We start from the raw sequence: 72,089 nt of genomic DNA on the forward strand, positions 1-72,089 counted from the left end.
CATTGTTAAACATCAGCAGAATTCCGAGAACAATGGAAGAGTTCCAAAGCATTTTTAAACATCAGCAGAATTTTGAGAACAATGGAAAAATTCCAAAGCATTTTTAAACTTCAGCAGAATTCCCAGAATGATTGACGAGTTCCAAAGCATTGTTAAATATCAGCTGAATTCCGAGCACAATGGATGAGTTCCAAAGCATTTTTAAACTTCATTGGAATTCCAAGAATAATGGAAGAGTTCCAAGGCATTGTTAAACATCAGCGGAATTCTGAGAACAATGGAAGAGTTCCAAAGCATTGTTAAAGATCAGCGGAATTCCGAGAACAATGGAAGAGTTCCAAAGCATTTTTAAACTCCAGCAGAATTCCGATAACAATAGAAGAGTTCCAAAGCATTATTAAACATTAGCGTAATTCTGAGAACAATGGAAGAGTTCCAAAGCATTTTTAAACTTCAGCAGAATTCTGAGAACACGGGAAAAGTTCCAAAGCATTTTTAAACTTCAGCAGAATTCCGAGAACAATGGAAGACTTCCAAAGGATTGTTAAACATCAGTGGAATTATAAGAACAATGGAAGAGTTCCAAAGCATTTTTAAACTTCAGCAGAATTCTGAGAACAATTAATGAGTTCCAAAGCATTGTTAAACTTCAGCGAAACTCTGAGAACAATGGAAGAGTTCCAAAGCATTTTTAAACTTCAGCAGAATTCCGAGAACAATGGAAGAGTTCCAAAGCATTTTTAAACTTCAGCAGAATTCCGATAACAATGGAAGCGTTCCAAAGCATTGTTAAACATCAGCAGAATTCCGAGAATAATGGAAGAGTTCCAAAGCATTTTTAAACTTCAGCAGAATTCTGAGAACACGGGAAAAGTTCCAAAGCATTTTTAAACTTCAGCAGAATTCCGAGAACAATGGAAGACTTCCAAAGGATTGTTAAACATCAGTGGAATTATAAGAACAATGGAAGAGTTCCAAACCATTTTTAAACTTCAGCAGAATTATGTGAACAACGGAAGAGTTTCAAAGCATTATTAAACTTCAGCAGAATTCTCAGAACAATGGAATAGTTCCAAAGCATTTTTAAACTTCATCAGAATTCCGAGAACAATGGAAGAGTTCTAAAGCATTGTTAAACATCAGCGGAATTCGGAGAACAATGGAAGAGTTCCAAAGCATTTTTAAACTTCAATAGAATTCCAAGAACAATGAAAGAGTTCCAAAGCATTGTTAAACATCAGCAGAATTCCGAGAACAATGGAAGTGTTCCAAAGCATTTTTAAAATTCACCAGAATTCTGAGAACAATGGAAGAGTTCTAAAGCATTTTTAAACTTCAGCAGAATTCCCATTACGATGGACAAGTTCCAAAGCATTGCTAAATATCAGCTGAAGTCCAAGAACAATGGAAGAGTTCCAAAGCATTGTTAAACATCAGCAGAATTCCGAGAACAATGGAAGAGTTCCAAAGCATTGTTAAACATCAGCAGAATTCCGAGAATAATTTAAGAGTTCCAAAGCATTTTTAAACTTCAGCAGAATTCTGAGAACAAGGGAAAAGTTCCAAAGCATTTTTAAACTTCAGCAGAATTCCGAGAACAATGGAAGAGTTCCAAACCATTGTTAAACATCAGTGGAATTATAAGAACAATGGAAGAGTTCCAATGCATTATTAAACATCAGCGGAATTATCAGAACAATGAAGAGTTCCAAAGCATTTTTAAACTTCAGCAGAATTCCGAGAACAATGGAAGAGTTCTAAAGCATTGTTAAACATCAGTGGAATTCGGAGAACAATGGAAAAGTTCCAAAGCATTTTTAAACTTCAGCAGAATTCCCAGAACGATGGACAAGTTCCAAAGCATTGGTAAATATCAGCTGAATTCCGAGCACAATGGAAGAGTTCCAAAGCATTTTTAAACTTCATTGGAATTCCGAGAACAATGGAAGAGTTCCAAAGCATTGTTAAACATCAGCGGAATTCCGAGAACAATGGAAGAGTTCCAAAGCATTTTTAAACTTCAGCAGTATTCCGAGAACAATGGAAGAGTTCCAAAGCATTGTTAAACATCAGCAGAATTCCGAGAACAATGGAAGAGTTCCAAAGCATTTTTAAACATCAGCAGAATTATGAGAACAATGGAAAAGTTCCAAAGCATTTTTAAACTTCAGCAGAATTCCCAGAATGATTGACGAGTTCCAAAGCATTGTTAAATATCAGCTGAATTCCGAGCACAATGGAAGAGTTCCAAAGCATTTTTAAACTTCATTGGAATTCCGAGAATAATGGAAGAGTTCCAAGGCATTGTTAAACATCAGCGGAATTCGGAGAACAATGGAAGAGTTCCAAAGCATTGTTAAAGATCAGCGGAATTCCGAGAACAATGGAAGAGTTCCAAAGCATTTTTAAACTCCAGCAGAATTCCGATAACAATAGAAGAGTTCCAAAGCATTATTAAACATTAGCGTAATTCTGAGAACAATGGAAGAGTTCCAAAGCATTTTTAAACTTCAGCAGAATTCTGAGAACACGGGAAAAGTTCCAAAGCATTTTTAAACTTCAGCAGAATTCCGAGAACAATGGAAGACTTCCAAAGGATTGTTAAACATCAGTGGAATTATAAGAACAATGGAAGAGTTCCAAAGCATTTTTAAACTTCAGCAGAATTCTGAGAACAATTAAAGAGTTCCAAAGCATTGTTAAACTTCAGCGAAACTCTGAGAACAATGGAAGAGTTCCAAAGCATTTTTAAACTTCAGCAGAATTCCGAGAACAATGGAAGAGTTCCAAAGCATTTTTAAACTTCAGCAGAATTCCGATAACAATGGAAGAGTTCCAAAGCATTGTTAAACATCAGCAGAATTCCGAGAATAATGGAAGAGTTCCAAAGCATTTTTAAACTTCAGCAGAATTCTGAGAACACGGGAAAAGTTCCAAAGCATTTTTAAACTTCAGCAGAATTCCGAGAACAATGGAAGACTTCCAAAGGATTGTTAAACATCAGTGGAACTATAAGAACAATGGAAGAGTTCCAAACCATTTTTAAACTTCAGCAGAATTATGTGAACAACGGAAGAGTTTCAAAGCATTATTAAACTTCAGCGGAATTCTCAGAACAATGGAAGAGTTCCAAACCATTTTTAAACTTCATCAGAATTCCGAGAACAATGGAAGAGTTCTAAAGCATTGTTAAACATCAGCGGAATTCGGAGAACAATGGAAGAGTTCCAAAGCATTTTTAAACTTCAAAAGAATTCCGAGAACAATGAAAGAGTTCCAAAGCATTGTTAAACATCAGCAGAATTCCGAGAACAATGGAAGTGTTCCAAAGCATTTTTAAAATTCACCAGAATTCTGAGAACAATGGAAGAGTTCTAAAGCATTTTTAAACTTCAGCAGAATTCCCATTACGATGGACAAGTTCCAAAGCATTGCTAAATATCAGCTGAAGTCCAAGAACAATGGAAGAGTTCCAAAGCATTGTTAAACATCAGCAGAATTCCGAGAACAATGGAAGAGTTCCAAAGCATTGTTAAACATCAGCAGAATTCCGAGAATAATTTAAGAGTTCCAAAGCATTTTTAAACTTCAGCAGAATTCTTTGAACAAGGGAAAAGTTCCAAAGCATTTTTAAACTTCAGCAGAATTCCGAGAACAATGGAAGAGTTCCAAACCATTGTTAAACATCAGTGGAATTATAAGAACAATGGAAGAGTTCCAAAGCATTTTTAAACTTCAGCAGAATTCCCAGAACAATGGAAGAGTTCCAAAGTGTTTTTAAGCTTCAACAGAATTCCCAGAACAATGGAAGAGTTCCAAAGCATTGTTAAATTTCATCAGAATTCCAAGAACAATGGAAGAGTTCCAAAGCATTTTTAAACTTCAGCGGTATTCTGAGAACAATGGAAGAGTTCCAAAGAATTTTTATACTTCAGCGGAATTCTGAAAACTATGGAAGAGTTTCAAAGCATTGTTAAACTTCAGCGGAGTGCTGAGAACAGTGGAAGAGTTCCAAAGCATTTTTAAACTTCACCAGAATTCTGAGAACAATGGAAGTGTTCTAAAGCATTGTTAAACATCAGCGGAATTCCGAGAACAATGGAAGAGTTCCAAAGCATTTTTAAACTCCAGCAGAATTCCGAGAACAATAGAAGAGTTCCAAAGCATTATTAAACATTAGCGGAATTCTGAGAACAATGGAAGAGTTCCAAAGCATTGTTAAACATCAGCGGAATTCCGAGAACAATGGAAGAGTTTCAAAGCATTTTTAAACTCCAGCAGAATTCCGAGAACAATAGAAGAGTTCCAAAGCATTATTAAACATTAGCGGAATTCTGAGAACAATGGAAGAGTTCCAAAGCATTTTTAAACTTCAGCAGAATTCTGAGAACAATGGGAGAGTTCCAAAGCATTGTTAAACTTCAGCGAAACTCTGAGAACTATGGAAGAGTTCCAAAGCATTTTTAAACTTCAGCAGAATTATGTGAACAACGGAAGAGTTCCAAAGCATTATTAAACATCAGCGGAATTCTCAGAACAATGGAAGAGTTCCAAAGCATTTTTAAACTTCAGCAGAAGTCCGAGAACAATGGAAGAGTTCTAAAGCATTGTTAAACATCAGCAGAATTCGGAGAACAATGAAAGAGTTCCAAAGCATTTTTAAACATCAAAGAATTCCGAGAACAATGGAAGAGTTCCAAAGCATTGTTAAACATCAGCAGAATTCCGAGAACAATGGAAGTGTTCCAAAGCATTTTTAAACTTCACCAGAATTCTGAGAACAATAGAAGAGTTCTAAAGCATTTTTAAACTTCAGCAGAATTCCCAGAACGATGGACGAGTTCAAAAGCATTGTTAAATATCAGCTGAAGTCCGAGAACAATGGAAGAGTTCCAAAGCATTGTTAAACATCAGCAGAATTCCGAGAACAATGGAAGAGTTCCAAAGCATTGTTAAACATCAGCAGAATTCCGAGAACAATGGAAGAGTTCCAAAGCATTGTTAAACATCAGCAGAATTCCGAGAACAATGGAAGAGTTCCAAAGCATTGTTAAACATCAGTGGAATTATAAGAACAATGGAAGAGTTCCAAAGCATTTTTAAACTTCAGCAGAATTCCCAGAACAATGGAAGAGTTCCAAAGCATTGTTAAACATCAGCAGAATTCCGAGAACAATGGAAATGTTCCAAAGCATTTTTAAACTTCAGCAGAATTCTGAGAATAATGGAAGAGTTCCAAAGCATTTTTAAACTTCAGCAGAACTCCCAGAACGAAGGACGAGTTCCAAACCATTGTTAAATATCAGCTGAATTCCGAGAACAATGGAAGAGTTCCAAAGCATTGTTCAACATCAGCGGAATTCCGAGAACAATGGAAGAGTTCCAAAGCATTTTTAAACTTCAGCAGAATTCCGTGAACAAAGGAAGAGTTCCAAAGCATTGTTAAACATGAGTGGAATTACAAGAACAATGGAAGACTTCCAAAGCATTGTTAAACATCAGTGGAATTATAAGAACAATGGAAGAATTCCAAAGCATTTTTAAACTTCAGTAGAATTCCCAGAACAATGGAAGAGTTCCAAAGTGTTTTTAAACTTCAGCAGAATTCCCAGAACATTGGAAGAGTTCCAAAGCATTGTTAAATTTCATCGGAAATCCGAGAACAATGGAAGAGTTCCAAAGCATTTTTAAACTTCAGCGGTATTCTGAGAACAATGGAAGAGTTCCAAAGCATTTTTATAGTTCAGCGGAATTCTGAGAACGATGGAAGAGTTTCAAAGCATTGTTAAACTTCAGCGGAATGCTGAGAACAGTGGAAGAGTTCCAAAGCATTTTTAAACTTCAGCAGAATTCTGAGAACAATGGAAGTGTTCTAAAGCATTGTTAAACATCAGCGGAATTCGGAGAACAATGGAAGAGTTCTAAAGCATTTTTAAACTTCAAAAGAATTCCGAGAACAATGGAAGAGTTCCAAAGCATTGTTAACATCAGCAGAATTCCGAGAACAATGGAAGAGTTCCAAAGCATTGTTAACATCAGCAGAATTCCGAGAACAATGGAAATGTTCCAAAGCATTTTTAAACTTCAGCAGAATTCTGAGAATAATGGAAGAGTTCCAAAGCATTTTTAAACTTCAGCAGAACTCCCAGAACGAAGGACGAGTTCCAAAGCATTGTTAAATATCAGCTGAATTCCGAGAACAATGGAAGAGTTCCAAAGCATTGTTCAACATCAGCGGAATTCCGAGAACAATGGAAGAGTTCCAAAGCATTTTTAAACTTCAGCAGAATTCCGTGAACAAAGGAAGAGTTCCAAAGCATTGTTAAACATGAGTGGAATTACAAGAACAATGGAAGACTTCCAAAGCATTGTTAAACATCAGTGGAATTATAAGAACAATGGAAGAATTCCAAAGCATTTTTAAACTTCAGTAGAATTCCCAGAACAATGGAAAAGTTCCAAAGTGTTTTTAAACTTCAGCAGAATTCCCAGAACATTGGAAGAGTTCCAAAGCATTGTTAAATTTCATCGGAAATCCGAGAACAATGGAAGAGTTCCAAAGCATTTTTAAACTTTAGCGGTATTCTGAGAACAATGGAAGAGTTCCAAAGCATTTTTATACTTCAGCGGAATTCTGAAAACGATGGAAGAGTTTCAAAGCATTGTTAAACTTCAGCGGAATGCTGAGAACAGTGGAAGAGTTCAAAAGCATTTTTAAACTTCAGCAGAATTCTGAGAACAATGGAAGTGTTCTAAAGCATTGTTAAACATCAGCAGAATTCGGAGAACAATGGAAGATTTCCAAAGCATTTTTAAACTTCAAAAGAATTCCGAGAACAATGGAAGAGTTCCAAAGCATTTTTAAACTTCAGCAGAATTCTGAGAACAATGGAAGAGTTCCAAAGCATTTTTAAACTTCAGCAGAACTCCCAGAACGAAGGACGAGTTCCAAAGCATTGTTAAATATCAGCTGAATTCCGAGAACAATGGAAGAGTTCCAAAGCATTGTTCAACATCAGCGGAATTCCGAGAACAATGGAAGAGTTCCAAAGCATTGTTAAACATTAGCGGAATTCCGAGAACAATGGAAGAGTTCCAAAGCATTTTTAATCTTCAGCAGAATTCCGTGAACAAAGGAAGGGTTCCAAAGCATTGTTAAACATTAGTGGAATTACAAGAACAATGGAAGAGTTCCAAAGCATTTTTAAACTTCAGCAGAATTCCAAGAAAAATGGAAGAGTTCCAAAGTGTTTTTAAACTTCAGCAGAATTCCCAGAACAATGGAAGATTTCCAAAGCATTGTTTAATTTCAGCAGAATTCTGAGAACAAATGACGAGTTCCAAAGCATTTTTAAACTTCAGCGGAATTCTGAGAACAATGGAAGAGTTCCAAAGCATTTTTAAACTTCATCTGAATTCCGAGAACAATGGAAGAGTTCCAAAGCATTTTTAAATTTCAGCAGAATTATGTGAACAATAGAAGAGTTCCAAAGCATTATTAAATATCAGCGGAATTACCAGAACAATGGAAGAGTTCCAAAGCATTTTTAAACATCAGCACAATTCATAGAACGATGGACGAGTTCCAAAGCATTGTTAAATATCAGCTGAATTCCGAGCACAATGGAAGAGTTCCAAAGCATTTTTAAACTTCATTGGAATTTCTGAGAACAATGGAAGAGTTCCAAAGCAATGTTAAACATCAGCGGAATTCTGAGAACAATGGAAGAGTTCCAAAGCATTGTTAAAGATCAGCAGGATTCTGAGAACAATGGAAGAGTTCCAAAGCATTTTCAAACTTCAGCAGAATTCCGAGAACAATAGAAGAGTTCCAAAGCATTTTTAAACTTCAGCAGAATTCCGAGAACAATGGAAGAGTTCCAAAGCATTGTTAAACTTTAGCGAAAGTCTGAGAACAATGTAAGAGTTCCAAAGCATTTTTAAACTTCAGCAGAATTATGTGAACAACGGAAGAGTTCCAAAGCATTATTAAACATCAGCGGAATTCCCACAACAATGGAAGAGTTCCAAAGCATTTTTAAACTTCAGCAGAATTCCGAGAACAATGGAAATGTTCCAAAGCATTTTTAAACTTCAGCAGAATTCTGAGAACAATGGAAGAGTTCCACAGCATTTTTAATCTTCAGCAGAACTCCCAGAACGAAGGACGAGTTCCAAAGCATTGTTAAATATCAGCTGAATTCCGAGAACAATGGAAGAGTTCCAAAGCATTGTTCAACATCAGCGGAATTCCGAGAACAATGGAAGAGTTCCAAAGCATTGTTAAACATTAGCGGAATTCCGAGAACAATGGAAGAGTTCCAAAGCATTTTTAAACTTCAGCAGAATTCCGTGAACAAAGGAAGAGTTCCAAAGCATTGTTAAACATTAGTGGAATTACAAGAACAATGGAAGAGTTCCAAAGCATTTTTAAACTTCAGCAGAATTCCGAGAAAAATGGAAGAGTTCCAAAGTGTTTTTAAACTTCAGCAGAATTCCCAGAACAATGGAAGATTTCCAAAGCATTGTTTAATTTCAGCAGAATTCCGAGAACAAATGACGAGTTCCAAAGCATTTTTAAACTTCAGCGGAATTTTGAGAACAATGGAAGAGTTCCAAAGCATTTTTAAACTTCAGCTGAATTCCGAGAACAATGGAAGAGTTCCAAAGCATTTTTAAATTTCAGCAGAATTCCCAGAACAATGGAAGATTTCCAAAGCATTGTTTAATTTCAGCAGAATTCCGAGAACAAATGACGAGTTCCAAAGCATTTTTAAACTTCAGCGGAATTCTGAGAACAATGGAAGAGTTCCAAAGCATTTTTAAACTTCAGCTGAATTCCGAGAACAATGGAAGAGTTCCAAAGCATTTTTAAATTTCAGCAGAATTATGTGAACAATAGAAGAGTTCCAAAGCATAATTAAATATCAGCGGAATTACCAGAACAATGGAAGAGTTCCAAAGCATTTTTAAACATCAACACAATTCCCAGAACGATGGACGAGTTCCAAAGCATTGTTAAATATCAGCTGAATTCCGAGCACAATGGAAGAGTTCCAAAGCATTTTTAAACTTCATTGGAATTTCTGAGAACAATGGAAGAGTTCCAAAGCAATGTTAAACATCAGCGGAATTCTGAGAACAATGGAAGAGTTCCAAAGCATTGTTAAAGATCAGCGGAATTCTGAGAACAATGGAAGAGTTCCAAAGCATTTTCAAACTTCAGCAGAATTCCGAGAACAATAGAAGAGTTCCAAAGCATTTTTAAACTTCAGCAGAATTCCGAGAACAATGGAAGAGTTCCAAAGCATTGTTAAACTTTAGCGAAAGTCTGAGAACAATGGAAGAGTTCCAAAGCATTTTTAAACTTCAGCAGAATTATGTGAACAACGGAAGAGTTCCAAAGCATTATTAAACATCAGCGGAATTCCCACAACAATGGAAGAGTTCCAAAGCATTTTTAAACTTCACCAGAATTCCGAGAACATTGGAAGAGTTCTAAAGCATTTTTAAACATCAGCGGAATTCGGAGAACAATGGAAGAGTTCTAAAGCATTTTTAAACTTCAATAGAATTCCGAGAACAATGGAAGAGTTCCAAAGCATTGCTTAACATCAGCAGAATTCCGAGAACAATGGAAGTGTTCCAAAGCATTTTTATACTTCACCAGAATTCTGAGAGCAATGGAAGAGTTCTAAAGCATTTTTAAACTTCAGCAGAATTCCGAGAACAATGGAAGAGTTCCAAAGCATTGTTAAACTTTAGCGAAAGTCTGAGAACAATGGAAGAGTTCCAAAGCATTTTTAAACTTCAGCAGAATTATGTGAACAACGGAAGAGTTCCAAAGCATTATTAAACATCAGCGGAATTCCCACAACAATGGAAGAGTTCCAAAGCATTTTTAAACTTCACCAGAATTCCGGGAACAATGGAAGAGTTCTAAAGCATTTTTAAACATCAGCGGAATTCGGAGAACAATGGAAGAGTTCTAAAGCATTTTTAAACTTCAATAGAATACCGAGAACAATGGAAGAGTTCCAAAGCATTGCTTTACATCAGCAGAATTCCGAGAACAATGGAAGTGTTCCAAAGCATTTTTATACTTCACCAGAATTCTGAGAGCAATGGAAGAGTTCTAAAGCATTTTTAAACTTCAGCAGAATTCCCAGAACGATGGACGAGTTCCAAAGCATTGTTAAATGTCAGCTGAATTCCGAGAACAATGGAAGAGTTCCAAAGCATTTTTAAACTTCAGTGGAATTCCGAGAACAATGGAAGAGTTCCAAATCATTGTTAAACATCGTCGGAATTATGAGAACAATGGAAGAGTGTCAATGCATTGTTAAACATCAGCGGAATTCGGAGAACAATGGAAGAGTTCCAATGCATTTTTTAACTTCAGCAGAATTCCGAGAACAATGGAAGAGTTCCAAAGTATTGTTAAACTGCAGCGGAATTCTGAGATCAATGGAATAGTTCCAAAGCATTGTTAAATATCAGCGGATTTCAGAGAACAATGGAAGAGTTCCAAAGCATTGTTAAACTCCAGTGGAATTATAAGAACAATGGAAGAGTTTCAAACCATTTATAAACATTCAGCGGAAGCCCGTGAACAATGGAAGAGTTCCAAAGCATTTTTAAACAAGAGCAGGATTCCGAGAACAATGGAAGAGTTCCAAACCATTGTTAAACATCAGCGGAATTCCGATAATAATGGAAGAGTTCCAAAGCATTTTTAAACTTCAGCAGAATTCTGAGAACAATGGAAGAGTTCTAAAGCATTGTTAAACATCAGCGGAATTCGGAGAACAATGGAAGAGTTCCAAAGCATTTATAAACTTCAAAAGAATTCCGAGAACAATGGAAGAGTTAAAAAGCATTGTTAAACATCAGCAGAATTCCGAGAACAATGGAAGTGTTCCAAAGCTTTTTAAACATTCACCAGAATTCTGAGAACAATGTAAGAGTTCCATAGCAATGTTAAACATCAGCGGAATTCTGAGAACAATGGAAGAGTTCCAAAGCATTGTTAAACATCAGTAGAATTCCGAGAACAATGGAAGAGTTCCACAGCATTTTTAAACATCAGCAGAATTTTGAGAACAATGGAAAAGTTCCAAAGCATTTTTAAACTTCAGCAGAATTCCCAGAACGATGGACGCGTTCCAAAGCATTGTTAAATATCAGCTGAATTCCGAGCACAATGGAAGAGTTCCAAAGCATTTTTAAACTTCATTGGAATTTCTGAGAACAATGGAAGAGTTCCAAAGCAATGTTAAACATCAGCGGAATTCTGAGAACAATGGAAGAGTTCCAAAGCATTGTTAAAGATCTGTGGAATTACGAGAACAATGGAAGAGTTCCAAAGCATTTTTAAACCAGCAGAATTCCGAGAACAATAGAAGAGTTCCTAAGCATTTTTAAACTTCAGCAGAATTCCGAGAACAATGGAAGAGTTCCAAAGCATTTTTAAACTTCAGCAGAATTCCGAGAACAATGGAAGAGTTCCAAAGCATTGTTAAACTTTAGCGAAAGTCTGAGAACAATGTAAGAGTTCCAAAGCATTTTTAAACTTCAGCAGAATTATGTGAACAACGGAAGAGTTCCAAAGCATTATTAAACATCAGCGGAATTCCCACAACAATGGAAGAGTTCCAAAGCATTTTTAAACTTCAGCAGAATTCCGAGAACAATGGAAATGTTCCAAAGCATTTTTAAACTTCAGCAGAATTCTGAGAACAATGGAAGAGTTCCACAGCATTTTTAATCTTCAGCAGAACTCCCAGAACGAAGGACGAGTTCCAAAGCATTGTTAAATATCAGCTGAATTCCGAGAACAATGGAAGAGTTCCAAAGCATTGTTCAACATCAGCGGAATTCCGAGAACAATGGAAGAGTTCCAAAGCATTGTTAAACATTAGCGGAATTCCGAGAACAATGGAAGAGTTCCAAAGCATTTTTAAACTTCAGCAGAATTCCGTGAACAAAGGAAGAGTTCCAAAGCATTGTTAAACATTAGTGGAATTACAAGAACAATGGAAGAGTTCCAAAGCATTTTTAAACTTCAGCAGAATTCCGAGAAAAATGGAAGAGTTCCAAAGTGTTTTTAAACTTCAGCAGAATTCCCAGAACAATGGAAGATTTCCAAAGCATTGTTTAATTTCAGCAGAATTCCGAGAACAAATGACGAGTTCCAAAGCATTTTTAAACTTCAGCGGAATTTTGAGAACAATGGAAGAGTTCCAAAGCATTTTTAAACTTCAGCTGAATTCCGAGAACAATGGAACAGTTCCAAAGCATTTTTAAATTTCAGCAGAATTCCCAGAACAATGGAAGATTTCCAAAGCATTGTTTAATTTCAGCAGAATTCCGAGAACAAATGACGAGTTCCAAAGCATTTTTAAACTTCAGCGGAATTCTGAGAACAATGGAAGAGTTCCAAAGCATTTTTAAACTTCAGCTGAATTCCGAGAACAATGGAAGAGTTCCAAAGCATTTTTAAATTTCAGCAGAATTATGTGAACAATAGAAGAGTTCCAAAGCATAATTAAATATCAGCGGAATTACCAGAACAATGGAAGAGTTCCAAAGCATTTTTAAACATCAACACAATTCCCAGAACGATGGACGAGTTCCAAAGCATTGTTAAATATCAGCTGAATTCCGAGCACAATGGAAGAGTTCCAAAGCATTTTTAAACTTCATTGGAATTTCTGAGAACAATGGAAGAGTTCCAAAGCAATGTTAAACATCAGCGGAATTCTGAGAACAATGGAAGAGTTCCAAAGCATTGTTAAAGATCAGCGGAATTCTGAGAACAATGGAAGAGTTCCAAAGCATTTTCAAACTTCAGCAGAATTCCGAGAACAATAGAAGAGTTCCAAAGCATTTTTAAACTTCAGCAGAATTCCGAGAACAATGGAAGAGTTCCAAAGCATTGTTAAACTTTAGCGAAAGTCTGAGAACAATGGAAGAGTTCCAAAGCATTTTTAAACTTCAGCAGAATTATGTGAACAACGGAAGAGTTCCAAAGCATTATTAAACATCAGCGGAATTCCCACAACAATGGAAGAGTTCCAAAGCATTTTTAAACTTCACCAGAATTCCGAGAACATTGGAAGAGTTCTAAAGCATTTTTAAACATCAGCGGAATTCGGAGAACAATGGAAGAGTTCTAAAGCATTTTTAAACTTCAATAGAATTCCGAGAACAATGGAAGAGTTCCAAAGCATTGCTTAACATCAGCAGAATTCCGAGAACAATGGAAGTGTTCCAAAGCATTTTTATACTTCACCAGAATTCTGAGAGCAATGGAAGAGTTCTAAAGCATTTTTAAACTTCAGCAGAATTCCGAGAACAATGGAAGAGTTCCAAAGCATTGTTAAACTTTAGCGAAAGTCTGAGAACAATGGAAGAGTTCCAAAGCATTTTTAAACTTCAGCAGAATTATGTGAACAACGGAAGAGTTCCAAAGCATTATTAAACATCAGCGGAATTCCCACAACAATGGAAGAGTTCCAAAGCATTTTTAAACTTCACCAGAATTCCGGGAACAATGGAAGAGTTCTAAAGCATTTTTAAACATCAGCGGAATTCGGAGAACAATGGAAGAGTTCTAAAGCATTTTTAAACTTCAATAGAATACCGAGAACAATGGAAGAGTTCCAAAGCATTGCTTTACATCAGCAGAATTCCGAGAACAATGGAAGTGTTCCAAAGCATTTTTATACTTCACCAGAATTCTGAGAGCAATGGAAGAGTTCTAAAGCATTTTTAAACTTCAGCAGAATTCCCAGAACGATGGACGAGTTCCAAAGCATTGTTAAATGTCAGCTGAATTCCGAGAACAATGGAAGAGTTCCAAAGCATTTTTAAACTTCAGTGGAATTCCGAGAACAATGGAAGAGTTCCAAATCATTGTTAAACATCGTCGGAATTATGAGAACAATGGAAGAGTGTCAATGCATTGTTAAACATCAGCGGAATTCGGAGAACAATGGAAGAGTTCCAATGCATTTTTTAACTTCAGCAGAATTCCGAGAACAATGGAAGAGTTCCAAAGTATTGTTAAACTGCAGCGGAATTCTGAGATCAATGGAATAGTTCCAAAGCATTGTTAAATATCAGCGGATTTCAGAGAACAATGGAAGAGTTCCAAAGCATTGTTAAACTCCAGTGGAATTATAAGAACAATGGAAGAGTTTCAAACCATTTATAAACATTCAGCAGAAGCCCGTGAACAATGGAAGAGTTCCAAAGCATTTTTAAACAAGAGCAGGATTCCGAGAACAATGGAAGAGTTCCAAACCATTGTTAAACATCAGCGGAATTCCGATAATAATGGAAGAGTTCCAAAGCATTTTTAAACTTCAGCAGAATTCTGAGAACAATGGAAGAGTTCTAAAGCATTGTTAAACATCAGCGGAATTCGGAGAACAATGGAAGAGTTCCAAAGCATTTATAAACTTCAAAAGAATTCCGAGAACAATGGAAGAGTTAAAAAGCATTGTTAAACATCAGCAGAATTCCGAGAACAATGGAAGTGTTCCAAAGCTTTTTAAACATTCACCAGAATTCTGAGAACAATGTAAGAGTTCCATAGCAATGTTAAACATCAGCGGAATTCTGAGAACAATGGAAGAGTTCCAAAGCATTGTTAAACATCAGTAGAATTCCGAGAACAATGGAAGAGTTCCACAGCATTTTTAAACATCAGCAGAATTTTGAGAACAATGGAAAAGTTCCAAAGCATTTTTAAACTTCAGCAGAATTCCCAGAACGATGGACGCGTTCCAAAGCATTGTTAAATATCAGCTGAATTCCGAGCACAATGGAAGAGTTCCAAAGCATTTTTAAACTTCATTGGAATTTCTGAGAACAATGGAAGAGTTCCAAAGCAATGTTAAACATCAGCGGAATTCTGAGAACAATGGAAGAGTTCCAAAGCATTGTTAAAGATCTGTGGAATTACGAGAACAATGGAAGAGTTCCAAAGCATTTTTAAACCAGCAGAATTCCGAGAACAATAGAAGAGTTCCTAAGCATTTTTAAACTTCAGCAGAATTCCGAGAACAATGGAAGAGTTCCAAAGCATTTTTAAACTTCAGCAGAATTCCGAGAACAATGGAAGAGTTCCAAAGCATTGTTAAACATCAGCGGAATTCCGATAATAATGGAAGAGTTCCAAAGCATTTTTAAACTTCAGCAGAATTCTGAGAACAATGGAAGAGTTCTAAAGCATTGTTAAACATCAGCGGAATTCGGAGAACAATGGAAGAGTTCCAAAGCATTTATAAACTTCAAAAGAATTCCGAGAACAATGGAAGAGTTAAAAAGCATTGCTAAACATTAGCAGAATTCCGAGAACAATGGAAGTGTTCCAAAGCTTTTTTAACATTCACCAGAATTCTGAGAACAATGGAAGAGTTCCAAAGCAATGTTAAACATCAGCGGAATTCTGAGAACAATGGAAGAGTTCCAAAGCATTGTTAAACATCAGCGGAATTCCGAGAACAATGGAAGAGTTCCAAAGCATTTTTAAACTTCAGCAGAATTCCGAGAACAATAGAAGAGTTCCAAAGCATTTTTAAACTTCAGCAGAATTCCGAGAACAATGGAAGAGTTCCAAAGCATTGTTAAACTTTAGCGAAAGTCTGGAAACAATGGAAGAGTTCTAAAGCATTGTTAAACATCAGTGGAATTCGCAGAACAATGGAAGAGTTCCAAAGCATTTTTAAACTTCAGCAGAATTCCGAGAACAATGGAAGAGTTCCAAAGCATTGTTAAACATCAGTAGAATTATGTGAACAACGGAAGAGTTCCAAAGCATTATTAAACATCAGCGGAATTCCCACAACAATGGAAGAGTTCCAAAGCATTTTTAAACTTCAGCAGAATTCCGAGAACAATGGAAATGTTCCAAAGCATTTTTAAACTTCAGCAGAATTCTGAGAACAATGGAAGAGTTCCACAGCATTTTTAATCTTCAGCAGAACTCCCAGAACGAAGGACGAGTTCCAAAGCATTGTTAAATATCAGCTGAATTCCGAGAACAATGGAAGAGTTCCAAAGCATTGTTCAACATCAGCGGAATTCCGAGAACAATGGAAGAGTTCCAAAGCATTGTTAAACATTAGCGGAATTCCGAGAACAATGGAAGAGTTCCAAAGCATTTTTAAACTTCAGCAGAATTCCGTGAACAAAGGAAGAGTTCCAAAGCATTGTTAAACATTAGTGGAATTACAAGAACAATGGAAGAGTTCCAATGCATTTTTTAACTTCAGCAGAATTCCGAGAACAATGGAAGAGTTCCAAAGTATTGTTAAACTGCAGCGGAATTCTGAGATCAATGGAATAGTTCCAAAGCATTGTTAAATATCAGCGGATTTCAGAGAACAATGGAAGAGTTCCAAAGCATTGTTAAACTCCAGTGGAATTATAAGAACAATGGAAGAGTTTCAAACCATTTATAAACATTCAGCGGAAGCCCGTGAACAATGGAAGAGTTCCAAAGCATTTTTAAACAAGAGCAGGATTCCGAGAACAATGGAAGAGTTCCAAACCATTGTTAAACATCAGCGGAATTCCGATAATAATGGAAGAGTTCCAAAGCATTTTTAAACTTCAGCAGAATTCTGAGAACAATGGAAGAGTTCTAAAGCATTGTTAAACATCAGCGGAATTCGGAGAACAATGGAAGAGTTCCAAAGCATTTATAAACTTCAAAAGAATTCCGAGAACAATGGAAGAGTTAAAAAGCATTGTTAAACATCAGCAGAATTCCGAGAACAATGGAAGTGTTCCAAAGCTTTTTAAACATTCACCAGAATTCTGAGAACAATGTAAGAGTTCCATAGCAATGTTAAACATCAGCGGAATTCTGAGAACAATGGAAGAGTTCCAAAGCATTGTTAAACATCAGTAGAATTCCGAGAACAATGGAAGAGTTCCACAGCATTTTTAAACATCAGCAGAATTTTGAGAACAATGGAAAAGTTCCAAAGCATTTTTAAACTTCAGCAGAATTCCCAGAACGATGGACGCGTTCCAAAGCATTGTTAAATATCAGCTGAATTCCGAGCACAATGGAAGAGTTCCAAAGCATTTTTAAACTTCATTGGAATTTCTGAGAACAATGGAAGAGTTCCAAAGCAATGTTAAACATCAGCGGAATTCTGAGAACAATGGAAGAGTTCCAAAGCATTGTTAAAGATCTGTGGAATTACGAGAACAATGGAAGAGTTCCAAAGCATTTTTAAACCAGCAGAATTCCGAGAACAATAGAAGAGTTCCTAAGCATTTTTAAACTTCAGCAGAATTCCGAGAACAATGGAAGAGTTCCAAAGCATTTTTTAAACTTCAGCAGAATTCCGAGAACAATGGAAGAGTTCCAAAGCATTGTTAAACATCAGCGGAATTCCGATAATAATGGAAGAGTTCCAAAGCATTTTTAAACTTCAGCAGAATTCTGAGAACAATGGAAGAGTTCTAAAGCATTGTTAAACATCAGCGGAATTCGGAGAACAATGGAAGAGTTCCAAAGCATTTATAAACTTCAAAAGAATTCCGAGAACAATGGAAGAGTTAAAAAGCATTGCTAAACATTAGCAGAATTCCGAGAACAATGGAAGTGTTCCAAAGCTTTTTTAACATTCACCAGAATTCTGAGAACAATGGAAGAGTTCCAAAGCAATGTTAAACATCAGCGGAATTCTGAGAACAATGGAAGAGTTCCAAAGCATTGTTAAACATCAGCGGAATTCCGAGAACAATGGAAGAGTTCCAAAGCATTTTTAAACTTCAGCAGAATTCCGAGAACAATAGAAGAGTTCCAAAGCATTTTTAAACTTCAGCAGAATTCCGAGAACAATGGAAGAGTTCCAAAGCATTGTTAAACTTTAGCGAAAGTCTGGAAACAATGGAAGAGTTCTAAAGCATTGTTAAACATCAGTGGAATTCGCAGAACAATGGAAGAGTTCCAAAGCATTTTTAAACTTCAGCAGAATTCCGAGAACAATGGAAGAGTTCCAAAGCATTGTTAAACATCAGTAGAATTATGTGAACAACGGAAGAGTTCCAAAGCATTATTAAACATCAGCGGAATTCCCACAACAATGGAAGAGTTCCAAAGCATTTTTAAACTTCAGCAGAATTCCGAGAACAATGGAAATGTTCCAAAGCATTTTTAAACTTCAGCAGAATTCTGAGAACAATGGAAGAGTTCCACAGCATTTTTAATCTTCAGCAGAACTCCCAGAACGAAGGACGAGTTCCAAAGCATTGTTAAATATCAGCTGAATTCCGAGAACAATGGAAGAGTTCCAAAGCATTGTTCAACATCAGCGGAATTCCGAGAACAATGGAAGAGTTCCAAAGCATTGTTAAACATTAGCGGAATTCCGAGAACAATGGAAGAGTTCCAAAGCATTTTTAAACTTCAGCAGAATTCCGTGAACAAAGGAAGAGTTCCAAAGCATTGTTAAACATTAGTGGAATTACAAGAACAATGGAAGAGTTCCAAAGCATTTTTAAACTTCAGCAGAATTCCGAGAAAAATGGAAGAGTTCCAAAGTGTTTTTAAACTTCAGCAGAATTCCCAGAACAATGGAAGATTTCCAAAGCATTGTTTAATTTCAGCAGAATTCCGAGAACAAATGACGAGTTCCAAAGCATTTTTAAACTTCAGCGGAATTTTGAGAACAATGGAAGAGTTCCAAAGCATTTTTAAACTTCAGCTGAATTCCGAGAACAATGGAAGAGTTCCAAAGCATTTTTAAATTTCAGCAGAATTCCCAGAACAATGGAAGATTTCCAAAGCATTGTTTAATTTCAGCAGAATTCCGAGAACAAATGACGAGTTCCAAAGCATTTTTAAACTTCAGCGGAATTCTGAGAACAATGGAAGAGTTCCAAAGCATTTTTAAACTTCAGCTGAATTCCGAGAACAATGGAAGAGTTCCAAAGCATTTTTAAATTTCAGCAGAATTATGTGAACAATAGAAGAGTTCCAAAGCATAATTAAATATCAGCGGAATTACCAGAACAATGGAAGAGTTCCAAAGCATTTTTAAACATCAACACAATTCCCAGAACGATGGACGAGTTCCAAAGCATTGTTAAATATCAGCTGAATTCCGAGCACAATGGAAGAGTTCCAAAGCATTTTTAAACTTCATTGGAATTTCTGAGAACAATGGAAGAGTTCCAAAGCAATGTTAAACATCAGCGGAATTCTGAGAACAATGGAAGAGTTCCAAAGCATTGTTAAAGATCAGCGGAATTCTGAGAACAATGGAAGAGTTCCAAAGCATTTTCAAACTTCAGCAGAATTCCGAGAACAATAGAAGAGTTCCAAAGCATTTTTAAACTTCAGCAGAATTCCGAGAACAATGGAAGAGTTCCAAAGCATTGTTAAACTTTAGCGAAAGTCTGAGAACAATGGAAGAGTTCCAAAGCATTTTTAAACTTCAGCAGAATTATGTGAACAACGGAAGAGTTCCAAAGCATTATTAAACATCAGCGGAATTCCCACAACAATGGAAGAGTTCCAAAGCATTTTTAAACTTCACCAGAATTCCGAGAACATTGGAAGAGTTCTAAAGCATTTTTAAACATCAGCGGAATTCGGAGAACAATGGAAGAGTTCTAAAGCATTTTTAAACTTCAATAGAATTCCGAGAACAATGGAAGAGTTCCAAAGCATTGCTTAACATCAGCAGAATTCCGAGAACAATGGAAGTGTTCCAAAGCATTTTTATACTTCACCAGAATTCTGAGAGCAATGGAAGAGTTCTAAAGCATTTTTAAACTTCAGCAGAATTCCGAGAACAATGGAAGAGTTCCAAAGCATTGTTAAACTTTAGCGAAAGTCTGAGAACAATGGAAGAGTTCCAAAGCATTTTTAAACTTCAGCAGAATTATGTGAACAACGGAAGAGTTCCAAAGCATTATTAAACATCAGCGGAATTCCCACAACAATGGAAGAGTTCCAAAGCATTTTTAAACTTCACCAGAATTCCGGGAACAATGGAAGAGTTCTAAAGCATTTTTAAACATCAGCGGAATTCGGAGAACAATGGAAGAGTTCTAAAGCATTTTTAAACTTCAATAGAATACCGAGAACAATGGAAGAGTTCCAAAGCATTGCTTTACATCAGCAGAATTCCGAGAACAATGGAAGTGTTCCAAAGCATTTTTATACTTCACCAGAATTCTGAGAGCAATGGAAGAGTTCTAAAGCATTTTTAAACTTCAGCAGAATTCCCAGAACGATGGACGAGTTCCAAAGCATTGTTAAATGTCAGCTGAATTCCGAGAACAATGGAAGAGTTCCAAAGCATTTTTAAACTTCAGTGGAATTCCGAGAACAATGGAAGAGTTCCAAATCATTGTTAAACATCGTCGGAATTATGAGAACAATGGAAGAGTGTCAATGCATTGTTAAACATCAGCGGAATTCGGAGAACAATGGAAGAGTTCCAATGCATTTTTTAACTTCAGCAGAATTCCGAGAACAATGGAAGAGTTCCAAAGTATTGTTAAACTGCAGCGGAATTCTGAGATCAATGGAATAGTTCCAAAGCATTGTTAAATATCAGCGGATTTCAGAGAACAATGGAAGAGTTCCAAAGCATTGTTAAACTCCAGTGGAATTATAAGAACAATGGAAGAGTTTCAAACCATTTATAAACATTCAGCGGAAGCCCGTGAACAATGGAAGAGTTCCAAAGCATTTTTAAACAAGAGCAGGATTCCGAGAACAATGGAAGAGTTCCAAACCATTGTTAAACATCAGCGGAATTCCGATAATAATGGAAGAGTTCCAAAGCATTTTTAAACTTCAGCAGAATTCTGAGAACAATGGAAGAGTTCTAAAGCATTGTTAAACATCAGCGGAATTCGGAGAACAATGGAAGAGTTCCAAAGCATTTATAAACTTCAAAAGAATTCCGAGAACAATGGAAGAGTTAAAAAGCATTGTTAAACATCAGCAGAATTCCGAGAACAATGGAAGTGTTCCAAAGCTTTTTAAACATTCACCAGAATTCTGAGAACAATGTAAGAGTTCCATAGCAATGTTAAACATCAGCGGAATTCTGAGAACAATGGAAGAGTTCCAAAGCATTGTTAAACATTAGCGGAATTCCGAGAACAATGGAAGAGTTCCAAAGCATTTTTAAACTTCAGCAGAATTCCGTGAACAAAGGAAGAGTTCCAAAGCATTGTTAAACATTAGTGGAATTACAAGAACAATGGAAGAGTTCCAAAGCATTTTTAAACTTCAGCAGAATTCCGAGAAAAATGGAAGAGTTCCAAAGTGTTTTTAAACTTCAGCAGAATTCCCAGAACAATGGAAGATTTCCAAAGCATTGTTTAATTTCAGCAGAATTCCGAGAACAAATGACGAGTTCCAAAGCATTTTTAAACTTCAGCGGAATTTTGAGAACAATGGAAGAGTTCCAAAGCATTTTTAAACTTCAGCTGAATTCCGAGAACAATGGAAGAGTTCCAAAGCATTTTTAAATTTCAGCAGAATTCCCAGAACAATGGAAGATTTCCAAAGCATTGTTTAATTTCAGCAGAATTCCGAGAACAAATGACGAGTTCCAAAGCATTTTTAAACTTCAGCGGAATTCTGAGAACAATGGAAGAGTTCCAAAGCATTTTTAAACTTCAGCTGAATTCCGAGAACAATGGAAGAGTTCCAAAGCATTTTTAAATTTCAGCAGAATTATGTGAACAATAGAAGAGTTCCAAAGCATAATTAAATATCAGCGGAATTACCAGAACAATGGAAGAGTTCCAAAGCATTTTTAAACATCAACACAATTCCCAGAACGATGGACGAGTTCCAAAGCATTGTTAAATATCAGCTGAATTCCGAGCACAATGGAAGAGTTCCAAAGCATTTTTAAACTTCATTGGAATTTCTGAGAACAATGGAAGAGTTCCAAAGCAATGTTAAACATCAGCGGAATTCTGAGAACAATGGAAGAGTTCCAAAGCATTGTTAAAGATCAGCGGAATTCTGAGAACAATGGAAGAGTTCCAAAGCATTTTCAAACTTCAGCAGAATTCCGAGAACAATAGAAGAGTTCCAAAGCATTTTTAAACTTCAGCAGAATTCCGAGAACAATGGAAGAGTTCCAAAGCATTGTTAAACTTTAGCGAAAGTCTGAGAACAATGGAAGAGTTCCAAAGCATTTTTAAACTTCAGCAGAATTATGTGAACAACGGAAGAGTTCCAAAGCATTATTAAACATCAGCGGAATTCCCACAACAATGGAAGAGTTCCAAAGCATTTTTAAACTTCACCAGAATTCCGAGAACATTGGAAGAGTTCTAAAGCATTTTTAAACATCAGCGGAATTCGGAGAACAATGGAAGAGTTCTAAAGCATTTTTAAACTTCAATAGAATTCCGAGAACAATGGAAGAGTTCCAAAGCATTGCTTAACATCAGCAGAATTCCGAGAACAATGGAAGTGTTCCAAAGCATTTTTATACTTCACCAGAATTCTGAGAGCAATGGAAGAGTTCTAAAGCATTTTTAAACTTCAGCAGAATTCCGAGAACAATGGAAGAGTTCCAAAGCATTGTTAAACTTTAGCGAAAGTCTGAGAACAATGGAAGAGTTCCAAAGCATTTTTAAACTTCAGCAGAATTATGTGAACAACGGAAGAGTTCCAAAGCATTATTAAACATCAGCGGAATTCCCACAACAATGGAAGAGTTCCAAAGCATTTTTAAACTTCACCAGAATTCCGGGAACAATGGAAGAGTTCTAAAGCATTTTTAAACATCAGCGGAATTCGGAGAACAATGGAAGAGTTCTAAAGCATTTTTAAACTTCAATAGAATACCGAGAACAATGGAAGAGTTCCAAAGCATTGCTTTACATCAGCAGAATTCCGAGAACAATGGAAGTGTTCCAAAGCATTTTTATACTTCACCAGAATTCTGAGAGCAATGGAAGAGTTCTAAAGCATTTTTAAACTTCAGCAGAATTCCCAGAACGATGGACGAGTTCCAAAGCATTGTTAAATGTCAGCTGAATTCCGAGAACAATGGAAGAGTTCCAAAGCATTTTTAAACTTCAGTGGAATTCCGAGAACAATGGAAGAGTTCCAAATCATTGTTAAACATCGTCGGAATTATGAGAACAATGGAAGAGTGTCAATGCATTGTTAAACATCAGCGGAATTCGGAGAACAATGGAAGAGTTCCAATGCATTTTTTAACTTCAGTAGAATTCCGAGAACAATGGAAGAGTTCCAAAGTATTGTTAAACTGCAGCGGAATTCTGAGATCAATGGAATAGTTCCAAAGCATTGTTAAATATCAGCGGATTTCAGAGAACAATGGAAGAGTTCCAAAGCATTGTTAAACTCCAGTGGAATTATAAGAACAATGGAAGAGTTTCAAACCATTTATAAACATTCAGCGGAAGCCCGTGAACAATGGAAGAGTTCCAAAGCATTTTTAAACAAGAGCAGGATTCCGAGAACAATGGAAGAGTTCCAAACCATTGTTAAACATCAGCGGAATTCCGATAATAATGGAAGAGTTCCAAAGCATTTTTAAACTTCAGCAGAATTCTGAGAACAATGGAAGAGTTCTAAAGCATTGTTAAACATCAGCGGAATTCGGAGAACAATGGAAGAGTTCCAAAGCATTTATAAACTTCAAAAGAATTCCGAGAACAATGGAAGAGTTAAAAAGCATTGTTAAACATCAGCAGAATTCCGAGAACAATGGAAGTGTTCCAAAGCTTTTTAAACATTCACCAGAATTCTGAGAACAATGTAAGAGTTCCATAGCAATGTTAAACATCAGCGGAATTCTGAGAACAATGGAAGAGTTCCAAAGCATTGTTAAACATCAGTAGAATTCCGAGAACAATGGAAGAGTTCCACAGCATTTTTAAACATCAGCAGAATTTTGAGAACAATGGAAAAGTTCCAAAGCATTTTTAAACTTCAGCAGAATTCCCAGAACGATGGACGCGTTCCAAAGCATTGTTAAATATCAGCTGAATTCCGAGCACAATGGAAGAGTTCCAAAGCATTTTTAAACTTCATTGGAATTTCTGAGAACAATGGAAGAGTTCCAAAGCAATGTTAAACATCAGCGGAATTCTGAGAACAATGGAAGAGTTCCAAAGCATTGTTAAAGATCTGTGGAATTACGAGAACAATGGAAGAGTTCCAAAGCATTTTTAAACCAGCAGAATTCCGAGAACAATAGAAGAGTTCCTAAGCATTTTTAAACTTCAGCAGAATTCCGAGAACAATGGAAGAGTTCCAAAGCATTTTTAAACTTCAGCAGAATTCCGAGAACAATGGAAGAGTTCCAAAGCATTGTTAAACATCAGCGGAATTCCGATAATAATGGAAGAGTTCCAAAGCATTTTTAAACTTCAGCAGAATTCTGAGAACAATGGAAGAGTTCCAAAGCAATGTTAAACATCAGCGGAATTCTGAGAACAATGGAAGAGTTCCAAAGCATTGTTAAACATCAGCGGAATTCCGAGAACAATGGAAGAGTTCCAAAGCATTTTTAAACTTCAGCAGAATTCCGAGAACAATAGAAGAGTTCCAAAGCATTTTTAAACTTCAGCAGAATTCCGAGAACAATGGAAGAGTTCCAAAGCATTGTTAAACTTTAGCGAAAGTCTGGAAACAATGGAAGAGTTCTAAAGCATTGTTAAACATCAGTGGAATTCGCAGAACAATGGAAGAGTTCCAAAGCATTTTTAAACTTCAGCAGAATTCCGAGAACAATGGAAGAGTTCCAAAGCATTGTTAAACATCAGTAGAATTCCGAGAACAATGGAAGAGTTCCACAGCATTTTTAAACATCAGCAGAATTTTGAGAACAATGGAAAAGTTCCAAAACATTTTTAAACTTCAGCAGAATTCCCAGAACGATGGACGAGTTCCAAAGCATTGTTAAATATCAGCTGAATTCCGAGCACAATGGAAGAGTTCCAAAGCATTTTTAAACTTCATTGGAATTTCTGAGAACAATGGAAGAGTTCCAAAGCAATGTTAAAATTCAGCGGAATTCTGAGAACAATGGAAGAGTTCCAAAGCATTGTTAAAGATCAGCGGAATTCCGAGAACAATGGAAGAGTTCCAAAGCATTTTTAAACTAGCAGAATTCCGAGAACAATAGAAGAGTTCCAAAGCATTTTTAAACTTCAGCAGAATTCCGAGAACAATGGAAGAGTTCCAAAGCATTTTTAAACTTCAGCAGAATTCCGAGAACAATGGAAGAGTTCCAAAGCATTGATAAACTTTAGCGAAAGTCTGAGAACAATGGAAGAGTTCCAAAGCATTTTTAAACTTCAGCAGATTTATGTGAACAACGGAAGAGTTCCAAAGCATTATTAAACATCAGCGGAATTCCCAGAACAATGGAAGAGATCCAAAGCATTTTTAAACTTCACCATTATTCCGAGAACAAAGGAAGAGTTCCAAAGCATTGATAAATTTCAGCGGAATTCCGAGAACAATGGAAGAGTTCCAAAGCATTTTTAAACTTCAGCGGTATTCTGAGAACAATGGAAGAGTTCCAAAGCATTGTTAAACTCCAGAGGAATTATAAGAACAATGGAAGAGTTTCAAACCATTTATAAACAATCAGCAGAATTCCTTGAACAATGCAAGAGTTCCAAAGCATTTTTAAACATCTGCAGAAATCCGAGAACAATGGAAGAGTTGCAAAGCATTGTTAAACATCAGTGGAATTCCGATAATAATGGAAGAGTTCCAAAGCATCTTTAAACTTCAGCAGAATTCTGAGAACAATGGAAGAGTTCTAAAGCATTGTTAAACATCAGCGGAATTCGGAGAACAATGGAAGAGTTCCAAAGCATTTTAAAACTTCAAAAGAATTCCGAGAACAATGGAAGAGTTAAAAAGCATTGTTAAACATCAGCAGAATTCCGAGAACAATGGAAGAGTTCCAAAGCATTGTTAAACTTTAGCGAAAGTCTGAGAACAATGGAAGAGTTCCAAAGCATTTTTAAACTTCAGCGGAATTATGTGAACAACGGAAGAGTTCCAAAGCATTATTAAACATCAGCGGAATTCCCAGAACAATGGAAGAGTTTCAAAGCATTTTTAAACTTCACCATTATTCCGAGAACAATGGAAGAGTTCTAAAGCATTGTTAAACATCAGCGGAATTCGGAGAACAATGGAAGAGTTCCAAAGCATTTTTAAACTTCAATAGAATTCCGAGAACAATGGAAGAGTTCCAAAGCATTGCTAAACATCAGCAGAATTCCGAGAACAATGGAAGTGTACCAAAGCATTTTTATACTTCACCAGAATTCTGAGAACAATGGAAGAGTTCTAAAGCATTTTTAAACTTCAGCAGAATTCCCAGAACGATGGACGAGTTCCAAAGCATTGTTAAATATCAGCTGAATTCCGAGAACAATGGAAGAGTTCCAAAGCATTTTTAAACTTCAGTGGAATTCCGAGAACAATGGAAGAGTACCAAACCATTGTTAAACATCAGCGGAATTCGGAGAACAATGGAAGAGTTCCAATGCATTTTTTAACTTCAGCAGAATTCCGAGAACAATGGAAGAGTTCCAAAGTATTGTTAAACTTCAGCGGAATTCTGAGATCAATGGAAGAGTTCCAAAGCATTGTTAAATATCAGCGGAATTCAGAGAACAATGAAAGAGTTCCAAAGCATTTTTAAACATCAGCAGAATTCCGAGAACAATGGAAGAGTTCCAAAGCATTGTTAAACATCAGTGGAATTCGAAGAACAAATGAAGAGTTCCAAAGCATTGTTAAACATCAGTGGAATTCGAAGAACAAATGAAGAGTTCCAAAGCATTTTTAAACTTCAAAAGAATTCCGAGAACAATGGAAGAGTTAAAAAGCATTGTTAAACATCAGCAGAATTCCGAGAAAAATGGAAGTGTTCCAAAGCATTTTTAAACTTCACCAGAATTCTGAGAACAATGGAAGAGTTCTAAAGCATTTCTAAACTTCAGCAGAATTCCCAGAAGGATGGACGAGTTCCAAAGCATTGTTAAATATCAGCTGAAGTCCGAGCACAATGGAAGAGTTCCAAAGCATTTTTAAACTTCAGTGGAATTCTGAGAACAATGGAAGAGTTCCAAAGCATTGTTAAACTTCAGCGGAATTCCGAGAACAATGGAAGAGTTCCAAAGCATTGTTAAATATTAGCCGAATTCCGAGAACAATAGAAGAGTTCCAAAGCATTGTTAAACTCCATCAGAATTATAAGAACAATGGAAGAGTTTCAAACCATTTATAAACGTTCAGTGGAATTCAGTGAACAATGGAAGAGTTCCAAAGCATTGTTAAACATCAGCAGAATTCCGAGAAAAATGGAAGAGGTCCAAAGCATTTTTAAACTTCAGCAGAATTCTGAGAACAATGGAAAAGTTCCAAAGCATTTTTAAACTTCAGGAGAATTCCGAGAACAATGGAAGAGTTCCAAAGCATTTTTAAACATCAGTGGAATTAGAAGAACAATGGAAGAGTTCCAAAGCATTTTTAAACTTCAGCAGAATTCCCAGAACAATGGAAGAGTTCCAAAGTGTTTCTAAACTTCAGGAGAATTCCCAGAACAACGGAAGAGTTCCAAAGCATTGTTAAATTTCAGCGGAATTCCGAGAACAATGGAAGAGTTTCAAAGCATTGTTAAACTTCAGCGGAATGCTGAGAACAGTGGAAGAGTTCCAAAGCATTTTTAAACTTCAGCAGAATTCTGAGAACAATGGAAGTGTTCTAAAGCATTGTTAAACATCAGCGGAAGTTGGAGAACAATGGAAGAGTTCCAAAGCATTTTTAAACTTCAAAAGAACTCCGAGAACAATGGAAGAGTTCCAAAGCATTATTAACATCAGCAGAATTCCGAGAACAATGGAAGTGTTAAAAAGCATTTTTAAACTTCAGCAGAATTCTGAGAACAATGGAAGAGTTCCAAAGCATTTTTAAACTTCATTGGAATTCCAAAAACAATGGAAGAGTTCCAAAGCATTGTTAAACATCATCGGAATTCTGAGAACAATGGAAGAGTTCCAAAGCATTGTTCAACATCAGCAGAATTCCGAGAACAAGTGAACAGTTCCAAAGCATTTTTAAACTTCAGCAGAATTCCGAGAACAATGGAAGAGCTCCAAAGCATTGTTAAACATTAGCGAAATTCCGAGAACAATGGAAGAGTTCCAAAGCATTTTTAAACTTCAGTAGAATTCCGAGAACAAAGGAAGAGTTCCAAAACATTTTTAAACATTAGTGGAATTACAAGAACAATGGAAGAGTTCCAAAGCATTTTTAAACTTCAACAGAATTCCGAGAAAAATGGAAGAGTTCCAAAGTGTTTTTAAACTTCAGCAGAATTCCCAGAACAATGGAAGATTTCCAAAGCATTGTTTAATTTCAGCAGAATTCCGAGAACAAATGACGAGTTCCAAAGCATTTTTAAACTTCAGCGGAATTCTGAGAACAATGGAAGAGTTCCAAAGCATTTTTAAACTTCAGCTGAATTCCGAGAACAATGGAAGAGTTCCAAAGCATTTTTAAATTTCAGCAGAATTATGTGAACAATAGAAGAGTTCCAAAGCATAATTAAATATCAGCGGAATTACCAGAACAATGGAAGAGTTCCAAAGCATATTTAAACATCAACACAATTCCCAGAACGATGGACGAGTTCCAAAGCATTGTTAAATATCAGCTGAATTCCGAGCACAATGGAAGAGTTCCAAAGCATTTTTAAACTTCATTGGAATTTCTGAGAACAATGGAAGAGTTCCAAAGCAATGTTAAACATCAGCGGAATTCTGAGAACAATGGAAGAGTTCCAAAGCATTGTTAAAGATCAGCGGAATTCTGAGAACAATGGAAGAGTTCCAAAGCATTTTCAAACTTCAGCAGAATTCCGAGAACAATAGAAGAGTTCCAAAGCATTTTTAAACTTCAGCAGAATTCCGAGAACAATGGAAGAGTTCCAAAGCATTGTTAAACTTTAGCGAAAGTCTGAGAACAATGGAAGAGTTCCAAAGCATTTTTAAACTTCAGCAGAATTATGTGAACAACGGAAGAGTTCCAAAGCATTATTAAACATCAGCGGAATTCCCACAACAATGGAAGAGTTCCAAAGCATTTTTAAACTTCACCAGAATTCCGAGAACAATGGAAGAGTTCTAAAGCATTTTTAAACATCAGCGGAATTCGGAGAACAATGGAAGAGTTCTAAAGCATTTTTAAACTTCAATAGAATTCCGAGAACAATGGAAGAGTTCCAAAGCATTGCTTAACATCAGCAGAATTCCGAGAACAATGGAAGTGTTCCAAAGCATTTTTATACTTCACCAGAATTCTGAGAGCAATGGAAGAGTTCTAAAGCATTTTTAAACTTCAGCAGAATTCCGAGAACAATGGAAGAGTTCCAAAGCATTGTTAAACTTTAGTGAAAGTCTGAGAACAATGGAAGAGTTCCAAAGCATTTTTAAACTTCAGCAGAATTATGTGAACAACGGAAGAGTTCCAAAGCATTATTAAACATCAGCGGAATTCCCACAACAATGGAAGAGTTCCAAAGCATTTTTAAACTTCACCAGAATTCCGGGAACAATGGAAGAGTTCTAAAGCATTTTTAAACATCAGCGGAATTCGGAGAACAATGGAAGAGTTCTAAAGCATTTTTAAACTTCAATAGAATACCGAGAACAATGGAAGAGTTCCAAAGCATTGCTTTACATCAGCAGAATTCTGAGAACAATGGAAGTGTTCCAAAGCATTTTTATACTTCACCAGAATTCTGAGAGCAATGGAAGAGTTCTAAAGCATTTTTAAACTTCAGCAGAATTCCCAGAACGATGGACGAGTTCCAAAGCATTGTTAAATATCAGCTGAATTCCGAGAACAATGGAAGAGTTCCAAAGCATTTTTAAACTTCAGTGGAATTCCGAGAACAATGGAAGAGTTCCAAATCATTGTTAAACATCGTCGGAATTATGAGAACAATGGAAGAGTGTCAATGCATTGTTAAACATCAGCGGAATTCGGAGAACAATGGAAGAGTTCCAATGCATTTTTTAACTTCAGCAGAATTCCGAGAACAATGGAAGAGTTCCAAAGTATTGTTAAACTGCAGCGGAATTCTGAGATCAATGGAATAGTTCCAAAGCATTGTTAAATATCAGCGGATTTCAGAGAACAATGGAAGAGTTCCAAAGCATTGTTAAACTCCAGTGGAATTATAAGAACAATGGAAGAGTTTCAAACCATTTATAAACATTCAGCGGAAGCCCGTGAACAATGGAAGAGTTCCAAAGCATTTTTAAACAAGAGCAGGATTCCGAGAACAATGGAAGAGTTCCAAAGCATTGTTAAACATCAGCGGAATTCCGATAATAATGGAAGAGTTCCAAAGCATTTTTAAACTTCAGCAGAATTCTGAGAACAATGGAAGAGTTCTAAAGCATTGTTAAACATCAGCGGAATTCGGAGAACAATGGAAGAGTTCCAAAGCATTTATAAACTTCAAAAGAATTCCGAGAACAATGGAAGAGTTAAAAAGCATTGTTAAACATCAGCAGAATTCCGAGAACAATGGAAGTGTTCCAAAGCTTTTTAAACATTCACCAGAATTCTGAGAACAATGTAAGAGTTCCATAGCAATGTTAAACATCAGCGGAATTCTGAGAACAATGGAAGAGTTCCAAAGCATTGTTAAACATCAGTAGAATTCCGAGAACAATGGAAGAGTTCCACAGCATTTTTAAACATCAGCAGAATTTTGAGAACAATGGAAAAGTTCCAAAGCATTTTTAAACTTCAGCAGAATTCCCAGAACGATGGACGCGTTCCAAAGCATTGTTAAATATCAGCTGAATTCCGAGCACAATGGAAGAGTTCCAAAGCATTTTTAAACTTCATTGGAATTTCTGAGAACAATGGAAGAGTTCCAAAGCAATGTTAAACATCAGCGGAATTCTGAGAACAATGGAAGAGTTCCAAAGCATTGTTAAAGATCTGCGGAATTACGAGAACAATGGAAGAGTTCCAAAGCATTTTTAAACCAGCAGAATTCCGAGAACAATAGAAGAGTTCCTAAGCATTTTTAAACTTCAGCAGAATTCCGAGAACAATGGAAGAGTTCCAAAGCATTTTTAAACTTCAGCAGAATTCCGAGAACAATGGAAGAGTTCCAAAGCATTGTTAAACATCAGCGGAATTCCGATAATAATGGAAGAGTTCCAAAGCATTTTTAAACTTCAGCAGAATTCTGAGAACAATGGAAGAGTTCTAAAGCATTGTTAAACATCAGCGGAATTCGGAGAACAATGGAAGAGTTCCAAAGCATTTATAAACTTCAAAAGAATTCCGAGAACAATGGAAGAGTTAAAAAGCATTGCTAAACATTATCAGAATTCCGAGAACAATGGAAGTGTTCCAAAGCTTTTTTAACATTCACCAGAATTCTGAGAACAATGGAAGAGTTCCAAAGCAATGTTAAACATCAGCGGAATTCTGAGAACAATGGAAGAGTTCCAAAGCATTGTTAAACATCAGCGGAATTCCGAGAACAATGGAAGAGTTCCAAAGCATTTTTAAACTTCAGCAGAATTCCGAGAACAATAGAAGAGTTCCAAAGCATTTTTAAACTTCAGCAGAATTCCGAGAACAATGGAAGAGTTCCAAAGCATTGTTAAACTTTAGCGAAAGTCTGAAAACAATGGAAGAGTTCTAAAGCATTGTTAAACATCAGTGGAATTCGCAGAACAATGGAAGAGTTCCAAAGCATTTTTAAACTTCAGCAGAATTCCGAGAACAATGGAAGAGTTCCAAAGCATTGTTAAACATCAGTAGAATTCCGAGAACAATGGAAGAGTTCCACAGCATTTTTAAACATCAGCAGAATTTTGAGAACAATGGAAAAGTTCCAAAACATTTTTAAACTTCAGCAGAATTCCCAGAACGATGGACGAGTTCCAAAGCATTGTTAAATATCAGCTGAATTCCGAGCACAATGGAAGAGTTCCAAAGCATTTTTAAACTTCATTGGAATTTCTGAGAACAATGGAAGAGTTCCAAAGCAATGTTAAAATTCAGCGGAATTCTGAGAACAATGGAAGAGTTCCAAAGCATTGTTAAAGATCAGCGGAATTCCGAGAACAATGGAAGAGTTCCAAAGCATTTTTAAACTAGCAGAATTCCGAGAACAATAGAAGAGTTCCAAAGCATTTTTAAACTTCAGCAGAATTCCGAGAACAATGGAAGATTTCCAAAGCATTTTTAAACTTCAGCAGAATTCCGAGAACAATGGAAGAGTTCCAAAGCATTGATAAACTTTAGCGAAAGTCTGAGAACAATGGAAGAGTTCCAAAGCATTTTTAAACTTCAGCAGATTTATGTGAACAACGGAAGAGTTCCAAAGCATTATTAAACATCAGCGGAATTCCCAGAACAATGGAAGAGATCCAAAGCATTTTTAAACTTCACCATTATTCCGAGAACAAAGGAAGAGTTCCAAAGCATTGATAAATTTCAGCGGAATTCCGAGAACAATGGAAGAGTTCCAAAGCATTTTTAAACTTCAGCGGTATTCTGAGAACAATGGAAGAGTTCCAAAGCATTGTTAAACTCCAGAGGAATTATAAGAACAATGGAAGAGTTTCAAACCATTTATAAACAATCAGCAGAATTCCGTGAACAATGCAAGAGTTCCAAAGCATTTTTAAACATCTGCAGAAATCCGAGAACAATGGAAGAGTTGCAAAGCATTGTTAAACATCAGTGGAATTCCAATAATAATGGAAGAGTTCCAAAGCATCTTTAAACTTCAGCAGAATTCTGAGAACAATGGAAGAGTTCTAAAGCATTGTTAAACATCAGCGGAATTCGGAGAACAATGGAAGAGTTCCAAAGCATTTTAAAACTTCAAAAGAATTCCGAGAACAATGGAAGAGTTAAAAAGCATTGTTAAACATCAGCAGAATTCCGAGAACAATGGAAGAGTTCCAAAGCATTGTTAAACTTTAGCGAAAGTCTGAGAACAATGGAAGAGTTCCAAAGCATTTTTAAACTTCAGCGGAATTATGTGAACAACGGAAGAGTTCCAAAGCATTATTAAACATCAGCGGAATTCCCAGAACAATGGAAGAGTTTCAAAGCATTTTTAAACTTCACCATTATTCCGAGAACAATGGAAGAGTTCTAAAGCATTGTTAAACATCAGCGGAATTCGGAGAACAATGGAAGAGTTCCAAAGCATTTTTAAACTTCAATAGAATTCCGAGAACAATGGAAGAGTTCCAAAGCATTGCTAAACATCAGCAGAATTCCGAGAACAATGGAAGTGTACCAAAGCATTTTTATACTTCACCAGAATTCTGAGAACAATGGAAGAGTTCTAAAGCATTTTTAAACTTCAGCAGAATTCCCAGAACGATGGACGAGTTCCAAAGCATTGTTAAATATCAGCTGAATTCCGAGAACAATGGAAGAGTTCCAAAGCATTTTTAAACTTCAGTGGAATTCCGAGAACAATGGAAGAGTACCAAACCATTGTTAAACATCAGCGGAATTCGGAGAACAATGGAAGAGTTCCAATGCATTTTTTAACTTCAGCAGAATTCCGAGAACAATGGAAGAGTTCCAAAGTATTGTTAAACTTCAGCGGAATTCTGAGATCAATGGAAGAGTTCCAAAGCATTGTTAAATATCAGTGGAATTCAGAGAACAATGAAAGAGTTCCAAAGCATTTTTAAACATCAGCAGAATTCCGAGAACAATGGAAGAGTTCCAAAGCATTGTTAAACATCAGTGGAATTCGAAGAACAAATGAAGAGTTCCAAAGCATTGTTAAACATCAGTGGAATTCAAAGAACAAATGAAGAGTTCCAAAGCATTTTTAAACTTCAAAAGAATTCCGAGAACAATGGAAGAGTTAAAAAGCATTGTTAAACATATGCAGAATTCCGAGAAAAATGGAAGTGTTCCAAAGCATTTTTAAACTTCACCAGAATTCTGAGAACAATGGAAGAGTTCTAAAGCATTTCTAAACTTCAGCAGAATTCCCAGAAGGATGGACGAGTTCCAAAGCATTGTTAAATATCAGCTGAAGTCCGAGCACAATGGAAGAGTTCCAAAGCATTTTTAAACTTCAGTGGAAATCTGAGAACAATGGAAGAGTTCCAAAGCATTGTTAAATTTCAGCGGAATTCCGAGAACAATGGAAGAGTTCCAAAGCATTGTTAAATATTAGCCGAATTCCGAGAACAATAGAAGAGTTCCAAAGCATTGTTAAACTCCATCAAAATTATAAGAACAATGGAAGAGTTTCAAACCATTTATAAACGTTCAGTGGAATTCAGTGAACAATGGAAGAGTTCCAAAGCATTGTTAAACATCAGCAGAATTCCGAGAAAAATGGAAGAGGTCCAAAGCATTTTTAAACTTCAGCAGAATTCTGAGAACAATGGAAAAGTTCCAAAGCATTTTTAAACTTCAGGAGAATTCCGAGAACAATGGAAGAGTTCCAAAGCATTTTTAAACATCAGTGGAATTAGAAGAACAATGGAAGAGTTCCAAAGCATTTTTAAACTTCAGCAGAATTCCCAGAACAATGGAAGAGTTCCAAAGTGTTTCTAAACTTCAGGAGAATTCCCAGAACAACGGAAGAGTTCCAAAGCATTGTTAAATTTCAGCGGAATTCCGAGAACAATGGAAGAGTTTCAAAGCATTGTTAAACTTCAGCGGAATGCTGAGAACAGTGGAAGAGTTCCAAAGCATTTTTAAACTTCAGCAGAATTCTGAGAACAATGGAAGTGTTCTAAAGCATTGTTAAACATCAGCGGAATTTGGAGAACAATGGAAGAGTTCCAAAGCATTTTTAAACTTCAAAAGAACTCCGAGAACAATGGAAGAGTTCCAAAGCATTATTAACATCAGCAGAATTCCGAGAACAATGGAAGTGTTAAAAAGCATTTTTAAACTTCAGCAGAATTCTGAGAACAATGGAAGAGTTCCAAAGCATTTTTAAACTTCATTGGAATTCCAAAAACAATGGAAGAGTTCCAAAGCATTGTTAAACATCATCGGAATTCTGAGAACAATGGAAGAGTTCCAAAGCATTGTTCAACATCAGCAGAATTCCGAGAACAAGTGAACAGTTCCAAAGCATTTTTAAACTTCAGCAGAATTCCGAGAACAATGGAAGAGCTCCAAAGCATTGTTAAACATTAGCGAAATTCCGAGAACAATGGAAGAGTTCCAAAGCATTTTTAAACTTCAGTAGAATTCCGAGAACAAAGGAAGAGTTCCAAAACATTTTTAAACATTAGTGGAATTACAAGAACAATGGAACAGTTCCAAAGCATTTTTAAACTTCAACAGAATTCCGAGAAAAATGGAAGAGTTCCAAAGTGTTTTTAAACTTCAGCAGAATTCCCAGAACAATGGAAGAGTTCCAAAGCATTGTTTAATTTCAGCAGATTTCCGAGAACAAAGGAAGAGTTCCAAAGCATTTTTAAACTTCAGCGGAATTCTGAGAACAATGAAAGAGTTCCAAAGCATTTTTAAACTTCAGCAGAATTCCGAGAACAATGGAAGAGTTCCAAAGTATTGTTAAACTTCAGCGGAATTCCGAGAACAATGGAAGAGTTGCAAAGCATTGTTAAATATTAGCCGAATTCCGAGAACAATAGAAGAGTTCCAATGCATTGTTAAACTCCAGCAGAATTATAAGAACAATGGAAGAGTTTCAAACCATTTATAAACGTTCAGTGGAATTCAGTGAACAATGGAAGAGTTCCAAAGCATTGTTAAACATCAGCAGAATTCCGAGAAAAATGGAAGAGGTCCAAAGCATTTTTAAACTTCAGCAGAATTCTGAGAACAAGGGAAAAGTTCCAAAGCATTTTTAAACTTCAGGAGAATTCCGAGAACAATGGAAGAGTTCCAAAGCATTTTTAAACTTCAAAAGAACTCCGAGAACAATGGAAGAGTTCCAAAGCATTATTAACATCAGCAGAATTCCGAGAACAATGGAAGTGTTAAAAAGCATTTTTAAACTTCAGCAGAATTCTGAGAACAATGGAAGAGTTTCAAAGCATTTTTAAACTTCATTGGAATTCCAAGAACAATGGAAGAGTTCCAAAGCATTGTTAAACATCATCGGAATTCTGAGAACAATGGAAGAGTTCCAAAGCATTGTTCAACATCAGCAGAATTCCGAGAACAAGTGAACAGTTCCAAAGCATTTTTAAACTTCAGCAGAATTCCGAGAACAATGGAAGAGTTCCAAAGCATTGTTAAACATTAGCGAAATTCCGAGAACAATGGAAGAGTTCCAAAGCATTTTTAAACTTCAGTAGAATTCCGAGAACAAAGGAAGAGTTCCAAAACATTTTTAAATATTAGTGGAATTACAAGAACAATGGAAGAGTTCCAAAGCATTTTTAAACTTCAACAGAATTCCGAGAAAAATTGAAGAGTTCCAAAGTGTTTTTAAACTTCAGCAGAATTCCCAGAACAATGGAAGAGTTCCAAAGCATTGTTTAATTTCAGCAGATTTCCGAGAACAAAGGAAGAGTTCCAAAGCATTTTTAAACTTCAGCGGAATTCTGAGAACAATGAAAGAGTTCCAAAGCATTTTTAAACTTCAGCAGAATTCCGAGAACAATGGAAGAGTTCCAAAGTATTGTTAAACTTCAGCGGAATTCCGAGAACAATGGAAGAGTTGCAAAGCATTGTTAAATATTAGCCGAATTCCGAGAACAATAGAAGAGTTCCAATGCATTGTTAAACTCCAGCAGAATTATAAGAACAATGGAAGAGTTTCAAACCATTTATAAACGTTCAGTGGAATTCAGTGAACAATGGAAGAGCTCCAAAGCATTGTTAAACATCAGCAGAATTCCGAGAAACATGGAAGAGGTCCAAAGCATTTTTAAACTTCAGCAGAATTCTGAGAACAAGGGAAAAGTTCCAAAGCATTTTTAAACTTCAGGAGAATTCCGAGAACAATAGAAGAGTTCCAAAGCATTTTTAAACATCAGTGGAATTAGAAGAACAATGGAAGAGTTCCAAAGCATTTTTAAACTTCAGCAGAATTCCCAGAACAATGGAAGAGTTCCAAAGTGTTTCTAATCTTCAGCAGAATTCCCAGAACAACGGAAGAGTTCCAAAGCATTGTTAAATTTCAGCGGAATTCCGAGAACAATGGAAGAGTTCCAAAGCATTTTTAAACTTCAGCGGTATTCTGAGAACAATGGAAGAGTTCCAAAGCATTTTTATACTTCAGCGGAATTCTGAGAACGATGGAAGAGTTTCAAAGCATTGTTAAACTTCAGCAGAATGCTGAGAACAGTGGAAGAGTTCCAAAGCATTTTTAAACTTCAGCAGAATTTTGAGAACAATGGAAGTGTTCTAAAGCATTGTTAAACATCAGCGGAATTTGGAGAACAATGGAAGAGTTCCAAAGCATTTTTAAACTTCAAAAGAACTCCGAGAACAATGGAAGAGTTCCAAAGCATTATTAACATCAGCAGAATTCCGAGAACAATGGAAGTGTTCCAAAGCATTTTTAAACTTCAGCAGAATTCTGAGAACAATGGAAGAGTTCCAAAGCATTTTTAAACTTCATTGGAATTCCAAGAACAATGGAAGAGTTCCAAAGCATTTTTAAACATCAGTGGAATTAGAAGAACAATGGAAGAGTTCCAAAGCATTTTTAAACTTCATTGGAATTCCAAGAACAAATGAAGAGTTCCAAAGCATTTTTAAACTTCAAAAGAATTCCGAGAACAATGGAAGAGTTAAAAAGCATTGTTAAACATCAGCAGAATTCCGAGAACAATGGAAGTGTTCCAAAGCATTTTTAAACTGCACCAGAATTCTGAGAACAATGGAAGAGTTCTAAAGCAATTCTAAACTTCAGCAGAATTCCCAGAAGGATGGACGAGTTCCAAAGCATTGTTAAATATCAGCTAAAGTCCGAGCACAATGGAAGAGTTCCAAAGCATTTTTAAACTTCAGTGGAATTCTGAGAACAATGGAAGATTTCCAAAGCATTGTTAAACATCATCGGAATTCTGAGAACAATGGAAGAGTACCAAACATTGTTAAACATCAGCGGAATTCCGAGAACAATAGAAGAGTTCTAAAGCAATTTTAAAATTCAGCAGAATTCCGAGAACAATGGAAGAGTTCCAAAGTATTGTTAAACTTCAGCGGAATTCCGAGAACAATGGAAGAGTTCCAAAGCATTGTTAAATATTAGCCGAATTCCGAGAACAATAGAAGAGTTCCAAAGCATTGTTAAACTCCAGCAGAATTATAAGAACAATGGAAGAGTTTCAAACCATTTATAAACGTTCAGTGGAATTCAGTGAACAATGGAAGAGTTCCAAAGCATTGTTAAACATCAGCAGAATTCTGAGAAAAATGGAAGAGGTCCAAAGCATTTTTAAACTTCAGCAGAATTCTGAGAACAAGGGAAAAGTTCCAAAGCATTTTTAAACTTCAGGAGAATTCCGAGAACAATGGAAAAGTTCCAAAGCATTTTTAAACATCACTGGAATTAGAAGAACAATGGAAGAGTTCCAAAGCATTTTTATACTTCAGCAGAATTCCCAGAACAATGGAAGAGTTCCAAAGTGTTTCTAAACTTCAGCAGAATTCCCAGAACAACGGAAGAGTTCCAAAGCATTATTAAATTTCAGCGGAATTCTGAGAACAATGGAAGAGTTCCAAAGCATTTTTAAACTTCAGAGGTATTCTGAGAACAATGGAAGAGTTCCAAAGCTTTTTTATACTTCAGCGGAATTATGAGAACGATTGAAGAGTTTCAAAGCATTGTTAAACTTCAGCGGAATGCTGAGAACAGTGGAAGAGTTCCAAAGCATTTTTAAACTTCAGCAGAATTCTGAGAACAATGGAAGTGTTCTAAAGCATTGTTAAACATCAGCGGAATTTGGAGAACAATGGAAGAGTTCCAAAGAATTTTTAAACTTCAAAAGAACTCCGAGAACAATGGAAGAGTTCCAAAGCATTATTAACATCAGCAGAATTCCGAGAACAATGGAAGTGTTCCAAAGCATTTTTAAACTTCAGCAGAATTCTGAGAACAATGGAAGAGTTCTAAAGCATTTTTAAACTTCATTGGAATTCCAAGAACAATGGAAGAGTTCCAAAGCATTGTTACACATCATCGGAATTCTGAGAACAATGGAAGAGTTCCAAAGCATTGTTCAACATCAGCTGAATTCCGAGAACAAGGGAAGTGTTCCAAAGCATTTTTAAACTTCAGCAGAATTCCGAGAACAATGGAAGAGTTCCAAAGCATTTTTAAACATCAGTGGAATTAGAAGAACAATGGAAGAGTTCCAAAGCATTTTTAAACTTCAGCAGAATTCCCAGAACAATGGAAGAGTTCCAAAGTGTTTCTAATCTTCAGCAGAATTCCCAGAACAACGGAAGAGTTCCAAAGCATTGTTAAATTTCAGCGGAATTCCGAGAACAATGGAAGAGTTCCAAAGCATTTTTAAACTTCAGCGGTATTCTGAGAACAATGGAAGAGTTCCAAAGCATTTTTATACTTCAGCGGAATTCTGAGAACGATGGAAGAGTTTCAAAGCATTGTTAAACTTCAGCAGAATGCTGAGAACAGTGGAAGAGTTCCAAAGCATTTTTAAACTTCAGCAGAATTTTGAGAACAATGGAAGTGTTCTAAAGCATTGTTAAACATCAGCGGAATTTGGAGAACAATGGAAGAGTTCCAAAGCATTTTTAAACTTCAAAAGAACTCCGAGAACAATGGAAGAGTTCCAAAGCATTATTAACATCAGCAGAATTCCGAGAACAATGGAAGTGTTCCAAAGCATTTTTAAACTTCAGCAGAATTCTGAGTACAATGGAAGAGTTCCAAAGCATTTTTAAACTTCATTGGAATTCCAAGAACAATGGAAGAGTTCCAAAGCATTTTTAAACATCAGTGGAATTAGAAGAACAATGGAAGAGTTCCAAAGCATTTTTAACCTTCAGCAGAATTCCCAGAACAATAGAAGAGTTCCAAAGTGTTTCTAAACTTCAGCAGAATTCCCAGAACAACAGAAGAGTTCCAAAGCATTGTTAAATTTCAGCGGACTTCCGAGAACAATGGAAGAGTTCCAAAGCATTTTTAAACTTCAGCGGTATTCTGAGAACAATGGAAGAGTTCCAAAGCATTTTTATACTTCAGCGGAATTCTGAGAACGATGGAAGAGTTTCAAAGCATTGTTAAACTTCAGCGGAATGCTGAGAACAGTGGAAGAGTTCCAAAGCATTTTTAAACTTCAGCAGAATTCTGAGAACAATGGAAGTGTTCTAAAGCATTGTTAAACATCAGCGGAATTTGGAGAACAATGGAAGAGTTCCAACGTATTTATAAACTTCAAAAGAACTCCGAGAACAATGGAAGTGTTCCAAAGCATTATTAACATCAGCAGAATTCCGAGAACAATGGAAGTGTTCCAAAGCATTTTTAAACTTCAGCAGAATTCTGAGAACAATGGAAGAGTTCCAAAGCATTGTTCAACATCAGCGGAATTCCGAGAACAAGGGAAGAGTTCCAAAGCATTTTTAAACTTCAGCAGAATTTCGAGAACAATGGAAGAGTTCCAAAGCATTGTTACACATTAGCGAAATTCCGAGATCAATGGAAGAGTTCCAAAGCATTTTTAAACTTCAGCAGAATTCCGAGAACAAAGGAAGAGTTCCAAAGCATTTTTAAACATTAGTGGAATTACAAGAACAATGGAAGAGTTCAAAGCATTTTTAAACTTCAGCAGAATTCCGAGAAAAATGGAAGAGTTCCAAAGTGTTTTTAAACTTCAGCAGAATTCCCAGAACAATGGAAGAGTTCCAAAGAATTGTTTAATTTCAGCAGATTTCTGAGAACAAAGGAAGAGTTTCAAAGCATTTTTAAAATTCAGCAGAATTCCGAGAACAATGGAAGAGTTCCAAAGCATTTTTAAATTTCAGCAGAATTATGTGAACAATGGAAGAGTTCCAAAGCATTATTAAACATCAGCGGAATTCCAATAACAATGGAAGAGTTCCAAAGCATTTTTAAACTTCAGCAGAATTCCGAGAACAATGGAAGAGTTCCAAAGCATTGTTAAACATCAGTAGAATTCCGAGAACAATGGAAGAGTTCCAAAGCATTTTTAAACATCAGCAGAACTTTGAGAACAATGGAAACGTTCCAAAGCATTTTTAAACTTCAGCAGAATTCCTAGAACGATGGACGTGTTCCAAAGCATTGTTAAATATCAGCTGAATTCCGAGCACAATGGAAGAGTTCCAAAGCAATGTTAAACATCAGCGGAATTCTGAATACAATGGAAGAGTTCCAAAGCATTATTAAACATCAGCAGAATTCCGAGAACAATGGAAGAATTCCAAAGCATTTTTAAACTTCAGCAGAATTCCGAGAACAATAGAAGAGTTCCAAAGCATTATTAAACATTAGCGGAATTCCGAGAACAATGGAAGAGTTCCAAAGCATATTTAAACTTCAGCAGAATTCCAAGAAAAATGGAAGAGTTCCAAAGTGTTTTTAAACTTCAGCAGAATTCCCAGAACAATGGAAGAGTTCCAAAGCTTTGCTTAATTTCAGCAGATTTCCGAGAACAAAGGAACAGTTCCAAATCATTTTTAAACTTCAGCGGAATTCTGAGAACAATGAAAGAGTTCCAAAGCATTTTTAAACTTCAGCAGAATTCTGAGAACAATGGAAGAGATCCAAAGCATTGCTAAACATCAGTGGAATTCGGAGAACAAATGAAGAGTTCCAAAGCATTTTTAAACTTCAAAAGAATTCCGAGAACAATGGAAGAGTTAAAAAGCATTGTTAAACATCAGCAGAATTCCGAGAACAATGGAAGTGTTCCAAAGCATTTTTAAACTGCACCAGAATTCTGAGAACAATGGAAGAGTTCTAAAGCATTTCTAAACTTCAGCAGAATTCCCAGAAGGATGGACGAGTTCCAAAGCATTGTTAAATATCAGCTGAAGTCCGAGCACAATGGAAGAGTTCCAAAGCATTTTTAAACTTCAGTGGAATTCTGAAAACAATGGAAGATTTCCAAAGCATTGTTAAACATCATCGGAATTCTGAGAACAATGGAAGAGTACCAAACATTGTTAAACATCAGCGGAATTCCGAGAACAATAGAAGAGTTCTAAAGCATTTTTAAAATTCAGCAGAATTCCGAGAACAATGGAAGAGTTCCAAAGTATTGTTAAACTTCAGCGGAATTCCGAGAACAATGGAAGAGTTCCAAAGCATTGTTAAATATTAGCCGAATTCCGAGAACAATAGAAGAGTTCCAAAGCATTGTTAAACTCCAGCAGAATTATAAGAACAATGGAAGAGTTTCAAACCATTTATAAACGTTCAGTGGAATTCAGTGAACAATGGAAGAGTTCCAAAGCATTGTTAAACATCAGCAGAATTCCGAGAAAAATGGAAGAGGTCCAAAGCATTTTTAAACTTCAGCAGAATTCTGAGAACAAGGGAAAAGTTCCAAAGCATTTTTAAACTTCAGGAGAATTCCGAGAACAATGGAAGAGTTCCAAAGCATTTTTAAACATCAGTGGAATTAGAAGAACAATGGAAGAGTTCCAAAGCATTTTTATACTTCAGCAGAATTCCCAGAACAATGGAAGAGTTCCATAGTGTTTCTAAACTTCAGCAGAATTCCCAGAACAACGGAAGAGTTCCAAAGCATTATTAAATTTCAGCGGAATTCTGAGAACAATGGAAGAGTTCCAAAGCATTTTTAAACTTCAGCGGTATTCTGAGAACAATGGAAGAGTTCCAAAGCATTTTTATACTTCAGCGGAATTATGAGAACGATTGAAGAGTTTCAAAGCATTGTTAAACTTCAGCGGAATGCGGAGAACAGTGGAAGAGTTCCAAAGCATTTTTAAACTTCAGCAGAATTCTGAGAACAATGGAAGTGTTCTAAAGCATTGTTAAACATCAGCGGAATTTGGAGAACAATGGAAGAGTTCCAAAGCATTTTTAAACTTCAAAAGAACTCCGAGAACAATGGAAGAGTTCCAAAGCATTATTAACATCAGCAGAATTCCGAGAACAATGGAAGTGTTCCAAAGCATTTTTAAACTTCAGCAGAATTCTGAGAACAATGGAAGAGTTCTAAAGCATTTTTAAACTTCATTGGAATTCCAAGAACAATGGAAGAGTTCCAAAGCATTGTTACACATCATCGGAATTCTGAGAACAATGGAAGAGTTCCAAAGCATTGTTCAACATCAGCGGAATTCCGAGAACAAGGGAAGAGTTCCAAAGCATTTTTAAACTTCAGCAGAATTCCGAGAACAATGGAAGAGTTCCAAAGCATTGTTAAACATTTGCGAAATTCCGAGAACAATGGAAGAGTTACAAAGCATTTTTAAACTTCAGCAGAATTCCCAGAACAAAGGAAGAGTTCCAAAGCATTTTTAAACATTAGTGGAATTACAAGAACAATGGAAGAGTTCCAAAGCATTTTTAAACTTCAGCAGAATTCCGAGAAAAATGGAAGAGTTCCAAAGTGTTTTTAAACTTCAGCAGAATTCCCAGAAAAATGGAAGAGTTCCAAAGCATTGTTTAATTTCAGCAGATTTCCGAGAACAAAGGAAGAGTTCCAAAGCATTTTTAAACTTCAGCGGAATTCTGAGAACTATGAAAGAGTTCCAAAGCATTTTTAAACTTCAGCAGAATTCCGAGAACAATGGAAGAGTTCCAAAGCATTTTTAAGTTTCAGCAGAATTATGTGAACAATCTAAGAGTTCCAAAGCATTATTAAACATCAGCGGAATTACCAGAACAATGGAAGAGTTCCAAAGCATTTTTAAACTTCAGCAGATTTCCGAGAACAATGGACGAGTTCTAAACCATTGTTAAACATCAATGGAATTCGGAGAACAATGGAAGAGTTCCAAAGCATTTTTAAACTTCAGCAGAATTCCGAGAACAATGGAAGAGTTCCAAAGCATTGTTAAATATCAGTAGAATTCCGAGAACAATGGAAGAGTTCCAAAGCATTTTTAAACATCAGCAGAATTTTGAGAACAATGGAAAAGTTCCAAAGCATTTTTAAACTTCAGCAGAATTCCCAGAACGATGGACGTGTTCCAAAGCATTGTTAAATATCAGCTGAATTCCGAGCACAATGGAAGAGTTCCAAAGCATATTTAAACTTCATTGGAATTCCGAGAACAATGGAAGTGTTCCAAAGCAATGTTTAACATCAGCGGAATTCTGAGAACAATAGAAGAGTTCCAAAGCATTATTAAACATTAGCGGAATTCCGAGAACAATGGAAGAGTTCCAAAGCATCTTTAAACTTCAGCAGAATTCAGAGAACAATGGAAGAGTTCCAAAGCATTGTTAAACTTTATCGAAAGTCTGAGAACAATGGAAGCGTTTCAAAGCATTTTTAAACTTCAGCAGAATTATTTGAACAATGGAAGAGTTCCAAAGCATTAATAAACATCAGCGGAATTCCCAGAACAAAGGATGAGTTCAAAAGCATTTTTAAACTTCACCAGAATTCCGAGAACAATGGACGAGTTCTAAGGCATAGTTAAACATCAGCGGAATTCGGAGAACAATGGAAGAGTTCCAAAGCATTTTTAAACTTCAAAAGAATTTGGAGAACAATGGAAGAGTTCCAAAGCATTGTTAAACATCATCGGAATTATGAGAACAATGGAAGGGTACCAAAGCATTGTTAAACATCAGCGGAATTCGGAGAACAATGGAAAAGTTCCAATGCATTTCTAAACTTCAGCAGAATTCCGAGAACAATGGTGGAGTTCAAAAGTATTGTTAAACTTCAGCGGAATTCTGAGATCAATGGAAGAGTTCCAAAGCATTGTTACATATCAGCGGAATTCAGAGAACAATGAAAGAGTTGCAAAGCATTTTTAAACATCAGCAGAATTCCGAGAACAATGGAATAGTTCCAAAGCATTGTTAAACATCAGTGGAATTGGGAGAACAAATGAAGAGTTCCAAAGCATTTTTAAACTTCAAAAGAATTCCGAGAACAATGGAAGAGTTAAAAAGCATTGTTAAACATCAGCAGTATTCCGAGAACAATGGAAGTGTTCCAAAGCATTTTTAAACTTCACCAGAATTCTGAGAACGATGGAAGAGTTCTAAAGCATTTCTAAACTTCAGCAGAATTCCCAGAACGATGGACGAATTCCAAATCATTGATAAATATCAGCTGAAGTCCGAGCACAATGGAAGCGTTCCAAAGCATTTTTAAACTTCAGTGGAATTCTGAGAACAATGGTAGAGTTCCAAAGCATTGTTAAACATCATCGGATTTCTGAGAACAATGGAAGAGTACCAAACATTGTTAAACATCAGCGGAATTCCGAGAACAATGAGAGAGTTCTAAAGCATATTTAAAATTCAGCAGAATTCCGAGAACAATGGAAGAGTTCCAAAGTATTGTTAAACTTCAGCGGAATTCCGAGAACAATGGAAGAGTTCCAAAGCATTGTTAAATATTAGCCAAATTCCGAGAACAATGGAAGAGTTCCAAAGCATTGTTAAACTCCAGCAGAATTATAAGAACAATGGAAGAGTTTCAAACCATTTATAAACGTTCAGCGGAATTCAGTGAACAATGGAAGAGGTGCAAAGCATTGTTAAACATCAGCAGAATTCCGAGAAAAATGGAAGAGGTCCAAAGCATTTTTAAACTTCAGCAGAATTCAGAGAACAATGCAAGAGTTCCAAAGCATTGTTAAACTTTATCGAAAGTCTGAGAACAATGGAAGCGTTCCAAAGCATTTTTAAACTTCAGCAGAATTATTTGAACAATGGAAGAGTTCCAAAGCATTATTAAACATCAGAGGAATTCCCAGAACAAAGGAAGAGTTCCAAAGCATTTTTAAACTTCACCAGAATTCTGAGAACAATGGACGAGTTCTAAAGCATTGTTAAACATCAATGGAATTCGGAGAACAATGGAAGAGTTCCAAAGCATTTTTAAACTTCAGCAGAATTCCTAGAACAATGGAAGAGTTCCAAAGCGTTGTTAAACATCAGTAGAATTCCGAGAACAATGGAAGAGTTCCAAATCATTTTTAAACTTCAGCAGAATTTTGAGAACAATGGAAAAGTTCCAAAGCATTTTTAAACTTCAGCAGAATTCCCAGAACGATGGAAGTGTTCCAAAGCATTGTTAAATATCAGCTGAATTCCGAGCACAATGGAAGAGTTCCAAAGCATTTTTAAACTTCATTGGAATTCCGAAAACAATGGAAGAGTTCCAAAGCAATGTTAAACATCAGCGGAATTCTGAGAACAATGGAAGAGTTCCAAAGCATTATTAAACTTCAGCAAAATTCCGAGAACAATGGAAGAATTCCAAAGCATTTTTAAACTTCAGCAGAATTCCGAGAACAATGGAAGAGTTCCAAAGCACTATTAAACATTAGCGGAATTCCGAGAACAATGGAAGAGTTCCAAAGCATCTTTAAACTTCAGCAGAATTCAGAGAACAATGGAAGAGTTCCAAAGCATTGTTAAACTTTAGCAAAAGTCTGAGAACAATGGAAGAGTTCCAAAGCATTTTTAAACTTCAGCATAATTATGTGAACAATGGAAGAGTTCCAAAGCATTATTAAACATCAGCGGAATTCCCAGAACAATGGAAGAGTACCAAAGCATTTTTAAACTTCACCAGAATTCCGAGAACAATGGAAGAGTTCCAAAGCATTGTTAAACATCAGCGGAATTCGGAGAACAATGGAAGAGTTCCAAAGCATTTTTAAACTTTAGCAGAATTCTGAGAACAATGGAAGAGTTCTAAAGCATTGTTAAACATCAGCGGAATTCGGAGAACAATGGAAGAGTTCCAAAGCATTTTTAAACTTCAAAAGAATTCCGAGAACAATGGAAGTGTTAAAAAGCATTGTTAAACATCAGCAGAATTCCGAGAACAATGGAAGTGTTCCAAAGCTTTTTTAACATTCACCAGAATTCTGAGAACAATGGAAGAGTTCCAAAGCAATGTTAAACATCAGCGGAGTTCTGAGAACAAAGGAAGAGTTCCAAACATTGTTAAACATCAGCGGAATTCCGAGAACAATGAGAGAGTTCTAAAGCATTTTTAAAATTCAGCAGAATTCCGAGAACAATGGAAGAGTTCCAAAGTATTGTTAAACTTCAGCGAATTTCCGAGAACAATGGAAGAGTTCCAAAGCATTGTTAAATATTAGCCGAATTCCGAGAACAATGGAAGATTTCCAAAGCATTGTTAAACTCCAGCAGAATTATAAGAACAATGGAAGAGTTTCAAACCATTTATAAACATTCAGCGGAATTCAGTGAGCAATGGAAGAGTTGCAAAGCATTGTTAAACATCAGCAGAATTCCGAGAACAATGGAAGAGTTCCAAAGCATTGTTAAACATCAGTAGATTTCGGAGAACAAATGAAGAGTTCCAAAGCATTTTTAAACTTCAAAAGAATTCCGAGAACAATGGAAGAGTTAAAAAGCATTGTTAAACATCAGCAGAATTCCGAGAACAATGGAAGTGTTCCAAAGCATTTTTAAACTTCACCAGAATTCTGAGAATAATGGAATAATTCTAAAGCATTTCTAAACTTCAGCAGAATTCCCAGAACGATGGACGAGTTCCAAAGCATTGTTAAATATCAGCTGAAGTCCGAGCACAATGGAAGTGTTCCAAAGCATTTTTAAACTTCAGTGGAATTCTGAGAACAATGGAAGAGTTCCAAAGCATTGTTAAACATCATCGGAATTCTGAGAACAATGGAAGAGTACCAAACATTGTTAAACATCAGCGGAATTCCGAGAACAATGGAAGAGTTCTAAAGCATTTTTAAAATTCAGCAGAATTCCGAGAACAATGGAAGAGTTCCAAAGTATTGTTAAACTTCAGCGGAATTCCGAGAACAATGGAAGAGTTCCAAAGCATTGTTAAATATTAGCCGAGTTCCGAGAACAATGGAAGAGTTCCAAAGAATTGTTAAACTCCACCAGAATTATAAGAACAATGGAAGAGTTTCAAACCATTTATAAACGTTCAGCGGAATTAAGTGAACAATGGAAGAGTTCCAAAGCATTGTTAAACATCAGCAGAATTCCGAGAAAAATGGAAGAGGTCCAAAGCATTTTTAAACTTCAGCAGAATTGTGAGAACAAGGGAAAAGTTCCAAAGCATTTTTAAACTTCAGCAGAATTCCGAGAACAATTTAAGAGTTCCAAAGCATTTTTAAACATCAGTGGAATTAGAAGAACAATGGAAGAGTTCCAAAGCATTTTTAAACTTCAGTAGAATTCCCAGAACAATGGAAGAGTACCAAAGTGTTTCTAAACTTCAGCAGAATTCCCAGAACAACGGAAGAGTTCCAAAGCATTGTTAAATTTCAGCGGAATTCCGAGAAAAATGGAAGAGTTCCAAAGCATTTTTAAACTTCAGCGGTATTCTGAGAACAATGGAAGAGTTCCAAAGCATTTTTATACTTCAGCGGAATTCTGAGAACGATGGAAGAGTTTCAAAGCATTGTTAAACTTCAGCGGAATGCTGAGAACAGTGGAAGAGTTCCAAAGCATTTTTAAACTTCAGCAGAATTCTGAGAACAATGGAAGTGTTCTAAAGCATTGTTAAACATCAGCGGAATTTGGAAAACAATGGAAGAGTTCCGAAGCATTTTTAAACTTCAAAAGAATTCCGAGAACAATGGAAGAGTTCCAAAGCATTGTTAAACATCAGCAGAATTCCGAGAACAATGGAAGTGTTCCAAAGCATTTTTAAACTTCAGCAGAATTCTGAGAACAATGGAAGAGTTCCAAAGCATTTTTAAACTTCAGCAGAATTCCCAGAATGAAGGACGAGTTCCAAAGCATTGTTACATATCAGCTGAATTCCGAGAACAATGGAAGAGTTCCAAAGCATTTTTAAACTTCATTTAAATTCCGAGAACAATGGAAGAGTTCCAAAGCATTGTTAAACATCTTCGGAATTCTGAGAACAATGGAAGAGTTCCAAAGCATTGTTCAACATCAGCGGAATTCCCAGAACAAAGGAAGAGTTCCAAAGCATTTTTAAACATTAGTGGAATTACAAGAACAATGGAAGAGTTCCAAAGCATTTTTAAACTTCAGCAGAATTCCGAGAAAAATGGAAGAGTTCCAAAGTGTTTTTAAACTTCAGCAGAATTCCCAGATCAATGGAAGAGTTCCAAAGCATTGTTTAATTTCAGCAGAATTCCGAGAACAAAGGAAGAGTTCCAAAGCATTTTTAAACTTCAGCGGAATTCTGAGAACAATGGAAGAGTTCCAAAGCATTTTTAAACTTCAGCAGAATTCCGAGAACAATGGAAGAGTTCCAAAGCATTTTTAAATTTCAGCAGAATTATGTGAACAATGGTAGAGTTCCAAAGCATTATTAAACATCAGCGGAATTACCAGAACAATGGAAGAGTTCCAAAGCATTTTTAAACTTCAGCGGAATTCCGAGAACAATGGAAGAGTTCCAAAGCATTGTTAAACATCAGTAGAATTCCGAGAACAATGGAAGAGTTAAAATGCATTTTTAAACGTCAGCACAATTTTGAGAACAATGGAAAAGTTCCAAAGCATTTTTAAGCTTCAGCAGAATTCCCAGAATGATGGACGTGTTCCAAAGCATTGTTAAATATCAGCTGAATTCCGAGCACAATGGAAGAGTTCCAAAGCATTTTTAAACTTCATTGGAATTCCGAGAACAATGGAAAAGTTCCAAGGCAATGTTAAACATCAGCGGAATTCTGAGAACAATGGAAGAGTTCCAAAGCATTATTAAACATCAGCAGAATTCCGAGAACAATGGAAGAATTCCAAAGCATTTTTAAACTTCAGCAGAATTCCGAGAACAATAGAAGAGTTCCAAAGCATTATTAAACATTAGTGGAATTCCGAGAACAATGGAAGAGTTCCAAAGCATCTTTAAACTTCAGCAGAATTCAGAGAACAATGCAAGAGTTCCAAAGCATTGTTAAACTTTAGCGAAAGTCTGAGAACAATGGAAGAGTTCCAAAGCATTTTTAAACTTCAGCAGAATTATGTGAACAACGGAAGAGTTCCAAAGCATTATTAAACATCAGCGGAATTCCCAGAACAAAGGAAGAGTTCCAAAGCATTTTTAAACTTCACCAGAATTCCAAGAACAATGGACGAGTTCTAAAGCATTTTTAAACATCAATGGAATTTGGAGAACAATGGAAGAGTTCCAAAGCATTTTTAAACTTCAGCAGAATTCCGAGAACAATAGAAGCGTTCCAAAGCATTGTTAAACATCAGTAGAATTCCGAGAACAATGGAAGAGTTCCAAAGCATTTTTAATCATCAGCAGAATTTTGAGAACAATGGAAAAGTTCCAAAGCATTTTTAAACTTCAGCAGAATTCCCAGAACGATGGACGAGTTCCAAAGCATTGTTAAATATCAGCTGAATTCCGAGCACAATGGAAGAGTTCCAAAGCTTTTTTAAACTTCATTGGAATTCCGAGAACAATGGAAGAGTTCCAAAGCAATGTTAAACATCAGTGGAATTCTGAGAACAATGGAAGAGTTCCAAAGCATTATTAAACATCAGCAGAATTCCGAGAACAATGGAAGAATTCCAAAGCATTTTTAAACTTCAGCAGAATTCCGAGAACAATAGAAGAGTTCCAAAGCACTATTAAACATTAGCGGAATTCCGAGAACAATGGAAGAGTTCGAAAGCATCTTTAAACTTCAGCAGAATTCAGAGAACAATGGAAGAGTTCCAAAGCATTGTTAAACTTTAGCAAAAGTCTGAGAACAATGGAAGAGTTCCAAAGCATTTTTAAACTTCAGCAGAATTATGTGAACAACGGAAGAGTTCCAAAGCATTTTTAAACATCAGTGGAATTAGAAGAACAATGGAAGAGTTCCAAAGCATTTTTAAACTTCAGTAGAATTCCCAGAACAATGGAAGAGTTCCAAAGTGTTTCTAAACTTCAGCAGAATTCCCAGAACAACGGAAGAGTTCCAAAGCATTGTTAAATTTCAGCGGAATTCCGAGAAAAATGGAAGAGTTCCAAAGCATTTTTAAACTTCAGCGGTATTCTGAGAACAATGGAAGAGTTCCAAAGCATTTTTATACTTCAGCGGAATTCTGAGAACGATGGAAGAGTTTCAAAGCATTGTTAAACTTCAGCGGAATGCTGAGAACAGTGGAAGAGTTCCAAAGCATTTTTAAACTTCAGCAGAATTCTGAGAACAATGGAAGTGTTCTAAAGCATTGTTAAACATCAGCGGAATTTGGAAAACAATGGAAGAGTTCCGAAGCATTTTTAAACTTCAAAAGAATTCCGAGAACAATGGAAGAGTTCCAAAGCATTGTTAAACATCAGCAGAATTCCGAGAACAATGGAAGTGTTCCAAAGCATTTTTAAACTTCAGCAGAATTCCCAGAATGAAGGACGAGTTCCAAAGCATTGTTACATATCAGCTGAATTCCGAGAACAATGGAAGAGTTCCAAAGCATTTTTAAACTTCATTTAAATTCCGAGAACAATGGAAGAGTTCCAAAGCATTGTTAAACATCTTCGGAATTCTGAGAACAATGGAAGAGTTCCAAAGCATTGTTCAACATCAGCGGAATTCCGATAACAAAGGAAGAGTTCCAAAGCATTTTTAAACATTAGTGGAATTACAAGAACAATGGAAGAGTTCCAAAGCATTTTTAAACTTCAGCAGAATTCCGAGAAAAATGGAAGAGTTCCAAAGTGTTTTTAAACTTCAGCAGAATTCCCAGAACAATGGAAAAGTTCCAAAGCATTGTTTAATTTCAGCAGAATTCCGAGAACAAAGGAAGAGTTCCAAAGCATTTTTAAACTTCAGCGGAATTCTGAGAACAATGGAAGAGTTCCAAAGCATTTTTAAACTTCAGCAGAATTCCGAGAACAATGGAAGAGTTCCAAAGCATTTTTAAATTTCAGCAGAATTATGTGAACAATGGTAGAGTTCCAAAGCATTATTAAACATCAGCGGAATTACCAGAACAATGGAAGAGTTCCAAAGCATTTTAAACTTCAGCGGAATTCCGAGAACAATGGAAGAGTTCCAAAGCATTGTTAAACATCAGTAGAATTCCGAGAACAATGGAAGAGTTAAAAAGCATTTTTAAACATCAGCAGAATTTTGAGAACAATGGAAAAGTTCCAAAGCATTTTTAAGCTTCAGCAGAATTCCCAGAATGATGGACGTGTTCCAAAGCATTGTTAAATATCAGCTGAATTCCGAGCACAATGGAAGAGTTCCAAAGCATTTTTAAACTTCATTGGAATTCCGAGAACAATGGAAGAGTTCCAAGGCAATGTTAAACATCAGCGGAATTCTGAGAACAATGGAAGAGTTCCAAAGCATTATTAAACATCAGCAGAATTCCGAGAACAATGGAAAAATTCCAAAGCATTTTTAAACTTCAGCAGAATTCCGAGAACAATAGAAGAGTTCCAAAGCATTATTAAACATTAGTGGAATTCCGAGAACAATGGAAGAGTTCCAAAGCATCTTTAAACTTCAGCAGAATTCAGAGAACAATGCAAGAGTTCCAAAGCATTGTTAAACTTTAGCGAAAGTCTGAGAACAATGGAAGAGTTCCAAAGCATTTTTAAACATCAGCAGAATTATGTGAACAACGGAAGAGTTCCAAAGCATTATTAAATATCAGCGGAATTCCCAGAACAAAGGAAGAGTTCCAAAGCATTTTTAAACTTCACCAGAATTCCAAGAACAATGGACGAGTTCTAAAGCATTGTTAAACATCAATGGAATTTGGAGAACAATGGAAGAGTTCCAAAGCATTTTTAAACTTCAGCAGAATTCCGAGAACAATAGAAACGTTCCAAAGCATTGTTAAACATCAGTAGAATTCCGAGAACAATGGAAGAGTTCCAAAGCATTTTTAATCATCAGCAGAATTTTGAGAACAATGGAAAAGTTCCAAAGCATTTTTAAACTTCAGCAGAATTCCCAGAAAGATGGACGAGTTCCAAAGCATTGTTAAATATCAGCTGAATTCCGAGCACAATGGAAGAGTTCCAAAGCATTTTTAAACTTCATTGGAATTCCGAGAACAATGGAAGAGTTCCAAAGCAATGTTAAACATCAGTGGAATTCTGAGAACAATGGAAGAGTTCCAAAGCATTATTAAACATCAGCAGAATTCCGAGAACAATGGAAGAATTCCAAAGCATTTTTAAACTTCAGCAGAATTCCGAGAACAATAGAAGAGTTCCAAAGCACTATTAAACATTAGCGGAATTCCGAGAACAATGGAAGAGTTCGAAAGCATCTTTAAACTTCAGCAGAATTCAGAGAACAATGGAAGAGTTCCAAAGCATTGTTAAACTTTAGCAAAAGTCTGAGAACAATGGAAGAGTTCCAAAGCATTTTTAAACTTCAGCAGAAATATGTGAACAACGGAAGAGTTCCAAAGCATTATTAAACATCAGCGGAATTCCCAGAACAATGGAAGAGTTCCAAAGCATTTTTAAACTTCACCAGAATTCCGAGAACAATGGAAGAGTTCTAAAGCATTGTTAAACATCAGCGGAATTCGGAGAACAATGGAAGAGTTACAAAGCATTTTTAAGCTTCAATAGAATTCCGAGAACAATGGAAGAGTTCCAAAGCATTGTTAAACATCAGCAGAATTCCGACAACAATGGAAGTGTTCCAAAGCATTTTTATACTTCACCAGAATTCTGAGAACAATGAAGAGTTCTAAAGCATTTTTAAACTTCAGCAGAATTCCCAGAACGACGGACGAGTTCCATAGCATTGTTAAATATCAGCTGAATTCCGAGAACAATGGATGAGTTCCGAAGCATTTTTAAACTTCAGTGGAATTCCGAGAACAATGGAAGAGTTCCAAAGCATTGTTAAACATCATCGGAATTCTGAGAACAATGGAAGAGTACCAAAGCATTGTTATACATCAGCGGAATTCCGAGAACAATGGAAGAGTTCCAGAGCATTTTTAAACTTCAGCAGAATTCCGAGAACAATGGAAGAGTTCCAAAGTTTTGTTAAACTTTAGCGGAATCCTGAGATCAATGGAAGAGTTCCAAAGCATTGTTAAACTTCAGCAGAATTCCGAGAACAAGGGAAAAGTTCCAAATCATTTTTAAACTTCAGCAGAATTCCGAGAACAATGGAAGAGTTCCAAAGCATTTTTAAACTTCAGCAGAATTCCGAGAACAAGGGAAAAGTTCCAAAGCATTTTTAAACTTCAGCAGATTTCCGAGAACAATGGAAGAGTTCCAAAGTATTGTTAAACATCAGTGGAATAAGAAGAACAATGGAAGAGTTCCAAAGCATTTTTAAACTTCAGCAGAATTCCCAGTACAAAGGAAGAGTTCCAAAGTGTTTTTAAACTTCAGCAGAATTCCCAGAACAATGAAAGAGTTCCAAAGCATTGTTAAATTTCAGCGGAATTCCGAGAACAATGGAAGAGTTACAAAGCATTTTTAAACTTCAGCGGTATTCTGAGAATAATGGAAGAGTTCCAAAGCATTTTTATACTTCAGCCGAATTCTGAGAACAATGGAAGAGTTTCAAAGCATTGTTAAACTTCAGCGGAATGCTGAGAACAGTGGAAGATTTCCAAAGCATTTTTAAACTTCAGCAGAATTCTGAGAACAATGGAAGTGTTCAAAAGCATTGTTAAACATCAGCGGAATTCGGAGAACAATGGAAGAGTTCCAAAGCATTTTTAAACTTCAAAACAATTCCGAGAACAATGGAAGAGTTCCAAAGCATTGTTAACATCAGCAGAATTCTGAGAACAATGGAAGTGTTGCAAAGCATTTTTAAGCTTCAGCAGAATTCTGAGAACAATGGAAGAGTTCCAAAGCATTTTTAAACTTCAGCAGAATTCCCATAATGAAGGACGAGTTCAAAAGCATTGTTAAATATCAGCTGAATTCCGTGAACAATGGAAGAGTTCCAAAGCATTGTTCAACATCAGCGGAATTCCGAGAACAATGGAAGAGTTCCAAAGCATTTTTAAACTTCAGCAGAATTCCGAGAACAAATCGAAGTGTTCCAAAGCATTTTTAACATCAGCAGAATTCTGAGAACAATGGAAGTGTTCCAAAGCATTTTTAAACTTCAGCAGAATTTTGAGAACAATGGAAGAGTTCCAAAGCATTTTTAAACTTCAGCAGAATTCCCAGAACGAAGGACGAGTTCCAAAGCATTGTTAAATATCAGCTGAATTCCGAGAACAATGGAAGAGTTCCAAAGCATTGTTAAATATTAGCGGAATTCTGAGAACAATGGATGAGTTCCAAAGCATTGTTAAACTTTATCGAAAGTCCGAGAACAATGGAAGAGTTCCAAAGCATTTTTAAACTTCAGCAGAATTCCGAGAACAATGGAAGAGTTCCAAAGCATTGTTAAACTTTGGCGAAAGTCTGAAAACAATGGAAGAGTTCCAAAGCATTTTTAAAGTTCAGCAGAATTATGTGAACAGCGGAAGAGTTCCAATGCATTATTAAACATCAGCGGAATTCCCAGAACAATTGAAGAGTTCCAAAGCATTTTTAAACTTCACCAGAATTACGAGAACAATGGAAGAGTTCTAAAGCATTGTTAAACATCAGCAGAATTCGGAGAACAATGGAAGAGTTCCAAAGCATTTTTAAACTTCAATAGAATTCCGAGAACAATGGAAGAGTTCCAAAGCATTGCTAAACATCAGCAGAATTCCGAGAACAATGGAAGTGTTCCAAAGCATTTTTATACTTCACCAGAATTCTGAGAACAATGGAAGAGTTCTAAAGCATTTTTAAACTTCAGCAGAATTCCCAGAACGATGGAAGAGTTCCAAAGCATTGTTAAATATTAGCTGAATTCCGAGAACAATGGAAGAGTTCCAAAGCATTTTTAAACTTCAGTGGAATTCCGAGAACAATGGAAGAGTTCCAAAGCATTGTTAAACATCATCGGAATTATGAGAACAATGGAAGAGTACCAAAGCATTGTTAAACATCAGCGGAATTCGGAGAACAATGGAAGAGTTCCAATGCATTTTTAAACTTCAGCAGAATTCCGAGAACAATGGAAGAGTTCTAAAGTATTGTTAAACTTCAGCGGAATTCTGAGATCAATGGAAGAGTTCCAAAGCATTGTTAAATATCAGTGGAATTCAGAGAACAATGGAAGAGTTCCAAAGCATTGTTAAACTCCAGCGGAATTTTTAGAACAATGGAAGAGTTTCAAACCATTTATAAACATTCAGCGGAATTCCGTGAACAATGGAAGAGTTCCAAAGCACTGTTAAACATCAGCAGAATTCCGAGAACAATGGAAGAGTTCCAAAGCATTGTTAAACATCAGTGGAATTCCGAGAATAATTTAAGAGTTCCAAAGCATTTTTAAACTTCATTGGAATTCCGAGAACAATGGAAGAGTTCCAAAGCAATGTTAAACATCAGCGGAATTCTGAGAACAATGGAAGAGTTCCAAAGTATTTTTAAACTTCAAAAGAATTCCGAGAACAATGGAATACTTAAAAAGCATTGTTATACATCAGCAGAATTCCGAGAACAATGGAAGTGTTCCAAAGCATTTTTATACTTCACCAGAATTCTGAGAACAATGTAAGAGTTCTAAAGCTTTTTTAAACTTCAGCAGAATTCCCAGAACTATGGACGAGTTCCAAAGCAATGTTAAATATTAGCTGAATTCCGAGAACAATGGAAGAGTTCCAAAGCATTTTTAAACTTCGGTGGAATTCCGAGAGCAATGGAAGAGCTCCAAAGCATTGTTAAACATCATCGGAATTATGAGAACAATGGAAGAGTAACAAAGCATTGTTAAACATCAGCGGAATTTGGAGAACAATGGAAGAGTTCAAATGCATTTTTAAACTTCAGCAGAATTCCGAGAACAATGGAAGAGTTCCAAAGTATTGTTAAACTTCAGCGGAATTCTGAGATCAATGGAAGAGTTCCAAAGCATTGTTAAACATCAGTGGAATTCCGAGAATAATGGAAGAGTTCCAAAGCATTTTTTAAACTTCAGCAGAATTCCGAGAACAATGGAAGAGTTCTAAAGCATTGTTAAACATCAGCGGAATTCCGAGAACAATGGAAGAGTTCCAAAGTATTGTTAAACTTCAGCGGAATTCCGAGAACAATGGAAGAGTTCCAAAGCATTGTTAAATATTAGCCGAATTCCGAGAACAATGGTAGAGTTCCAAAGCATTGTTAAACTCCAGCGGAATTATAAGAACAATGGAAGAGTTTTAAACCATTTATAAACGTTCAGCGGAATTCCGTGAACAATGGAAGAGTACCAAAGCATTGTTAAACATCAGCAGAATTCCGAGAACAATGCAAGAGTTCCAAAGCATTTTTAAACTTCAGCAGAATTCTGAGTACAAGGGAAGAGTTCCAAAGCATTTTTAATCTTCAGTAGAATTCCGAGAACAATGGAAGAGTTCCAAAGCATTGTTAAACATCAGTGGAATTAGAAGAACAATGGAAGAGTTCCAAAGCATTTTTAAACTTCAGCAGAATTCCCAGAACAATGGAAGAGTTCTAAAGTGTTTTTAAACTTCAGCAGAATTCCCAGAACAATGGAAGAGTTCCAAAGCATTGTTAAATTTCAGCGGAATTCCGACATCAATGGAAGAGTACCAAAGCATTTTTAAACTTCAGCGGTATTCTGAGAACGATGGAAGAGTTTCAAAGCATTGTTAAACTTCAGCGGAATGCTGAGAACAGTGGAAGAGTTCCAAAGCATTTTTAAACTTCAGCAGAATTCTGAGAACAATGGAAGTGTTCTAAAGCATTGTTAAACATCAGCGGAATTCGGAGAACAATGGAAGAGTTCCAAAGCATTTTTAAACTTCAAAAGAATTCCGAGAATAATGGAAGAGTTCCAAAGCATTGTTAACACCAGCAGAATTCCGAGAACAATGGAAGTGTTCCAAAGTATTTTTAAACTTCAGCAGAATTCTGAGAAAAATGGAAGAGTTCCATAGCATTTTTAAACTTCAGCAGAATTCCCAGAAAGAAGGAAGACTTCCAAAGCACTGTTAAATATCAGCTGAATTCCGAGAACAATGGAAGAGTTCCAAAGCATTTTTAAACTTCATTGGAATTCCGAGAACAATGGAAGAGTTCCAAAGCATTGTTAAACATCATCGGAATTCTGAGAACAATGGAAAGAGTTCCAAAGCATTGGTCAACATCAGCGGAATTCCGAGAACAATGGTAGAGTTCCAAAGCATTTTTAAACTTCAGCAGAATTCCGAGAACAATGGAAGAGTTCCAAAGCATTGTTAAACATTAGCAAAATTCCGAGAACAAGGGAAGAGTTCCAAAGCATTTTTAAACTTCAGCAGAATTCCGAGAACAAAGGAAGAGTTCCAAAGCATTGTTAAACATTAGTGGAATTACAAGAACAATGGAAGCGTTCCAAAGCATTTTTAAACTTCAGCAGAATTTCGAGAAAAATGGAAGAGTTCCAAAGTGTTTTTAAACTTCAGCAGAATTCCCAGAACAATGGAAGAGTCCCAAAGCATTGTTTAATTTCAGCAGAATTCCGAGAACAAAGGAAGAGTACCAAAGCATTTTTAACTTCAGCGGAATTCTGAGAACAATGGAAGAGTTCCAAAGCATTTTTAAACTTCAGCAGAATTATGTGAACAATGGAAGAGTTCCAAATCATTATTAAACATCAGCGGAATTACCAGAACAATGGAAGAGTTCCAAAGCATTTTTAAACTTCAGCAGAATTCCAAGAACAATGGAAGAGTTCCAAAGCATTTTTAAATTTCAGCAGAATTATGTGAACAATGGAAGAGTTCCAAAGCATTATTAAACATTAGCGGAATTACCAGAACAATGGAAGAGTTCCAAAGCATTTTAAAACTTCAGCAGAATTCCGAGAACAATGGAAGTGTTCTAAAGCATTGTTAAACATCAGTGGAATTCGGAGAACAATGGAAGAGTTCCAAAGCATTTTTAAACTTCAGCAGAATTCCGAGAACAATGGAAGAGTTCCAAAGCATTTTTAAACATCAGCAGAATTTTGAGAACAATGGAAAAGTTCCAAAGCATTTTTAAACTTCAGCAGAATTCCCAGAACGATGGACTAGTTCCAAAGCATTGTTAAATATCAGCTGAATTCGGAGCACAATGGAAGATTTCCAAAGCATTTTTAAAGTTCAGTGGAATTCCGAGAACAATGGAAGAGTTCCAAAGCATTGTTAAACATCAGTGGAATTCTGAGAGCAATGGAAGTGTTCCAAAGCATTTTTAAACTTCAACAGAATTCTGAGAACAATGGAAGAGTTCTTAAGCATTGTTAAACTTCAGCAGAATTCCCAGAACGATGGACGAGTTCCAAAGCATTGTTAAATATCAGCTGAAGTCCGAGCACAATAGAAAAGTTCCAAAGCATTTTTAAACTTCAGTGGAATTCTGAGAACAATGGAAGAGTTCCAAAGCATTGTTAAACATCATCGGAATTCTGAGAACAATGGAAGAGTACCAAAGCATTGTTAAACATCAGCAGAATTCCGAGAACAATAGAAGAGTTCCAAAGCATTTTTAAAATTCAGCAGAATTCCGAGAACAATGGAAGAGTTCCAAAACATTGTTAAATATTAGCCGAATTCCGAGAACAATGGAAGAGTTCCAAAGCATTGTTAAACTCCAGCGGAATTATAAGAACAATGGAAGAGTTTTAAACCATTTATAAACGTTCAGCGGAATTCCGTGAACTATGGGAGAGTTCCAAAGCATTGTTAAACATCAGCAGAATTCCGAGAGCAATGGAAGAGTTCCAAAGCATTTTTAAACTTCAGCAGAATTCTGAGTACAAGGGAAGAGTTCCAAAGCATTTTTAATCTTCAGCAGAATTCCGAGAACAATGGAAGAGTTCCAAAGCATTGTTAAACATCAGTGGAATTAGAAGAACAATGGAAGAGTTCCAAAGCATTTTTAAACTTCAGCAGAATTCCCAGAACAATGGAAGAGTTCCAAAGTGTTTTTAAACTTCAGCAGAATTCCCAGAACAATGGAAGAGTTCCAAAGCATTGTTAAATTTCAGCGGAATTCCGACAACAATGGAAGGGTACCAAAGCATTTTTAAACTTCAGCGCTATTCTGAGAACGATGGAAGAGTTTCAAAGCATTGTTAAACTTCAGCGGAATGCTGAGAACAGTGGAAGAGTTCCAAAGCATTTTTAAACTTCAGCAGAATTCTGAGAACAATGGAAGTGTTCTAAAGCATTGTTAAACATCAGCGGAATTCGGAGAACAATGGAAGAGTTCCAAAGCATTTTTAAACTTCAAAAGAATTCCGAGAACAATGGAAGAGTTCCAAAGCATTGTTAACATCAGCAGAATTCCGATAACAATGGAAGTGTTCCAAAGTATTTTTAAACTTCAGCAGAATTCTGAGAAAAATGGAAGAGTTCCAAAGCATTTTTAAACTTCAGCAGAATTCCCAGAAAGAAGGAAGACTTCCAAAGCACTGTTAAATATCAGCTGAATTCCGAGAACAATGGAAGAGTTCCAAAGCATTTTTAAACTTCATTGGAATTCCGAGAACAATGGAAGAGTTCCAAAGCATTGTTAAACATCATCGGAATTCGGAGAACAATGGAAAGAGTTCCAAAGCATTGGTCAACATCAGCGGAATTCCGAGAACAATGGTAGAGTTCCAAAGCAGTTTTAAACTTCAGCAGAATTCCGAGAACAATGGAAGAGTTCCAAAGCATTGTTAAACATTAGCAAAATTCAGAGAACAATGGAAGAGTTCCAAAGCATTTTTAAACTTCAGCAGAATTCCGAGAACAAAGGAAGAGTTCCAAAGCATTGTTAAACATTAGTGGAATTACAAGAACAATGGAAGCGTTTAAAAGCATTTTTAAACTTCAGCAGAATTTCGAGAAAAATGGAAGAGTTCCAAAGTGTTTTTAAACTTCAGCAGAATTCCCAGAACAATGGAAGAGTCCCAAAGCATTGTTTAATTTCAGCAGAATTCCGAGAACAAAGGAAGAGTACCAAAGCATTTTTAAACTTCAGCGGAATTCTGAGAAAAATGGAAGAGTTCCAAAGCATTTTTAAACTTCAGCAGAATTATGTGAACAATGGAAGAGTTCCAAAGCATTATTAAACATCAGCGGAATTACCAGAACAATGGAAGAGTTCCAAAGCATTTTTAAACTTCAGCAGAATTCCAAGAACAATGAAAGAGTTCCAAAGCATTTTTAAATTTCAGCAGAATTATGTGAACAATGGAAGAGTTCCAAAGCATTATTAAACATCAGCGGAATTACCAGAACAATGGAAGAGTTCCAAAGCATTTTTAAACTTCAGCAGAATTCCGAGAACAATGGAAGTTTTCTAAAGCATTGTTAAACATCAGTGGAATTCGGAGAACAATGGAAGAGTTCCAAAGCATTTTTAAACTTCAGCAGAATTCCGAGAACAATGGAAGAGTTTCAAAGCATTTTTAAACATCAGCAGAATTTTGAGAACAATGGAAAAGTTCCAAAGCATTTTTAAACTTCAGCAGAATTCCCAGAATGATGGACTAGTTCCAAAGCATTGTTAAATATCAGCTGAATTCGGAACACAATGGAAGAGTTCCAAAGCATTTTTAAACTTCATTGGAATTCCGAGAACAATGGAAGAGTTCCAAAGCAATGTTAAACATCAGCGGAATTCTGAGAACAATGGAAGAGTTCCAAAGCATTGTTAAACATCAGCAGAATTCCGAGAACAATGGAAGAGTTCCAAAGCATTTTTAAACCCCAGCGGAAATCCGAGAACAATGGATGAGTTCCAAAGCATTTTTAAGCTTCAGCAGAATACCGAGAACAATGGAAGAGTTCCAATGCATTGTTTAACAACAGCGGAATTACAAGGACAATGGAAGAGTTCCAAAGCATTTTTAAACTTCATTGGAATTCCGAGAACAATGGAAGAGTTCCAAAGCAATGTTAAACATCAGCGGAATTCTGAGAACAATGGAAGAGTTCCAAAGCATTGTTAAACATCAGCAGAATTCCGAGAACAATGGAAGAGTTCCAAAGCATTGTTAAACATTAGCGGAATTCCGAGAACAACGGAAGAGTTCCAAAGCATTTTTAAACTTCAGCAGAATTCCGAGAACAATGGAAGTGTTCCAAAGCATTGTTAAACTTTAGCAAAAGTCTGAGAACAATGGAAGAGTTCCAAAGCATTGTTAAACATTAGCGGAATTCCGAGAACAACGGAAGAGTTCCAAAGCATTTTTAAACTTCAGCAGAATTCCGTGAACAATGGAGGAGTTCCAAAGCATTGTTAAACTTCAGTGGAATTCCAATAACAATGGAAGAGTTCCAATGCATTTTTAAACTTTAGCAGAATTCCGTGTACAATGGAAGTGTTCTAAAGCATTGTTAAACAACAGCGGAATTTGGAGAACAATGGAAGAGTTCCAAAACATTTTTAAGCTTCAGCGGAATTCCGTGAATAATGTAAGAGTTCAAAAGCATTGTTCAACATCAGCGGAATTCCGAGAACAATGGAAGAGTTCAAAAGCATTTTTAAACATCAGCAGAATTTTGAGAACAATGGAAAAGTTCCAAAGCATTTTTAAACATCAGCAGATTTCCCAGAACGATGGACGTGTTCCAAAGCATTGTTAAATATCAGTTGAATTCCGAGCAAAATGGAAGAGTTCCAAAGCATTTTTAAAGTTCAGTGGAATTCCGAGAATAATGGAAGAGTTCCAAAGCATTGTTAAACATCAGTGGAATTCTGAGAACAATGGAAGAGTTCCAAAGCATTGTTAAACATCAGCAAAATTCAGAGAACAACAGAAGAGTTCCAAACCATTTTTAAACTTCAGCAGAATTCCGAGAACAATGGAAGAGTTCCAAAGCATTGTTAAACTTCAGCGAAATTCTGAGAACAATGGTAGAGTTCCAAAGCATTTTTAAACTTCAGCAGAATTATGTGGTCAATGGAAGAGTTCCAAAGCATTGTTAAACATTAGCGGAATTCCGAGAACAATGGAAGAGTTCCAAAGCATTTTTAAACTTCAGCGGAATCACGAGAACAATGGAAGAGTTTCAAAGCATTTTTAAACTTCAGCAGAATTCCGAGTACATTGGAAGAGTTCCAAAGCGTTATTATACTTCAGCAGAATTCCCAGGACAATGGAAGTGTTCCAAGGCATTGTTTAATTTCAGCGGAATTCGGAGAACAATGGAAGAGTTCCAAAGCATTTTTAAACTTCAGCGGAATACTGAGAACAATGGAAGAGTTCAAAAGCATTGTTAAACTTCAGCGGAAGTTTGAGAACAATGGAAAAGTTCCAAAGCATTTTTAAACTTCAGCAGAATTCCCAGAACGATGGACGAGTTCCAAAGCATTATTAAATATCCGATGAATTCCGAGCAAAATGGAAGAGTTCCAAAGCATTTTTAAACTTCAGTGGAATTCCTAGAACAATGGAAGAGTTCCAAAGCATTTTTAAATATCAGCGGAAGTCGGAGAACAATGGAAGAGTTCCAAAGCATTTTTAAACTTCAAAAGAATTCAAAGAACAATGGAAGAGTTCCAAAGCATTGTTAAACATCAGCAGAATTCCGAGAACAATGGAAGTGTTCCAAAGCATTTTTAAACTTCACCAGAATTCTGAAAACAATGGAAGAGTTCCAAAGCATTTTTAAACTTCAGCAGAATTCCAAGAAAGATGGACGAGTTCCAAAGCATTGTTAAATATCAGTTGAATTCCGAGAACAATGGAAGAGTTCCAAAGCATTTTTAAACTTCACTGGAATTCCGAGAACAATGGAAGAGTTCCAAAGCATTGTTAAACATCATCTGAATTCTGAGAACAATGGAAGAGTTCCAAAGCATTGTTAAACATCAGCGGAATTCCGAGAACAATGTAAGAGTTCCAAAGCATTTTTAAACTTCAGCAGAATTCCGAGAACAATGGAAGAGTTCCAAAGCATTGTTAAACATTAGCGGAACTCCGAGAACAATAGAAGAGTTCCAAAGCATTTTTAAACTTCAGCAGAATTCCGAGAACAATGGAAGAGTTCCAAAGCATTTTTAAACTTCAGCAGAATTCTGAGAACAATGGAAGAGTTCCAAACCATTGTTAAACTTCAGCGGAATCACGAGAACAATGGAAGAGTTCCAAAGCATTTTTAAACTTCAGCAGAATTCCGAGTACATTAGAAGAGTTCCAAAGCGTTATTATACTTCAGCAGAATTCCTAGGACAATGGAAGAGTTCCAAGGCATTGTTTAATTTCAGTGGAATTCCGAGAACAATGGAAGAGTTCCTAAGCATTTTTAAACTTCAGCGGAATACTGAGAACAATGGAAGAGTTCAAAAGCATTGTTAAACTTCAGCGGAATTCTGAGAACAGTGTAAGAGTTCCAAAGCATTTTTAAACTTCAGCAGAATTCTGTGAACAATGGAAGATTTCCAAAGCATTGTTAAACATCAGCGGAATTCCGAAAACAATGGAAGAGTTCCAAAGGATTTTTAATCTTCAGCAGAATTCCGAGAACATTGGAAGTGTTCCAAAGAGTTTTTATACTTCAGCAGAATTCCCAGAAAAATGGAAGAGTTCCAAAGCATTGTTCAATTTCAGTGGAATTCTGGGAACAATGGAAGAGTTCCAAAGCATTTTTAAACTTCAGCTTAATTCCGAGAAAAATGGAAGAGTTCCAAAGCATTTTTAAACTTCAGCAGAATTCCGAAAACAATGGAAGAGTTCCAAAGTATTGTTAAACTTCAGCGGAACTCCGAGAACAATGGAAGAGTTCCAAAGCATTGTTAAACATCAGCAGAATTCCGAAAACAATGGAAGAGTTCCAAAGCATTGTTATACTCCAGCAAAATTCTAAGAAAAATAGAAGAGCTTCAAACCATTTATAAACATTCACCGGAATTCCGTGAACAATGGAAGCGTTCCAAAGCATTTTTAAACATGAGCAGAATTCTGGTAACAATGGAAGAGTTCAAAAGCATTGTTAATCATCAGCGGAATTACGAGAATAATGGAAGAGTTCCAAAGCATTTTTAAACTTCATCAGAATTTCAAGAACAATGGAAAAGTTCCAAAGCATTTTTAAACTTCAGCAGAATTCCGAGAACAATGGAAGAGTTCCAAAGCATTGTTAAACATCAGTGGAATTACAAGAAAAATGGAGGAGTTCCAAAGCATTTTTAAATTTCAGCAGAATTCTGAGAACAATGGAAGAATTCCAAAGTGTTTTTAAACTTCAGCAGAAATCCCAGAACAATGGAAGAGTTCCAAAGCATTGTTTAATTTCAGCGGAATTCCGAGAGCAATGGAAGAGTTCCAAAGCATTTTTAAACTTCAGAGGAATTCTGAGAACAATGGAAGAGTTCCAAAGCATTTTTATACTTCAGCGGAATTCTGAGAACGATGGAAGAGTTTCAAAGCGTTGTTAAACTTCAGCGGAATTCTGAGAACAGTGGACGAGTTCCAAAGTATTTTTAAACTTCAGCACAATTCCATGAACAAAGGAAGAGTCCAAAAGCATTGTTAAACTTCAGCAGAATTCCAATAACAATGGAAGAGTTCCAAAGCATTTTTAAACTTCAGCAGAATTATGTGGTCAGTGGAAGAGTTCCAAAGCATTATTAAACATCAGCGGAATTCCCAGAACAATGGAAGAGTTCCAAAGCATTTTTAAACTTCAGCAGAATTCTGAGAACAATGGAAGAGTTCTAAAGCATTGTTAAATATCAGCGGAAGTCGGAGAACAATGGAAGAGTTCCAAAGCATTTTTAAACTTCAAAAGAATTCAAAGAACAATGGAAGAGTTCCAAAGCATTGTTAAACATCAGCAGAATTTCGAGAACAATGGAAGTGTTCCAAAGCATTTTTAAACTTCACCAGAATTCTGAGAACAATGGAAGAGTTCCAAAGCATTTTTAAACTTCAGCAGAATTCCAAGAAAGATGGACGAGTTCCAAATCATTGTTAAATATCAGTTGAATTCCGAGAACAATGGAAGAGTTCCAAAGCATTTTTAAACTTCACTGGAATTCCGAGAACAATGGAAGAGTTCCAAAGCATTGTTAAACATCATCTGAATTCTGAGAACAATGGAAGAGTTCCAAAGCATTGTTAAACATCAGCGGAATTCCGAGAACAATGTAAGAGTTCCAAAGCATTTTTAAACTTCAGCAGAATTCCGAGAACAATGGAAGAGTTCCAAAGCATTGTTAAACATTAGCGGAATTCCGAGAACCATGGAAGAGTTCCAAAGCATTTTTAAACTTCAGCAGAATTCCGAGAACAATGGAAGAGTTCCAAAGCATTTTTAAACTTCAGCAGAATTCCGAGTACATTGGAAGAGTTCCAAAGCGTTTTTATTCTTCAGCAGAATTCCCAGAACAATGGAAGAGTTCCAAAGCATTTTTAAACTTCAGCGGAATTCCGAGAATAATGGAAGAGTTCCAAAGCATTTTTAAACTTCAGCAGAATTCCGAGAACAATGGAAGATTTCCAAATCATTTTTAAACTTCAGCGGAATACTGAGAACAATAGAAGAGTTCAAAAGCATTGTTAAACTTCAGCGGAATTCTGAGAACAATGGAAGAGTTCCAAAGCATTTTTAAACTTCAGCAGAATTCTGTGAACAATGGAACATTTCCAAAGCATTGTTAAACATCAGCGGAATTCTGGGAACAATGGAAGAGTACCAAAGCATTTTTAAGCTTCAGCAGAATTCCGAGAACAATGGAAGAGTTCTAAAGCATTGTTAGACATCAGCAGAATTCGGAGAACAATGGAAGAGTTCCAAAGCATTGTTGAACTCCAGCGGAGTTCTAAGAACAATGGAAGAGTTTCAAAGCATTTATTAACATTCAGCAGAATTCCGTGAACAATGGAAGAGTTCCAAAGCATTTCTAAACATCAGCAGAATTCCGAGAGCAATGGAAGAGTTCCAAAGCATTTTTAAACTTCAACAGAATTTCGAGAATAATGGAAGAGTTCCAAAGTATTTTTAAACTTCAGCGGAATTCCGAGAACAATGGAAGAGTTCCAAAGCATTGTTAAACATCAGCAGAACTCCGAGAACAATGGAAGAGTTCCAAAGCATTGTTAAACTCCAGCGGAATTCTAAGAACAATGGAAGAGTTTCAAACCATTTATAAACATTCAGCTGAATTCCATGAACAATGGAAGAGTTCCAAAGCATTGTTAAACATCAGCAGAATTCCGAGAACAATGGAAGAGTTCCAAAGCATTGTTAATCATCAGTGGAATTACGAGAATAATGGTAGAGATCCAAAGCATTTTAAAACTTCAGCAGAGATCCGAGAACAATGGAAAAGTGCCAAAGCATTCTTAAACTTCAGCAGAATTCCGAGAACAATGGAAGAGTTCCAATGCATTGTTAAACAACAGTGGAATTACAAGAACTATGGAAGAGTTCCAAAGCATTTTTAAACTTCAACAGAATTCTGAGAACAATGGAAGAGTTCCAAAGTGTTTTTAAACTTCAGCAGAAATCCCAGAACAATGGAAGAGTTCCAAAGCATTGTTTAATTTCAGCGGAATTCCGAGAACAATGAAAGAGTTCCAAAGCATTTTTAAACTTCAGCGGAATTCTGAGAACAATGGAAGAGTTCCAAAGCATTTTTATACTTCAGCGGAATTCTGAGAACAATGGATGAGTCCAAAAGCACTGCTAAAATACAGCAGAATTCCAATAACAATGGAAGAGTTCCAAAGCATTTTTAAACTTCAGCAGAATTCCGAGTACAATGGAAGAGTTCTAAAGCATTGTTAAACAACAGTGGAATTCGGAGAACAACGGAAGAGTTCCAAAGCATTGTTAAACATCAGCGAAATTTCGAGAACAATTGAAGAGTTCCAAAGCATTGTTAAACTCTAGCGGAATTCCGAGAACAATGGAAGAGTTCCAAACCATTTTTAAACTTCAGCGGAATTCCGTGAACAATGGAAGAATTACAAAGCATTGTTAAACATCAGCAGAATTTGGAGAACAATGGAAGAATTCCAAAGCATTGTTAAACATCAGCGGAATTCCGAGAAACAATGGAATAGTTCCAAAGCATTTTTAAACTTCAGCAGAATTCCGAGAACAATGGAAGAGTTCCAAAGCTTTTCTAAACTTCAGCAGAATTCCGAGAACAGTGGAAGAGTTCCAAAGCATTTTTAAACTTCAGCAGAATTCTGAGAACAATGAAAGAGTTCCAAAGCATTGTTAAACATCAGCGGAATTACAAGAACAATGGAACAGTTCCAAAGCATTTTTAAACTTCAGCAGAATTCCGAGAACAATGGAAGAGTTCCAAAACATTTTTAAACTTCAGCAGAATTCCGAGAACAATGGAAGAGTTCCAAAGCATTGTTAAATATCAGAGGAATTCCGAGAATAATGGAAGAGTTCCAAAGCATTTTTAAACTTCAGCAGAATTCCGAGAATAATTTAAGAGTTCCAAAGCATTTTTAATCTTCAGCAGAGTTCCGAGAACAATGGAAGAGTTCCAAAGCATTGTTAAACATCAGTGGAATTACAAGAACAATGGAAGAGTTCCAAAGCATTTTTAAACTTCAGCAGAATTCCGAGAACAATGGAAGAGTTCCAAAGCGTTTTTAAACTTCAACAGAATTCCCAGAACAATGGAAGAGTTCCAAAGCATTGTTTAATTTCAGCGGAATTCCGAGAACAATGGAAAAGTTCCAAAGTATTTTTAAACTTCAGCGGAATTCTGAGTACAATGGAAGAGTTCCAAAGCATTTTTAAACTTTAGTGGAATTCCATGAACAATGGAAGAGTACCAAAGCATTTTTAAACTTCAGCAGAATTCCGAGTACAATTTAAGTGTTTTAAAGCATTGTTAAACATCAGCAGAATTAGGAGAAAAATGAAAGAGTTCCAAAGCATTGTTAAACTCCAGCGAATTCCGAGAACAATGGAAGAGTTCCAAAGCATTTTTAAACTTCAGTGGAATTCCGTGAACAATGGAAGAGTTCCAAAGCATTGTTAAACATCAGCGGAATTCGGAGAACAATGGAAGAGTTCCAAAGCATTGGTAAACATCAGCGGAATTCCGAGAACAAAGGAAGAGTTCCAAAGCATTTTTAAACTTCAGCAGAATTCCGAGAACAATGGAAGAGTACCAAGGCATTGATAAACTTCAGCGGAATTCCGAGAACAATGGAAGAGTTCCAAAGCATTTTTAAACTTTAGTGGAATTCCATGAACAATGGAAGAGTTCCAAAGCATTGTTAAATATCAGCGGAATTCCGAAAACAATTGAAGAGTTCCAAAGCATTGTTAAACCGCAGCGGATTTCCGAGAACAATGGAAGAGTTCCAAAGCATTTTTAAACTTCAGCGCAATTCCGTGAACAATGGAAGAATTCCAAAGCATTGTTAAACATCAGCAGAATTCGGAGAACAATGGAAGAGTTCCAAAGCATTGTTAAACATCAGAGGAATTCCGAGAACAATGGAAGAGTTCCAAAGCATTTTTAAACTTCAGCAGAATTCCGAGAACAGTGGAAGAGTTTCAAAGCATTTTTAAACTATAGCAGAATTCTGTGAACAGTGAAAGAATTATAAAGCTTTGATAATCATCAGCGTTATTACAAGAACAATGGAAGAGTTCCAAAGCATTTCTAAACTTCAGCAGAATTCCGAGAACAATGGAAGAGTTCCAAAGCATTTTTAAACTTCAGCGGAATACTGAGAACAATGGAAGAGTTCAAAAGCATTGTTAAACTTCAGCGGAATTCTGAGAACAGTGGAAGAGTTCCAAAGCATTTTTAAACTTCAGCAGAATTCTGTGAACAATGGAAGATTTCCAAAGCATTGTTAAACATCAGCGGAATTCCGAAAACAATGGAAGAGTTCCAAAGCATTTTTAAACTTCAGCAGAATTCCGAGAACATTGGAAGTGTTCCAAAGAGTTTTTATACTTCAGCAGAATTCCCAGAAAAATGGAAGAGTTCCAAAGCATTGTTCAATTTCAGTGGAATTCTGGGAACAATGGAAGAGTTCCAAAGCATTTTTAAACTTCAGCTTAACTCCGAGAAAAATGGAAGAGTTCCAAAGCATTTTTAAACTTCAGCAGAATTCCGAAAACAATGGAAGAGTTCCAAAGTATTGTTAAACTTCAGCGGAACTCCGAGAACAATGGAAGAGTTCCAAAGCATTGTTAAACATCAGCAGAATTCCGAAAACAATGGAAGAGTTCCAAAGCATTGTTATACTCCAGCAAAATTCTAAGAAAAATAGAAGAGTTTCAAACCATTTATAAACATTCACCGGAATTCCGTGAACAATGGAAGCGTTCCAAAGCATTGTTAAACATGAGCAGAATTCTGGTAACAATGGAAGAGTTCAAAATCATTGTTAATCATCAGCGGAATTACGAGAATAATGGAAGAGTTCCAAAGCATTTTTAAACTTCATCACAATTTCAAGAACAATGGAAAAGTTCCAAAGCATTTTTAAACTTCAGCAGAATTCCGAGAACAATGGAAGAGTTCCAAAGCATTGTTAAACATCAGTGGAATTACAAGAAAAATGGAGGAGTTCCAAAGCATTTTTAAATTTCAGCAGAATTCTGAGAACAATGGAAGAATTCCAAAGTGTTTTTAAACTTCAGCAGAAATCCCAGAACAATGGAAGAGTTCCAAAGCATTGTTTAATTTCAGCGGAATTCCGAGAACAATGGAAGAGTTCCAAAGCATTTTTAAACTTCAGAGGAATTCTGAGAACAATGGAAGAGTTCCAAAGCATTTTTATACTTCAGCGGAATTCTGAGAACGATGGAAGAGTTTCAAAGCATTGTTAAACTTCAGCGGAATTCTGAGAACAGTGGACGAGTTCCAAAGTATTTTTAAACTTCAGCAGAATTCCATGAACAAAGGAAGAGTCCAAAAGCATTGTTAAACTTCAGCAGAATTCCAATAACAATGGAAGAGTTCCAAAGCATTTTTAAACTTCAGCGGAATTCCGTGAACAATGGAAGAGTTCCAAAGCATTGTTAAACATCATCGGAATTTCGAGAACAATTGAAGAGTTCCAAAGCATTGTTAAACTCCAGTGGAATTCCGAGAACAATGGAAGAGTTAAAGAGCATTTTTAAACTTCAGCGGAATTCCGTGAACAATGGAAGAATTACAAAGCATTGTTAAACATCAGCAGAATTCGGAGAACAATGGAAGAATTCCAAAGCATTGTTAAACATTAGTGGAAATCTGAGAACAATGGAAGAGTTCCAATGCATTTTTAAACTTCAGCAGAATTCTGAGAACAATGTAAGAGTTCCAAATCTTTTTTAAACTTCAGCAGAATTCCGAGAACAGTGGAAGAGTTCTAAAGCATTTTTAATCTTCAGCAGAAATCTGAGAATAATGGAAGAGTTCCAAAACATTTATAAACTTCAGCAGAATTCCCAGAACAATGGAAGAGTTCCAAAGCATTGCTAAAGTTCAGCGGAATTCCGAAAACAATGGAAGAGTTCCAAAGCATTTTTAAACTTCAGAGGAATACTGAGAACAATGGAAGAGTTCCAAAGCATTGTTCAACTTCAGCGGAATTCTGAGAAAAATGGAAGAGTTCCAAAGCATTTTTAATCTTCAGCAGAATTCTGTGAGCAATGGAAGAGTTCAAAAGCATTGTTAAACATCAGCGGAATTCCGAGAACAATGGACGAGTTCCAAAGCCATTTTAAACTTCAGCAGAATTCCGTGAACAATGGAGGAGTTGCAAAGCATTGTTAAACTTCAGTGGAATTCCAATAACAATGGAAGAGTTCCAATGCATTTTTAAACTTTAGCAGAATTCCGTGTACAATGGAAGTGTTCTAAAGCATTGTTAAACAACAGCGGAATTCGGAGAACAATGGAAGAGTTCCAAAACATTTTTAAGCTTCAGCGGAATTCCGTGAATAATGTAAGAGTTCAAAAGCATTGTT

This window comes from Phyllobates terribilis, unplaced genomic scaffold (genome assembly GCF_046119375.1).
Source record: "Phyllobates terribilis strain yellow unplaced genomic scaffold, ASM4611937v1 Scaffold_14__1_contigs__length_39327217, whole genome shotgun sequence".
In the NCBI taxonomy this organism is placed as follows: Eukaryota; Metazoa; Chordata; class Amphibia; order Anura; family Dendrobatidae; genus Phyllobates; species Phyllobates terribilis.